General features: G+C 52.3%; 1 non-coding gene across 1 annotated transcript; it reads right to left on the bottom strand.

The window, feature by feature from the left end:
• Window positions 1-43,161: 43,161 nt before the first annotated feature.
• On the bottom strand, window positions 43,162-43,314 carry LOC129133411 (5.8S ribosomal RNA). The gene has a single exon (XR_008535967.1). It is a non-coding gene; the product is annotated as a 5.8S ribosomal RNA (ribosomal RNA).
• Window positions 43,315-71,080: the final 27,766 nt, after the last annotated feature.

Raw genomic sequence — 71,080 nt, 5'->3', positions numbered from 1 at the left:
CATATTGCTACTTATTACAATCCCCCATTTTTTTTTTACCAATTTTGTTCATTAAATCTTTTTAGTTCCTTCCTAGCAAGCGTTAACTCAGTTTCCTCCTCAGTTAAGCTATGTGCACTAATTATAGATGCTAATTTCCTTAGCTTTTTCATCATATTCCAATTCATAACGAATAGAACTGCTGACAAAAGAAAACCAAGCACAATCAGAATCAAAAGAACAACAATGGGATGGCATATACTGTTTAGGACACCTGTGGTGGTAGGAGACCACCCAAACAGGGTATCCCACCACCTGTGCTCGCCATCTTGCTTTACCCTCTCTATTAACCGGTGTATTTTTCCTACGTCATGATGAACAGTCACTAGGGTTTTCTGTCCGCTTTCCTTGATTCTCTCGAGGATTTGGATCAGGTCTTGATGGAGCATCAGTTGTCTCACTAGAGTGAAGTTCATCCCAATTGGAGTGGGCATTAGCTTGTGAAGCAGTGTGTAGTTGGATTGTAATAGGTGGTGAGAGGTGACTTTAGCTTCATAAGTGATATCACACCCTGTAATCTTAGTGAAGTTACAAGCACAGAAGTTTGAGTGATTCTTTGTATCCACCACAATATCATCTACAAGCACAGAATCACAAATAGTTCTAAAACACGCACATCCATTGCCTATGTATATAAGAACTGTTTTAGAAGTCTCGTTAGGACGAATCTCAAAATGACAAATGTTTTGCTCCGTGTCTAAACAGATATCTTGAGCTATAATTCCATTGCCTTCACAGATGAACCCCAGTTGTTCTCGGATAATGCAAGATTCCAAATCAACACTTTGCCATTTGTCATCAAACTGACGGGCCCATCCCCTATGTTCTATAGGATAGAGGACAGCTCCGTCATGGTTTATTCCTAATGCAATAACAGGAAAAACTAGATGTACAGAGGCATTGTGTATGGTCAAGACAAAAGCAGTAGCTGTATTTGAAATAGCATTCTAGGTAAAATTTACCAGTTTCCACCAGGATTGGAATTCTCTTTCAAAATCATTGGCATTGTCCCAGATTATTTTCCGAATTTCTGTGGGGAAAGTGCCTTCCTCGCCCTCTCTTATAATCGAGGCAGAAACTGACTACATCCACAATTGTGCTTGGATACAGCTGAGGGCTAAGGAAACATTATTTTGTGCAGCACTGAGTGCATCAATCACCAATTTGTGATCATTCACATTTACTCTTTCCCACTTTGGCAAAATGTTTGACAGCATCCACTGGTGTGTCCCCAAGGCTAACAGAGATGACTTCAGTGGTTGCTGTAATTTGGACAGATCTCTAGTTGTAGCAGCCAATTTGTTCATTACTACTTCCAAATCAATGCTATTCAGGATTCCCAATCCTGTACCTAGAACACCGGTCACATCTCTAAGTTTCCTTGGTTTAAAAGAGCCGCGTTTCTGCAGCCAAATGGTCCAGCCTTCAAAGGATGTTTGCAAAAACGGAGAACAAGCTGGCTGGATGTCTGAAACATTGGTCTGCATCAGCAGTTTGACCTGTTTGAGAGACCATGCTGGATTGAATAATATTTGTTGTTGACCAGTTTTCCTGATTATATAAGGTCCAATTTTGAAAATTTTTGGGGTGAGTATGACTGGTGGTACAGATGGAGTGATGATATTATGAGGTTCAGCAGTGGTGGAGTGCGTTTTAGTATCTATTATAAATTTAAAAGAAAGGCCCTGTGTATCTTTCGACCAGAGACAGACTACCTCTGCAGTGTGAGTTAATGTGAAGTTTTGCCAGCAGTCTCGTGTGATTGGGTATGCACAATCTGCTATTTGTTTATCCTCCTGACCCATGGAAACACTGATTGCAATCGCGTTAGTATAGTCAGACCCATTAACCATTCAACATCCAATATTTATTTGTTCTCCCACTACTCCTTGAAGCTGCCAGGTTTTCTGCTTCTTCCATTCGTGTCTAGCGTATGGCAGACTGTCATGCAGTACTAATGTTAGTAAACTTAAACCTGTGGTATTCCCCATAGATGCGGTAGATTGCAAAAAGGCCTGAGACCAGTCAGGGGTCAGGGTCCCTTTATTTAGGGGGATCATGTTCTCTTTGTAAAGCTGATGAGGGTTTCCCCAGGTAGCCGGGAGGCTCAGGGTTATAATAATTAAGGTGGCTCGCCAAGCAGGGGCAGGGTCCTAGCAACAAATTTCTTTCTCCTTTTGTACTCATATCTCTTTTACCTGGGGCTTTCCTGTGCTCCGTTCCTGTTCCTGTGCTCCGTTGCTCTCCCCCACTACTCCTCACCTCTCTGCCTCGCCTGCCAGCCCGGGTACGTCGGTCTGCAGGGATCATTATCTTCTCGGCAGCAGGGGTAGTCTTCAGGGGTGCATTATTTGGGCTATCTCCTTAACTCCTGCCCCACTCCTAAGGGCAGGCTGTCAGGTCTCCAGGCAAAGGGTCTCCTGTAAAGGATTTCTTTGATTTTACAACAGACTCTCTGCCGTCCCTAGCGAGCTTTACAGGGCCTGAGTCCCACACCTACTTAGGGTCCACACTCTGCCTTTTTATTCCCTTTCTCCTGTCTTCCTAGAGTTACGTCGTTCTTCCCTACGTTCTCTACGTTTTTGTTGTTTATAGACTCAGGAATAGCGACGAATCGTGCTATTCCACTCGTCAGGCCTCACTTGCCACCCCAGAGGAACATGGATTCCCTTCTTACACAAGGTAGTTAATATGACTGTCTGGTTTTGGCATGCGATCCTATGCAATTGGTGTTGGAATTCCCATGCCAGGGCCCAATCTCTTCTCTGTTCTAGATTTTCAACTAGTGATGCTGCTTCTCTGTCAGGGATCTCCCGCTCTCCAGGGATCCTTATAAATTCTCTTAAGGCCCTTAATGGATTTGCTCTTCTCCAATCCCAATCACAAGTAAGACACCATGTGCTCCCCACCAAATGTGACTGGAAAATCCACCATTTGTCTTTACAGCCCCCGCAAAAGATTTTTACCCATGCCCAAAAAGAAGATTCCTGACATTTAAGACACTCGGTGTAATTTAATAATTCTCGCCTCACTTCAGCCACTACTGAAAGAGCAAGCGTCAGTTAATTCCAGGTTTTCCACGGCAGAGGGCACTTGAACTCCTGTTCCAGTTCCTGTAGGGGTTTTCTTACCAAGACTCTCAATCGGTGTAGTTCTCTGTCCCCTAATTCAGTCATTCACGTTCCCAGCTGGCACAGGTCCCTGTGCCTTCCGCAGGGTTGGCCGTAGATCTCCAGGGCGACTGGTCACCTCCCAAGGGGTGTCTGCAGGGATGGGTCCTTTCACTCGACTGGCATGTGTCCAGCCTTTTTCAGCAGTTGGGATGGCTGTTTCTGTGGTAAACAGGACAACATAGGGACCTTCCCGTTGGGGTGTTAGGGATGTCTCTTTCCAAGTCTTAATTAGGAGCCTATCTCCGGGTTTAAGCTTATGCATTATTATATCCAAAGGGGGTCTTTGTACCAATAGCCCTTTTCGTCTTAATTCCTCCCTCCGTTTCATTAACTGTTGTATGTAACACTTAATTTGACTATCCTGGATGCAAGGATGGTTCCCCGGGAATTCTAAGTCGTAAGGCATTCCATAAAGCATTTCAAAAGAAGAGATTCCCACATCCGTCCTAGGTTGGATTCTAATGTTTAGCAATGCCATGGGTAAACATCTGACCCAAGACATTTTAGTTTCTACCATGAGCTTGGTGAGTTGCTTCTTGATTTCTCCATTTGCCCTTTCCACCCTCCCTGAGCTTTGAGGGTGCCAAGGGGTGTGATATTGCCATTTAGTGCCTAAGGCCCTGGTTACCTCTCTCAGTACTTTGTTTGCAAAATGGGGACCTCTATCAGAGTCTAATATTTCTACTAGTCCATACCTAGGGATTATTTCTTCCAGCAGGGTTTTAATCACCACATTTGCAGTAGCCCGCGATGTAGGATACAAAGTGGGTTAGATGATCTACCAGTACCAAGAAGTACTTGTATCTCCCTACCTTCGGTAGCTCAGTGAAATCTATTTGTATATGTGAAAAAGGTCGGTGTGCTAATTCCCTTCCTCCTGGAATCCTTTCTCGAGCCTGATGTCTGTTAACTCTTTGGCATGTTATACATCCCCTAACTACTTGTTTTGCTATATTGTAAATTCCTATACACGTGTACTTAATAGTAAACTGATCTACTAAGGCTTGGGTTCCCCAATGAGTCTGGTCATGCAGCTGCTGCACTATTCTTCGGGCTATAGATTTTGGCAGTACCTCCCTATTGTCTGGCAATTTTCGAATACCCCCATTCTCTTTTATTCCCATTTTGTCTAATTTCTCCTTTTCCTGGGCTGTAAAGCTCAGGACTCGAACTTTCTCATCATCTCACGTTCTCCTTATCCCCTGATCCTGGAATTTTCTGAGAGCAGCTTCCTTTGCCTCTCTGTCTGCTGTGTTGTTTCCTCTGATCAAATGGGAGAGACCCTTTTGATGTCCTTTAACTTGTACTATTGCTGATTTCTTTGGGCCTCTTAAAGCTTGTAGTACCTGAGTTTAGTTCCTGATGTATTAATTCTCTTCCTCGGGAGTTTATTAACCCTCTTTCTTCCCAAATTTTCCCAAAGGTATGTACCACTCCAAAGGCATATTTTGAGTCTGTGTAGATGGTCCCAACCTTAGCTTCCAAGAATTTTAGAGCCCGCAATATTGCATACAGCTCACAGGCCTGGGCTGACCAACTAGGACTCAAAGGTCCGGATTCTATTATTTCCAAATTTTTACCTCCTACAATCGCATATCCGGAGATTCGCTTTCCCTCAACAACTCTAGAGGACCCATCCACAAATAACTTTTCTCCCTCTTCCAGTTCTTCCTCTTCGAGGTCCGGCCTAATTTTTGCTTGTTTTTCTATGCTATGTAGGCAGTCATGAGTTAAATCCTCCTGTGGATCTCCAAACAAGAATTCAGAAGGGTTTTGCAGAGAGGTGGTTTCAAGTATCAACCGAGGGGATGACAGTAAAATGCCCTCGTATTTCAAAAGTCTTGAGTCTGTTATCCATTTTTCTGCCTTTTGTTGCAATACTGCCCGTATGTTATGGGGGGTAAAGACTTTCAGTTCTCCTCCATAAGTAATTTTGAGAGCTTCTTCCACTAAGAGGGCTGTTGCCACTATAATCTGCAAACATGTTGGCCATCCTCTACTTACGGGGTCTAGTATTTTAGAAATAAATGCTACTGGTTTTCGACTGCCGGCCCAGTCCTGAGCCAGTACCCCAAATGCTACTCCTGCCTCAGTGTTAACAAACAAATAAAAGGGTCTCCTAACATCCGGGAGGCTTAGCACCGGGGCATTAGCCAATTCCTCTTTTAATTGTTTTAATGATTCATCATCCTTCTCAGTCCATTTCATCAAACCTTCAGCAGTTAGTTTTTCATACAAAAAATTTACTTTACCACTAAAGTTTTCAATCCATTGTCTGCAATATCCTACAAGACCCAATAGCCGCCTGATTTTTCTCGTATTTCTTGAGGGAGGAAGGGAGAGGATTCCCTTAACCCTCCCTGGGTCTAGTGTTTTAGTTCCTTTACTAAGTCGGTGTCCTAGGTACTTCACTTCTTCTTCTACGAATTGCAATTTACTTTTGGACACCTTCAGCCCCTGGATGCTTAAAAAGTTCAGAAGCTTAATGCTTTCTTCTCTAACTGATTCCTCGCTTTTTCCAGCAATTAAAAGGTCATCTACATATTGAACAATGGTTACTCCTTGGTTTGGGGTATAGGATTTCATTATTTGCTCTAGTGCCTGCCCAAACAAGTTCGGGGATTCTGTGAATCCCTGTGGGAGCACTGTCCACCTTAGTTGTTACTTTCAGTGGGTATTGGGATCTTCCCATTCAAATGCAAAATAATCTCTACATTCTTCTTTCAAGGGGCATGCCCAAAAGGCGTCTTTCAAATCTATAACACTATACCAGTGATCATCTGGTTTCAATTGACTGAGCAATGTGTGGGGGTTTGCTACTACAGGGAACTGGGCAATGGTTCTCTTATTTATTTCCCTTAGATCATGTACTAATCAGTATTTTCCGTCTGGTTTCTTTACAGGTAAGATGGGGCTGTTGAAGGGAGACATGCAAGGTTCCAAGAGCCCTTGTTGTATTAACCGTTCTACCTCTGGTTTTAGTCCCCTTCGCCCCTCATCTGACATGGGATATTGTTTTATCCTTACTGGGATTTCTGGGCTTTGAATGTTGACTGTGAAGGGCTCTATATTCAATCTTCCTGCTGTATCAGGGGTATACCAGACTTCTGGGTTGATTTTCTCTTCGTCAGTGACCCGTAAGGGGCACAACCTGACTTTCAGCTGTTTTTCTTCAATAGTTATGTTTATCCCTAATTCCACCATTAAATCTCTTCCTAATAAATTGTAATCAGCTTCAGGGACCAGTAGCAGTGATCCTACCCCTATTTTCTTCTCTGATTCTATTAAAACATCTTTAATTACAGGAACCTTGAAGGGTTCTCCTTTTGCCCCAATAACCTGTAGTGTGGAAGGTGAAATCTTACATCCCAGGGGCAAAGATTGAACTGTTGATCTCTCAGCCCCTGTATCTACAAGGAAGGTTATGGGGGTTTGCTGGGGACCCACCTTAAGTTTTACCAAGGGCTCCGATGACATTTGCGTCCCCAATAGATAGAGCCCTTGACCCCCCTAATCCTCTTTGAACATTTTCTCATCCCTAAGCCTCTTTCGGCATTCCCTCTTCATGTGTCCTTTTCCACCACAATAGTAGCACACTGTTCCTTCTCTCCCTCCAGTTGGGGGTCCTCCTAAATCCCAAGGACCTCTCCTCATGCCACTTCTTTCTCGTGCTGGAAGGTTGTTTCGCTGTCCCTCCCTGACTGCCGCCACCATCATCCGAACTTGTCTTTTGTGTGCCTCATCCTCCCGTCTAACATATACCTTCTGAGCCTCCCTGAGCAATTCATCAAGTCCTCTGTCCTGCCAATCCTCTAACTTTTCTAATTTCTTTCGAACATCCTCCCATGATTTGGCTACAAACTGTGTTTTAAGGAGTGCTTGCCTCATTGGCGTCTCTGGGTCCACCCCTGAGTAGAACTGAAAACTCTTCCTTAATCTTTCCAACCATTCAGTGGGGGTCTCATCTTTTCCATGGCACTCTTTGAATGCCTTGCTTATATTTTGTCCCCGGGGCACAGCCTCTCGTATGGCCTGGATTATGATGGTTCTTAAATCCTGCATATGACCACGATGGTTGGGGTCCTGATTGTTCCAGTTGGGATTTTGCAAGGGCCATTTCACATCAGCCACGGGACCTTGAACATGTTGGGTGTCCCAAATCCTCATTCCTGCCCTTCTAATCATCCCTCTCTCCTCTGTTGTAAATAGGATGCCTAGAATGGATTGCATCTCCACCCAAGTATATATGTTTGGCCCTAGGAACTGATCCACTCTTTCTGCTACTCCTATAGGGTCTTCTAATAATTTTCCCATCTCTTTCTTAAACTCACGGACATCTCCTGAGTTCAAGGGGACAGTGACAAACCCCATCCCAGCTTGAGGTCCTCCTAATGCTATTTCTCTGAGAGGGAACAACCCACTGCTCTCTCCTTCCTCAATTACTGTCCTCATCTGACTCCGAGTACGCCTCCTGCAATCCAGGGAGTCTGTGACCTGCTGTCTATTAGGGGCCGATGCCGGGAATGCGTTTGGGGGGGTTCAGGGGGAGCTGGTGGTATATACGGGGGAGGATAAATAGGAACATATTCCTCCGGTCGAGACTTTTTCTTTTTTTCCTCCTCCCCTTGACTTCCCTTAAGGGGGAACAACCTAGCTGTTTGCTCATTACTTTCTACCAACCATAATTTAGCATATGCACTCTCCTCCGAGTTCACTGGCTCTTTAGAGTTCACATAAATGTTCAGGGCTTGACAGACCCAATCCTCGAAGGATCCGAAAACAGGCCAGTATATACTTCCTGAATCCAGATTCTTGCCTCCCCACACTACCATACAATAATTTATCATTTTTGCCTTATCCTTCCCCTTTCTGGAGGGAAAGTCATCCCAATACTTAATCATTAATCCTAACGGACTGTTCTTAGGTATTGGGGGTAACTGGGGACCCTCCCCCATGGGATCAGAAGGCTTGCTTTTCTTCTGCCCCATCTTCCAAGGCACCTCCACACACACACACACGCACAAAACCCCTCGGTCATGGCTCGCTCCCTGGCGGGCTATGAGAACCGCACTACTAGAGGGTCCCTCTCCCACCATCCACAGCTGGACGTTTCATTCACCGTGCCCCGGGATCCCAACCCCAACAGAGCGGTTCACCTCGTATGCTCACACGTCCTGCATCCTCACTCGGATCTTCGTGCACAAAGTTTACAGGGTTACCAGTGTTTTCCTTGCTTATTCTCGAATTTAGGTTCATCAGGCCAAATGAGGGGTCGGGTGAGAAGGCCAGGGCCACCAGGTGGTGGGGCGCCCCCCCAGGATTCTCAAACCAACCCCATTTTCTGGATCCGAGTCACGGCACCAAATTGTGATAAATGAATTCACTGGATTCAAGGATCATACAATTATAAATTTATTGTTATTATTATTATGCAAGCAAGAATAAGCAAAGTTCAGCGCTGGACGGCCGGGAGTCTCCGCTCCTCTAGGCTCGCACCGTTCCTATCCCCAAAGTTCACCTTTTATTGCCTTTTTCTCCCGGGTCCAGGGATGACGTGGTCTGTCTTTTGCGCTTGCTCCTTCAGTTGCTAGGGGGTCTTTTTCTGCCTTCTGGTGGTCGTGGGATGAAGGCTCCAAGTCTTCCTCTTTTAACCGCTGAGTGAACTTTTCCTTATAAGGCATACCTATACAGTGGAATTTTCAGAACACTATACGATTGCTGCAAGCCTAAGCAATTCTTGTGAGTTTAGGGATTGTTATTACAGCTCTCCTCTGTGCCCTCTTAGGTGAACTTTCCTTTACCATGGAATTCCCGAAGCACTGTACGATTCCTGCAAGCCAAGCAACCATATGTGAACCATATGTGGCTATACATTTAAAATCAAGCAGTTTTAGCTATTTAGTTATTGCTTTGATATTGTATAATTATTTAGCTATTGATTAAATTAATGAACAAACGTATTGCTACTTATTACAGGTGCCGTGCCTTTTTATCCGCCTCTGGCAGAGCTGAACGCCGATCCAGCGCGTCCCTGACGACGGAGCGGCTCCCGCGCGCCGAGCCGCGAAACCGCGCACCCCCCGCCGCTCCGTCGGCTGGCAGGCGGGAACGGCGGCGCAGGCGGGATTTTTAAAGTCACGGTTACCGCAGATAAGGACAATGCTCAGCTGAGTGACAGTGAAGCAAAATGGCAATGCAGGAATAAATGTTCCTGGTCACAACATCCTCCATTCCCATGGATGGTTTCTCACTGGCACACAGGAGCAAGGGAGGAACCCAAATGCATCATTGTACACAAAGTCAGACATGTTGAGGGATGAACAGATCTCCCAGGGATATGGAAACCTCCCCTGAAAAGCCAGTCCAGGGAGAGCTTGAGGTGTTTTGTGGTTGCAGGCATGAAGATGCTCAGGAGCTTCCACAGATGCTCAGGATGGTGCCTGGATCTCGCTCTGGCAATGCCAGTGGCTCAGCTGAGAGCTGTGGCAATGATTTACACTGCACTGAGAGGGGCCACAGTCCTGCAAGGGTCTTTCATCAGGAGCAAACAGCAGCCTGGAGGGTGGGGAATGCTGGATCTGTACCAGGGCTCATCCTTCACCTTCATGTGGAGCTGCCCCCAGAGTTGCCATGGATCACTTTTTATTTTTCTCCTGTTGGGTCTATTTTGGAGCAGCTGTTAGATGTGGCTTTTTATGGTGATCCTGTGGGAAGCAGCCATTTGCCTGCTGTGATATCCTCACAACTAATACTAACTCCTCATTGCCTTTGGTTTGATTTGGGGTTTTTTATCTGTTTGATTGGTTTGCGTGGGTTTGTTTATTTGGGTTTTTGTCTGTTTTGGTTTGAGCTTTTTATTTGCTTTTTTATAAATGACTGGTTAAGTTGGCATAGCCAAACTCAAGAAAATGTAAACCAGGCTCAACTTTCCAGAAATTACATTTGCCTGGGTTTAGCTGCACCGCCAGGCTCAGGATCACCAGTAGATTTGCTGGTTTTGCTCTGCATCATCAGCCTGTCCAGACTCTGCTTGGTGTTTCAGAAATGGAGAAGACAGTGGACATTGTGCCAAGCTTCCTTTCCAACAGAAAAACCTGGGTCAGCATGACAGAAAAGAAGAAAAAAATACAATAAAATTCACCATTTAGAAAGAACAAGTGTCCCACCACTTTTCCCTCCACTGTTATTAATTTTGTACAATTTAGAGGCAAACCTTGGTCTAAAGCTTCCATCTCTCAGTTCCTATTTGCTACCCTTCAGCCTTGACATCCCCTGATCTGACTGACTGCTGTCCAGCTGGGGCTGGGGATGCTCAGCTTGGAAAGAGCCTGGGAGGCCTCACTGTGGCTGTGCAGGACTGGAAGGGTCCCACAGGAAAGAAGGGGACAGAGTGTTCAACAGGGCCTCTGCTGACAGGACAAGGGGGATGGCTTTCAAGTGCAGGAGGCTGATTGAAGCTGGATCTAAGGGAGCTGCTGTTTTACACTGAGGGTGGTGAGGCACCGGCCCAGGCTGGGCACAGAGGCTGTGGGTGCCCCATCCTTGGCAACAGGGCTCCCCCAAGGCCTGGGGGAAGATTGCTCAGCTTGGAACAAGATGATCTTCAGGGTCCCTTCCAAGCCCAACCATCCAGGGATCCCCGCTGCCCACTTCAGTTGGCCCTGGACTCCTGGGAACTGTGATGTCACATCCCCCGTTCCAGGTGGAACTGCCAGCACCCAGCAAAGAGCACAACTCAACCACTGGCCCTTGTGTCAGCCCATGCTGCACTCTGCTCCTGTCCACCCCTGCCACCCTTCTTGTCACCTGCTCCCTCCATCAGTCCTGAGAGCTCCCCAGTGCCTGGATTTTGTCATCCACCACTGCAGGATGCTCACGTTTGTCCTGAGGAAGGTATGGCGCCATTCCATGGAGGGGGACACCGCCAGCTGCCCAGGTGGGGTGCAGCTCTGTGGGCTGGTGTGGGACAGGGACCCCGCTCTGAGGTTTTGCCACCTCTGCAGGCTGTCACAGACAGAGAGGAAGAGATGGACGTGGATATCCAGACTCAAACAAAGGAGGACGTGGAAATGGAGGAAGAGACTGGAGAGGAAGAGATGGAGGTGGATATGGATGTGGAAGAAGAAATGGAAGTGGATGTGGATGAGGAAGAGGAGATGGAAGTGGAAATGGAAGAGTACATTGAAGAAATGGACATTGATGAAAAAGATGAGGAAGAGCCTATGATCCTGGGATGAAGACCAATGCCAGCAGCAGGACAGGCATGTGGTCCCCACAGGCAGAGTGGGCCCCTGCTGCCAGGCTGGAGCTGGGCTGGTCCCTGCTCAGGGACGTGGCACCCCGTGCGCTGGAGTCTGGTGCCATCCGCAGCCTGTCCTGCGCTCACTCTGGGCCACACAAGCTCCATCCCAGACCCAGCCAGGCTCAGCTCTGGCAGCAAAGTCCTGCTGTGCCAGCATGTGCCAGCCTGGGGGCACATGGAAGAGCCCTCTGTGCCTGACTGGAGTGACCACGGCACACTTGCTTTTCGTCCAGGACTGATGGACATTCCAGACAGGAATGCCACCCTTTTGTACATAGGTTTTACAGTTTGTTCTCTTCAGGAATAGGATTTAGGACTTTTTTTTTGTCTTCTGTAAATACGTTTCATATATTTTTACTAGATAGGTTCTTATGTATATACGTTCCATGGATTGCTGTTGTTACAAATATTCTTACATTGTAAAAGCGTTCGGTATTGTTGCTGTTCTTCCAGAAATAAACAAATTTTCTTTTTCACATCCCAGTTCTCTTTGCATTTACTTTGGGCACAGGCAGCATTTGCAAAGTTGTGGTTTCCACTTGCTCCAGGTTTCCAGGGCTGGAGGTCCCTGGAGGAGCTGGCACAGCCACCCCAGGAGTGAGGGTCCCTGTGCACAGAGGGGTCCCACTGACTGAGGTCACCCTCTCCCTGCAGTTTCTCTGGACACACTTGGGAGCTGCAGGGGCAAATCCCAGCGTGTCCTGTGCCATGGGATCCCCTGTTGGAGCAGGGCTGAGCCTGCCTGCTCCTGCAGGGCCTCAGCCATGGCTCTTCCCTGGGCAGCCCCAGGGCTAATGAGGGTGCACAGCAACCCCTGTTCCTGAGCACCCAGAGGGGCTGGAGCAGCCTGCAGAGCCTCAGCCCTACATGGACCAAGATTGCCCTTGGAAACCCCCTCTGTGCCCAGACTCTGGTACAAGCACAACAGGAATTGATCCTCCCAGTTAAAGGTGTTAATTGGCAACAATTTGTCCCTGGGACTTTCTAGTACAGCAAATGTCAGCACTTGGAATCCCTGTTCTGCACTCCCTGGTCAGGCACCAAAACATCTGAACCTGACAGAACATCTTGAATTAGCACCAACCTGCAGAGAGCTATGGGGGAGAACCTACCCCCAAGCACCCAGAGAAACACTTGACATTGATAGTCTGGGGCAAGAGCTGAAAATAAAGCATTCTAATGCCAAGAGAGAGGATTTTTATTGCTGAATTCATTCTCCAAGAACAGTAATGAAAGCTTTTGGTGTCCTCACCAGCCACAGATGTGTATTGCCAAGGTTTGCTTCTGGGTTATGATTGATTTTTATTAATCTGTTCAGAACTCTGATGCTGTTCCTGGCTAAGGTGTAGAGATGATATTTCAGAGCCAGATGAGCTCAGCACAGCTTCTGCAACACACAATTTCCAGACCCAGACATTCAGGCCATGCAAACTGATACTTTTTCATCTCTGTGCAAAGATCAGCATTAGGACATCACTGACGTACCACACACTTCTCAGAGCTGTCCCTTTCATCCAGCTCTCCCCAGTCACTTCACAGACTTCACTCCAAGCAGTTTATCTCTGAGAGAGTTCAGTGGCACATGGGATTTAATCCTGGTTTTTCTTCATCTTCTCCTGAGCTGTTTTCAGACACAGTGTGTGGGCACTGTCTGACAGCAGCAGCATTAACGCGCCACCTCCCTGACACTGAGGTTCATGTCACAACTTTTCATCCAAAGCAGCAAATCAATGATTCCCACTGTGTCCCACACAGCTCCATGGGGAGTTTGTGTGGCTGCAGTTCCAGCACCAGCCCTAATGCACAGGAATTTCAGAAGATACAGAAGGAATCAGCCATTCACAGAGAAAAACACCAGTTTGCACGGCCCAGATCCCCACAACACTGCAGACTCTGGTAACCCAGAATCTGCATTTACGCTTTGGTCTCTGGGCCTTACTTTTCCTCTCACTAAACTTCTCCCATTTTCCCCTCTTGCTCAGGTTCCCAAGATAATTAAAAGCAGCATTAGGAGCAGGGATAGGTAATGGGAACTGTCCCAAGGCTTGACAAAATTTCTCTTTTCAGGCCTGACAATTCCAGCCAAGGAGAGAGGAAAAGCCCGCATGAAAGAGGTGTGAAATCAAAGCAGTAATCAAATTTAGGTATAATGAGAGAAGCTGAAGAGGTTTTCAATGTTCAGAACAAGATTAGCAGCTCCAGGCACAGGAGGGATGCGACATTTTCCCCGCTGTAACAACTCTGTGATGCAAATTGCATCTCAAATCCTTCTCCCCAGCTCTGGGACCCGTTCAGCCACAAACGTGGTGCTGAATGTTTTAAAGCAAAGTGGAAGCTGGTCAGAGAGGTGGTTTGCAAATCAAAACCACAGAGGACAGCTTGGAAGCACCAGCTGGAGCAGAGAGAGGCAGAGCCTGGCCCTGAGGTGCAGCACAGCCTGAAACTCTAACCAAATAAAGAACTTGCCACTTGTTTTTTTTCCCTCAGGAGCTATAGAAGGTGCTTGATGGAATCCCTGCCTCCTTCACACTGCATCAGCATGCAGAGGAGCACAAGAATGAAGATTACAGCACCTTCTGCTGCTGCTTCCATCTCCTGACTCAAATCTCACCAAAATCTGTCACTACTGGGCCTTCCCAAAGCCCCAGATTAACTCAGTCCTTGCAGAATTTCAGTTCTGAGGAGCAGGAAGGGAGATGAAGGCACTTGCAGACACCAGAGATGCAATTGCTGCCTGAGGTGCATTTCACTGCCCAGCTTAGTGCCTCTAAAACCATCAAAATCAGCCCCTTTGAGAGCACCAAGCCAACAGCAGGACATCAGGGCCTGCACATGTTTGGAAATGGCATTTTTTATTATTCCTCTCCCAGTCTCTCATTTCATGGTGCCATTGCAGGGCTTAATCCCATCATTCAGCAGCAAGTCTTGGCAATGAGCTTCAGATGGATTTTTAGTGCTGAGCAAATAAGAGGCAATTTTACTTTGTCTCCAATGAATGAAATTTCACCTAAATCGGACAAACTCTGTGTTCTGAGGCTGGCCAGGCACCAACCACTGCCAGGTCCCCAACCTGGATGTCACACTGCTCTAATATTGAAAAGTTAAATTTATTTGGCTTTGTCTACAAGATTATTCTCTCTCAAAAGAATTGGAATCCATATCATTGCATTTCCAAGCACTAAACTCAGACCAGCCACAAAGAGCACAAGAGACAAGAAAAGAAATAGAGATTTCTAAGGAGATGGAAATTGAATGCTGAGTTGTTTCCCATTATAGAAAGTTTCATCAATTATCACCTGCCAGCTCCTTGCCTTCACTTGTGTGGCCACCACTGAATACACTCGCAGATAAGAAAATGTTTGTCCTACTGAAAACTGGCACTAGAAGCAGAAAAAGGCTCAGATATCTGGATTCAAAGACAACATAATGAAAAGAGCTGCCTTATAATAGCAAGATATGATGGACAGCAGGAATGGCTGAAGCCAGCAGAGAGAAGTCCATGAACTATTCTGTTGCCTTCTTGTGAAGGCCGCGATGACCTGGTATCGGAGTCCAGCACTGCGATCTCCTCCTTGGGAACCCTTGTGGCCAATAACGGACGCTAACACCAATGTGGTGGACGGTTAAAGGCGTTTATTGAAGGGTCTCGAGGGTATTTATGGACTAAGGGGTTTCTCTACGTCAGACAGGGGTTTGGCTATACATTCTAGGGTTAGTATGGAGTGGAAAGTTACTGGCATCCATAGGTTAGGGGGGCTACCTGTTTGGCTACATTCCAAGGATGATCCTTATCTATGGGGAGGGGGGCAGAAGGATTCCTGTAATTTTCCGTCACAGCCCGAAATCTTCTGAACGCCTGTCCCTTACTACTACACTATTCATGCTACAAAGATTTCTGACAAAACCCCCAAGAACCCAAATGCAACATTTTGTCTGGCAGAGCTGACAGGAACCCTGTACATTTAAAATTCAGTCATTGGCAGCAAATAGAGATCAGCTTGAAGCTCCTTTGGTCCACTACTACTTACTTTTTTTCACCCAAAACATGTAATTACATCTACTTTTTGGGAAGAAATTACTACTTTGAGTGGTTCAATGCAAAGAGTTTCTTACCATACCCACTCATAATCAGTCACCAAGAGAAATATTTTCTAAAAAGATTTCTTCCAAATTTTGGAGTGACTTTCAACATAAATCACTTGGTTATTTTGCTCAAAATGCTAAGGGAATTGAATTGGGCTCCCTCATCTTAAAAAGAAGTGTTTCTTCCTAGCTCTTCACAAAGAGGAACAAAACACTTGGTTGCAGCAGACTGAAGGGAGGAAGAGGTTTCTTTCCCCCTGAGCTGCACAATAGGAGACAATTTTGTTGCCAAGAGGCAACAAAACCCAGCCAATTTCCAGTTCTTTTAGTGCAAGGGAAAAGTTCTGAGGATCCCAGCTGTGGGAGACACAGAGTGGCAGGAGCAGGGCATCTGCTGGGGGGTTTGGGGAGGGGGGCAGATGAAAGAAATGTTCAAGCAAAACCTGTGAGAGCTCAAGACTCCATCCCTCAGAGGAGAAACTGGATTTGACCCAAATGCCATTCAAATCCAAAAAACACTGAGGCATTTCCCCAAGCTCTGCTGGGCCATCAGGTACAACCCAAATCCCTCTGTGGGACCAGGGCAGCAGATCCCTGGAAATGGACAGGGATGCTCCCCTGGGAAGCCACTTGCATTGCCCATGGCACTCACAAGACCTGCTTCTAAAGACCCCAACGTCCAAACAACTCCACATTAAAAGCCTTTAATTTGGGGGTTCACTTCTCCACCTGTCTGTTGTCACTAGGCAGCTGCTCCACTTCAACCCCTTTCTGATGGGTACAAATTTTCTCCTGATTTCCAGCCTAAACAGGAAGTTATTTCCATTCATTCTTCTGCAAGCACTGGGAGCTTGTACCTGCTTTGCTCTTGCTCTCCTGGTGTGCATTTGTGCACATAAAATGCCAAAGCCAAGAGCATTTCCTTGTTTAAATCATGCCATTTGTCCTTATTATTTTCTTCCCATAGAATTGCATGGATTTGGTGCTGGCTCAACACTCAGAATGTTGACAGCACAAAAGCCAGTTCTCACACTGACTTCTCCAAGTTTTGGACCAAGCCTGCAAAGAAGGAAACACAGCAAAGAAATTCCAAACAGGGGCCCTAATCAAGGTAATAAAATACCACGTGCCTGTGTTTTCTGCAGGGAAGAATAGTTCTCCTTATTAAATCATTACAAACAATTAAAGCAGCAGAGGGGAGGAAGACAGAGCTTTTGGGGCAAATTTGGAGACCTCATCTATGGGTGGATGGAGCACCTAGGATTTTCCCAATTGCTGGGAATGGTTCCCCAGGTCCTTGGTGTAAAATGCGGCTCCCCAGCAAGTGCAGATCTGCAAGACGATAAACAATTTAGGCAATTGGTGATGCATCTCTCTAAATCACTCTCCTTTCTTTCTTACAGTACTGATTTAGGGGCACTATCTTGCTTGTTTTTGCTTGTCACTAAAACCAAGCTCACATTTTTTATTGAGTGTATCATCTTACATTGTGGTTCCTTCATATTCCCAGTAAAAGAAGACCATTATTCCCAGTGATGTGTCCTTTAAATTGCCTCAGTCAATTGGCAGAACACCAGGAGGCCCCTGAGGAGCCGGGGCGCTGGGAAGCCCTGAGGAATTGGGTGTCAGAGGGCACAAGCAGCCCCCAGGTTTGTCCCTGGCACCCGGCTGCTCTGGTGCTTCACCAGAGCGTCTCCCAGGCCTGCGGCAGAGCCCTCCAGGCCGGGCCTCAGCAGGAGGGTGGGGACACCCCTGAGGTGCCCAGGCTGGGCTGGCTGGGCACAGGGAGGGCAAAGCTCCCCTGCTGGGGCATGGGATGAGGCAGTGGGAAGCCAGAGAACCTGAGATTTTACCCCCAAATGTTCTGTCTTTGCCCTAACATTTACCTCAGGTTTTGTCACAAAATGATCTCCATGTGCCCTCTAGAAATTACTCAGACTTTTCCTCAAAAGTAATTTTTTCCCTAGAGATCACCTCACATTTTCCTGCTCAAATATCTACTACATGTACTCGACAGATCACCTCTGATTTCATTATTCTCACAGTCCAGTGATTACCTCAACTGGAAAGCCCAAATGTTCATTCCGTGCCCTACAGGTGGCACCAGGTAATTCCAGCATTCCTGGGCTATGAAGTTCTCTCCCTGGAAGCAACTGCAGCTTTACCCCTGGCCAAGTGAAACACTCCCTGGTGCTGAGGCAAGCCTGGCCCATGCTCCTCGGTGTGTATGAGCGCAGGGCAGCCCCAGGGCAGCTCCCCCAGGGCTTCTGCAAGGCCGCCCGGCGCCCGGCCCTGCAGGGCGGCCCCAGCGGGTTCGAGTTGCCGCCCGCGGCTGAGGGGAACGGCGGGGCGGGGCCGCCCGCGCCTGGGCGGGAAACGCTCCCTGCGGCGGGGAGCGGGCGGCGGCGGCGCAGCGGGGACCGGCCCGGCCCTGCCGTGTCCCTCAGGGTGAGCCCACGGCCCCTCAGCGGCCCTGGCGTCCCTTCAGCCAGCGGCATGTGCGCTCAGCCACACGCGGCGTGCCCGTGTCCCCCTCACTTTCCCTCAGTGACACCGCCTCACCCTGGGGGACACGACAGACACCCGCCTCCCCTCAGGGACTCTCGCTGGCCTCAGTTGCATGCAGGGCATCTGCATCCCATTCAGAGACTGTCATGACACCTCAGCGACCCACGGGGCATCTGCCTTCCCTTCAGTGACAGAAAGGCACCTGCAACCTGCTGGGGAAGCCTCAAGTCTGCTCAGTGACCCCATGTGCCCTCAGCATTGGGACACCCACTTTTCTCTCAGTGACGCTCACGTCCCATCAGCAAATCAAGAGGCACCAGCCATCCTATGGGTGACTCAGAGTGAGTGCAGTGGGTCATGGTGGCCAGGGGCCAGCAGCAAGCAGAAAGCCAGGGCTGGGGAACAGGTTCTGCTCTGCTTACAGTGTGGGCTGAGGGCCAGGAGAGCTCCATTTCCCCCTTGAGATGTTGGAGACAGGGCCTTTCACCCTCCTTACAGGGCTGCCCCTCGCTGCAGGCAGCCAAAGGAGCACGACGGCAAAAGGCCAAGGACAGCAAAGCAAAGAGCCAGCCCTGCACACAGGGAGGTGACCCAGTGCAAAGCCAGCGTGGCACCCGAAGGTGCCTGCCACTCTCATGTGTCCCTGTCCTGGGAATGCCAGCAATGCCCTTTGTCCAGAGGGCCTTTCTGTGGCCCCTCTGGGCTCAAAGCTGCTGCTCTTCTGGCTCAATGGGGCCTAAAGACACAGAGCTTGGCCTCCACCACAGCAACAGGAACAAGACTCGGAGAGCAGACAGTGGAGCTCAATGCCTAAGGCTGAGGGGCCGGGGGCTCCAGTCCGGAGCACAGGGAGGGCACACGCCCAGCCCCACAACTCCTGGCCTCACAGCCCTGAAAGGCCGGCACCAGGGTTCCACGCCTGATTCCAGAAGGTCCCTCACACCGCCCACTGAGGAAGCGCCAGAGCAGCCGGCTGTCAGGAGCAAGGCGGCGGCTGCCAGGGGGCTGCTTGTGGCCTCTGACAGCCCCATTGCTCAGGGCTTGCCAGCGCCCCAGCCCCTCAGGCCCTGCCCCAGCCCGGCCAAGCTGCCCGGCAGCAGCGCCGCAGCCCCACAGCAGCTCCAGAGCAGCCCCATCCAGAGGCACCTGGGAGCCCTCGGCAAGGCAGGCAGCAGAACACGGGTGGGAGGACACAGAGGGCGCTTTCCTGCCTGGCCCAGGGCTTGTGGCCATCTCCAGGCACCGCTCTGGCAGGGATCCCCGCAGCTCCGGCCCCTGCCCAGCCGCTCTGTGGGCAGCACAAAGGAGCTTCAGCAGAACCACCAAAGGCCAAGGGGCTTCTGGCCATTTTCCCTGCAACACTGCACGCCTGGACATCTGGCTGAGCCCAGGCACCCTTGCCCCCCTCTTCCCCTATGCCCTGCTGAGCCTGGGTAGCAAAAGAAAGCTCCTGCGAGTCTGGGTATTATAACACAGTCTGTATTTACATAGGATAAAAAATAGAATGGAAGAAAAGAAAAATCTTGCAGAAAACTAAAAATCCCTACTGGCTCAGGCTGCCCCAGCAAAGAGAGCCTCCCAGATCAGCTCTCCTCAGAGCTCCAGCAGTGCAGCCAGCCAAGCCGTGACAGACGAGGCCGAGTCATCCATGCCCTGCGCAGCTGATCGTGCAGCCTCTGGAAGATGGAATATCGCCCACTGGCTGTTGCTCGGAGGACATGCAGTGTTTGAATTGCCAGCTCTGACACAGCACTGCTCATGTCCTCTGTCAGGCTTTCAAGGGCTGCAAGAGAGAGGAACAGAGCTGTGGTAAATAGGTATGATTTGTGCTGACAAAATTGAGACAGTAATCAATATTGATGCAGTAATTAATATTTGGAAATAAAAATAAAACAGTTAAAAGTTGTAATGCCAAGAAAAAAGGGAGAGGAGGGGTTCCACAGCCCCCCTCCCTGCAGATGTTCAAGGACAGGAGGAAAAAGCAAGAGATAACAGTTACTAAAAATTAACGGAAAGAAGGGAAAATCTGGTTGGGTCCCAGGAAAATGCTAGCTATAAGAGATTTATTGCTTTGATGCTTAAATGTAGTAATATGTTAGTTTTGGATTACATTGTACTGGCTTGGTGCGCATGTGTAACCCAAAGGTGAATTAAAGGACATAGAGGAAGAAGAGAGGCCTTCATCAAACAATGACCCCCAAAGACTTGTGTGACAACCAAAACGAGTGGTGGAGCATGCGCGGTAAAGGTGGTGATGAGGGCAGAGGTAGAAGTGTGATGAATTGAAAATGGGAGGAGATGACAATGACACATGGCATAAAAGGGGGAATCTTTACTTGGAAAGCTCGTACGTGAGGTGGCAAGGGTCCTGCACTACATGGCCCGCGGTTATCCTTTGCATATGTGCTATTATTGGAACCAAATTATCCCTTATTTTAAATCAAATTATATTGTCAAGATATATTTTCTAAAGTATTCAGTTAAAATTGCTGCTATCTCAAATTTTGTTTAGTTTTTTATGATGGGATAATTGGGCAAACATAACAGAGCCAAGGTCAGATCCCAGATCTGTGGGGAGCCAAGGAGAGCCTGCTGCCAGAGCCTTCCCAGCCGGCTCTTGCCATGGAGCAGGAACAAGGGGATCAGCCCGAAGCTGCTGGCCATGAATGGGCCACGAGGCCCTGAAATCTCAGTGTGCTCTGCCCCCGGGAGCAGAGCCCTCCACAGCCAGGGCAGGGCTTGCAGCTGTCCCCGGCAGCCCCCGCTGTCAGCCCGCTGGCCTCACTCACCAGTGCAGATCAGCTGCAGCTCTTGCTGCTGCCCCCTCAGGTGCCGCCCGGCCATGCCTGTGAACACAGAGACTGTCAGGGCGCCAGCGGCACAGCTCCCTGCCGGCGGCGCTGCCGGCGCTGTGGCCACACGGGCTGCTGGCCCGGCAGGGCTCAGCCCGGGCCCTTGCCGCACGCTGCCGCCCCAGGGCACGGCTGCCAGAGGGCGGCAGCAGCAATGCCCAGGCCGGGCGGGGCTCCACGGCGCCGGGCCCGGCCGGCGCTGCCGGGGCAGCAGGCGGGGCTGGGGCCGAGCTGCGGCGGGCCGGGCCGGGGAGGGAGCCTGGGCTCGTGGCTCACCCATGAACCTGATGGCCGCCTCTCGCAGGGGCTCCTGTGGGCTCCGCAGGTAGCGCAGGGCCTGGCGCAGGTGCTCGGCCACCCTGGTCCTGTCCTCTGCCAGCTGCAGAGAGCGGCAGGAGGGAAGGGTTGGCGCGGGCTCCGCCCCTGGGCCGGGCGCTGCCTGCGCCCAGCCCTGGCCTCCCCTGGCCTCACAGCCCTGAGGCGCGGCCAGCAGCCGCTGGCCAAGGGCTCCCGAGGGCAGGGGGCAGAGGGCCGGCTGCTGCCCGGCGGAGCCGCGGTGCCGGCCCGCAGCCCCGCCGGGCCAGGGCTCCATGGGCACCCGTCTGGGGCCCAGGGGAGCCTGGAGCAGAGCCCCTGCGGCCTCTGGCTGCAGCAGCGGGCAGGGGCACAGTTGCCCGGCCCGCACACTGAGCACCACCCTCAGGGGCCTTCTCCAGGCTGAGCCTGGGGGTTCTTGGCTCCTCTTACCAGGCACTCGCCAAACCTCCATGTCTGATCCACATGGAGCATTTCTTCGAGATTCCTCCTCTTTAGGAATCTGGCCGAAGAATGCAGTACTACGCAGGAGGCCTGGAGAGCAGCAGAGACGCGGAGTTGGCCTCGCAGGCCAGGGCACAGGAGCATCCCAGTGTCACAGCCTGAAGGAGGCTGCAGCCCGCAAGGTGCCAGGGCAGGAGGCAGCCCAGTCCCCTCTCAGGGGGACAGCAGCCGGCCACAAGTCCTCACCTCAGCAACAATCTGATTCTCATCATGGCAGTGGAAGTAGAGTGGCACCAGGCTCTGGCGCACATGGGACTTCAGGGCCTTTCTTCCATCTTCTGTTAATAAGTCCAGCATCTCTTGAAAGACACACATGGAGCTCAGCTGCACCTGGATATCATCCTGTATGAGAGGAAGGGCAAAAGACCTCAGCATCAGCTGCTTCAGGCCCCCCAGGGCACAGGCCTGCATCTGCACAGGGCACCAAGTGTCCGGGCAGCAGCCGGTGGCTGAGGCTGTGGGCACAGAGCCTTACATGGTCAAAGAGTGGCAGGAGCGCCTCAGCCAGCTGCAGGGCAATGGGGGTGGCTATTGGGGCACCATTATCCAGGAGCAAATATCGCAGTAGAAGAATGGTCATCCTGATCATGTGGCTATCATTTTCCTGCAGGAGCTCCACAAGACTTTCAGTCAGGCTGCCCATTTTTTCAGCCTGTGCGGAACACAAGTTTGGGAAAGGCCAGCCTGCTGCTGCAGGGCCCAGAGGCCAAAGGCCTGTCCCAAAGCACTGGGGCAGCTGAAGCGGGAGGCAGGAGAGCTGGGAGCAGCTGCCCCAAGCCCAGGCAAGGCCAAGCAACTGCCTTGCCCGGCCCCACGCTGCCTGCACAGCTTCAGCCACTGCCCCCTTCTCACCATCAAGGGATTCTTGCCCAGCACTAGCAGGCCTCTGAGTGCCAAGTAACGCCTGGCCCTGTGCTCACTCTGCAGGTTCCGTGCCATGATCTCCAGAACACTGTCACTGCATTCCCTCAAGTCCAGGCACTCAAGGACCTGAAAGGCACCGGCAGTGACAGGGACCCAGCCAGCAGGAGCCCGGAACCGCACAGGGCTGGGCCCAGGCAGCAGCAAAGGGCACGGGCACCGTCCTGGCAGCTGTGCCTACGAGAGGGCAGAGAGCTGGGAGGCAGCGCTGGCCTTGAGGCTCACCTCCACAAGGAATGCCAGGGCAGGGAAATCCCAGTATGGCATCTCTTGGTCGCGCAGGGCGAGCAGGTAGAATGCAATGCTGGAACAGAAGTGTACGGCTGACTGGCAAATTTCTCTAAAGAGAGGAAAAAGGAAACAAGACCCTGAGCTAGTGGGGCAAATCTCTCCCAGGAGTGATTCTCAGAGTTCTCATCTTTACCCACCACCCTTCCAGCAAGGGGATGTGGGCCATTTGGGAGTTGGTCGCTCATGGGCACCCTCCTCTGCCAGCCTTTTCTAGTCTGCTTGGCCGTCCTTCAGTGACAAGGCCCTCTGGCCCATGATCATGGGAGTTTGGGGGACACCTGGGCACAGAGCACAAATGTCAGAGGCAGTGGGGAGAAGGGGCTCTCACCTGGCCAGCAGAGCCACGGCAAAGTGGTGGGTGTCAAGAGAGAGCAGCGTGTCCCAGCCACGCCTGCGTTCCATTGCCACCACCACATGCTCACAGCGGAGAAGGCAGAGCAGGCACTGCAGGGTCTGCACTGCGAACCTGTGTGCACAGCAAAGGCCAGGTCACGCTGGCAGCACTGGCTCCTTGGCAGGCCACGTGGCAGGGACAGGAGGAGTGGCATGGAGTACCTGTTGGGGCTGATGGCAAGGCCGTGCTCTTGCTGGCATCCCTTCCAGAAGGCATCGACCTCCTCTGGCATCTCTTCTGTGCTGGAGAACACTTGGAAGAGCAGATGCACAAATAGGCGGGGGAAATACACCTTCAATATCCATGGCAGACAGGGCACCTGCAGGATCTTCCACATCACCACGGTTGCCTGCAAAGGACAAAGCCCCCCGGGACAGCGCTCAGTGCCCAGGCATCCATGTGGCAGGGCCTGAGCGTGGCAGGGAGAGGCCCGGAGAGAGGCAGGGGGAGCACGGGGCCTGCTGGGCCTGAAGCTGCCCCTGGGCCAGGTTTCAGGCCAGTGCCTGAGGCAGGCAGATGCAGTGGGGGAAGGAGGATGGAGAGCTCTGGAGAGGCGGCCTTGGGGCCAGCAAAGGCCACTTGCAGAAACTCACAGCCAGGACAAAGACAGCCGTTTGGTCCCCATCGGAGGTGCACGTGCTGTACTCTGGCCAGCTCCCCAGCACATCCAGGAGGATCAGCTGTGCCAGCTCTGCAGTCCTGGCTGAGCCCATGATGGTCTTCCACATGGCCATGGCAGCTCTGCGGGGTCAGAGCTCTGTCTCAGGGGGGTCTCAGACACAGCACCGGGGGGAGCTGAGCTGGCTGCCAGTTCTGCCTCTGCCCACTGGCCCTGGCCAGCAGCAGCCAGGCAGCCCAGGCCTGTGGGGACAGAGCCCTGAGGGGCAGGGAGGGAGCATGGCAGCAGGTTTAGGGGCCGACGTGCCAGGGCTGGGAAAGGCAGCAGCCAGAGGGCCCTGGAAGTCTCTGTTGCTCAGAGACCTGCGGCAGGCTGTACAGGGTGATGGGCTGGGGAGGCCTGAGCCCTCTGGGCAGGTGGGCCCCATACCTGTCACAGGACGGGGCCACACGCAGGAGCGTCAGGACTGCGTCATCTGGCTGTGCTTCCGTGAGGTCCAGCAGGGCCTCGTCCAGCCTGGGCTCAGCACAATCATTGGCCACGAGCCACTGGTGGATGAACCTCACTATGGCGGGCACCTGGAGAAGGCACAGGGAGACTTGGGAAGCTGCCAGAGGGAGCAATGTTCCCAGCTTGCCCAGAGAAGTGCTTCCCTTCCCTGCGCACTGCCATGTGGCCTCAAAGCCTCACAGGGACAAGCAGTCGTGGCTTGGGAGCCAAGAAATTCCTGGCAGGATCAAACCCTGCCCACAGGCTGCTTACTTGGTTTGGATAGTAAAAACCTTCCTCTACAAGGTAACACAGGAGGGCAGCGCTGGTCTTTGTTTTGAACATGGGCGAGTATGGTCGGAGTCCAGTGCCCATGGTGATGGTCTCTTCCTCCTGCAATCTCTTGATGAATTTGCAGATGAACTATAGGAGAAGGGCAGGAAGCCAGGGGTGTTGCATGGAGTGCTGCACACACGGTGCTGGGCTGAGCAGGGACAGCAGGCCCAGCCCAGGTGGGGGTGGCTGCAGGTACCTGCGCTGTGCTGTGGAAGCGGCCACAGCTGGATTCCTGCTCTTGTGTGCGCTCCAGGGCTCCATCTGGGAAAGAGCGAGCGCAGCCAGAGCTGAGGGGCTGCGGGAGAGGCCGGAGAACACAGCCCTGCGCCCCCCAGGCTGGGAGAGCCCCAGGGGATGGAGCGTGGCCACTGCGGGGTGTCTGCCTGGGCCCTCTTCCATCCTGTCCGTGGGCCTTTCCCCAGGGGAGTGCATGGGATGGGATGGGATGGGATGGGATGGGATGCATGGCATGGCATGGCATGGGGCCAAGTTGGCTGCAGGCTCAAGCCCTGCAGCCCAGCTCTGCCACTCACCCTCCTGGGGTGGATGGAAAGGCACCACCTCCTCAGTCTCCTGTGCTGGGGCAGCTCCAGGGCCTTCTTCCTCCTCCTCCTCCTCCAGCCAGGCCATCTTGGGCACTCTCGGGGGTCTCTGCTCCATGTCTCTGACTGGAGCTACTTGTAGGAGAGGTGCCCTGGGAAAGCTCTGGGGCACCAAGTCCCACGCTCTGCCCTTGAGGGCAGCTGCAGAATAGAAGCCTCCCAAGGCCACGGGTCACCGAGTCCTGTGCTCTGGCCTCGAGCTCAGCTGCAGGAAAAAGGCTGCGGAAAAGCTCGGGCTCAGATAGGAACGAGCGTGCTGTGTGGGGGCTCCTCACGGCACCACTCTGTCCCGTTGTGCCCCGTTGCGGGCTCCCAGCTCCCCAGCAAGCTTCTATTTCCCATGTGTCACAAAGGGCCCTTGGACACCGGGTTCCGTTCCGTGGCACGGTGACCGTGCTGCAGCGTGCCACCCAGGGCCCTTGCACACACTGCCGCCTGCCCTGGGGCCGCTCCCAGCCCAGCCAAAGTGGCCCAGGCTGGAAGGAATGCCTGGCCCCAGGTGTCTAAGGCAGCCCCACAGGATCTTTAGGAAGGGCTCAGAGCATCAGCAAACGCCACCCAGCTCTGCAGGCTCTCAGTCCTATCCCCATATCTTTCCCTGAGAGCATTTGAATTTCTAAATTAGAATCCTTTGAGGGCTGGGGATTTACATTTTCCCTTTCAGAGAAGGCTTCTGCCTTCCTTAGCAGACACCTCTCTCTTCAAACCAAGAAAATTGTTCATCATCTTGCAGATGCGCTGTTGCTGGGCAGCCCCGTTTTACACCAGGCACCTGGAGAACCATTGCCAGCAACTGGGAAAATCCTAGCTGCTCCATCCACCCATAGATGAGGTCTCCAAATTTGCCCCAAAAGTGGCTCCAGCTTTTATAGGCCAAAAAGAGCAAGTCCAGGTGACTTGATGATATTTTTAGCCCAGAAAGCCCTGCTGCTGATGGCACACTTCACAATCCGCAGGGGACACAGCTAGGCCAAAGCCCAGACCTCTGCTGGGAGCCTTTCTCCTCAAACACCCTTCAAACAAGCCTCCATGCAAGTCAGTTGGGAAAGTTTCTTCAAAGGACACATTGCTGGCACACAACTACACAGGGTTATGGGAAAGATTCTAAAGCAGCCGCTCTGGAGTCAAAGAGCCAGCACTAAGAGTCCCTGTCATCTATTTGTAGCTAAATCACACTTTGGGCAGCTTGAAGGAGTTTGGAAGGAGCTAGAGAGCGGACCTCTGATTTTTTTAGATGATGCCATTGCTTTTTCTTCTCTTCTACATAGACAGGAAGGGTGAGTTTGGCTCCCATCTGCACCGCACGGCTCACAGGGCCGCAAGACTTGTAGTTGCAAGAGCTTTGAAGGATTTCTTGGCCAAGAAGACACGGCCAACAAGGATATTTCTGTTTTGGACCCAATCCTTCAAGATTTCCTCTTAGGGACTCATGCTCTCGGGGTCTCTAGCTGCTCAGAGTGACCCCGAGAAAAGTTAGAAAGTCTCTTTTACCAGCCCGGCGGTGGAAGAAGGAGTCAGAGCTCTTCATTTCTCGGTCTCAAGGTTGTTCATTGTATCTTATCTATAAAATTCTTTCTCCTGTCCTGCCGAGGTCCACTCAGCAAGACAGTCTAAGGCACTCTGCCTCCGCCGGGGCGGTGTTATCTTTTTCTACTAAAAACAACTCCCTGTACAATATTTGCAATTCCTTTCCAATACCTATCATCTACGTTAGACAGTGAGCTTCTACTCTAAACCAATCGAAAAGTGCCAACATCACAGCAGAAGACGGAGGCCAAGAAGAAGAAGGAGAAATGCTGGACATGCCCAGATTCCTCCATCTTGCCCCCTGAAGCCCCATTCAAAAACCCCCTAAATCTATTTTTTTACTCTGTGCTAAATTCCCTATCATTTTGTGGCTTGTCATTCTTCATACAAGGTTGGGAATTGTTTTTTACAAGGGCTAAATCAAAGTCACAGGGGTCTTGGGCTCTGTGCCAAGGTCTCTGAGGCCTCTGACAGGGTCTCGAGTCCTGCAGGGCAGCCCGAGGAATTTCCTGAGTTCCCACATCATGCTACATCATCTAAGCTTCCTTAGGCAATCATGCCATGACACAACAAACCTACAGCACTGCATCCTAAACTCCTCGTTTACCATTGGAACTACTTTGATTTTTCCTAGATCTTGAACTCTAAACTTTCCTCCACTTCAACTTTCCTCCCCGTGTCTCTGCTATAAACTAGAAATCTGCATTCTCGCTTCTAGAACCTAAGTTTGGAAGCCCTTTCCAAGGTCTCAGCTCAAATGCTGTGTTTAATTCTAAGTTTTGCTGACAAGACCAAAGGTCTGAGATTTCCCTGCGTTTGGGTTTCCAACAACACTGATGCTCTTAGTTGCAGAGTGCCCGGGATCCGTCTTGCCAGTCAGCTCTGGCAGGAAGAAGGCAGCTGCCAGGGGGCTGCTTGTGGCCTCTGACAGCCCATTGCTCAGGGCTTGCCAGCGCCCCAGCCCCTCAGGCCCTGCCCCAGCCCGGCCAAGCTGCCCGGCAGCAGCGCCACAGCCCCACAGCAGCTCCAGAGCAGCCCCAGCCAGAGGCACCTGGGAGCCCTCGGCAAGGCAGGCAGCAGCACACGGGCAGGAGGACACGGATGGCGCTTCCTGCCTGGCACAGGGCTTGTGGCCATCTCCAGGCACCGCTCTGGCAGGGATCCCCGCAGCTCCAGCCCCTGCCCAGCCGCTCTGTGGGCAGCACAAAGGCTTCAGCAGAACCACCAAAGGCCAAGGGGCTTCTGGCCATCTTCCCTGCAGCACTGCATGCCTGGGCAGCTGGCTGAGCACAAGCACCCTTTTCCCTCTCCTCCCCTATGCCCTACGGACCCTGGGCAGCAAAAAAAATCTCCTGAGATTCTGTGTATTATAACACAGTCTATATTTACATAGGACAAAAAATAGATTGGAAGAAAAGAAAAATCTTACAGAAAACTCAAAATCCCCGCTGGCTCAGGTTGCCCCAGCAAAGAGAGCCTCCCAGATCAGCTCTCCTCAGAGCTCCAGCAGTGCAGCCAGCCGAGCCGTGACAGACGAGGCCGAGTCATCCATGCCCTGTGCAGCTGATCCTGCAGCCTCTGGAAGATGGAATATCGCCCACTGGCTGTTGCTCGGAGGACATGCAGTGTTTGAAATGCCAGCTCTGACACAGCACTGCTCATGTCCTCCTTCAGGCTTTCAAGGGCTGCAAGAGAGAGGAACAGAGCTGTGGTAAATAGGTATGATTTGTGCTGACAAAATTGAGACAGTAATCAATATTGATGCAGTAATTAATATTTGGAAATAATAATAAAACAGTTAAAAGTTGTAATGCCAAGAAAAAAGGGAGTGGAGGGGTTCCACCCCCCTCCCTGCAGATGTTCAAGGACAGGAGGAAAAAGCAAGAGATAACAGTTACTAAAAATTAACAGAAAGAGGGGGAAATCTGGTTGGGTCCCAGAAAAATGCTAGCTATAAGAGATTTATTGCTTTGATGCTTAAATGTAGTTAATATGTTAGTTTTGGATTACATTGTACTGGCTGGGTGCGCATGTGTAACCCAAAGGTGAATTAAAGACATTGAGGAAGAAGAGAGGCCTTCATCAAACAACGACCCCCAAAGACTTGTGCGACAACCAAAACGAGTGGTGGAGCATGCGCGGTAAAGGTGGTGATGAGTGTAATAAGTAGCAATATGTTTGTTCATTAATTAAATCAATAGCTAAATATTTATACAATATCAAAGCAATAACTAAATAGCTAAAACTGCTTGAATCTTAAATGTATAGCCACATATGGTTGCTTGGCTTGCAGGAATCCTATAGTGCTTTTGGAATTCCATGGGAAAGAAAAGTTCACCTAAGAGGTCACAGAGGAGAGCTGTAATAACAATCCCTAAACTCACAAGAATTGCTTAGGCTTGCGGGAATCGTATAGTGTTCTGAAAATTCCACTGTATAGGTATGCCTTAGAAGGAAAAGTTCACTCAGCGGTTAAAAGAGGAAGACTTGGAGCCTTCATCCCACGACCACCAGAAGGCAGAAAAAGACCCCCTAGCAACTGAACGAGCAAGCGCAAAAGACAGAGCACGTCATCCCTGGACCCGGGAGAAAAAGGCAATAAAAGGTGAACTTTGGGGATAGGAACGGTGCGAGCCTAGAGGAGCGGAGACTCCCGGCCGCCCAGTGTTGAACTTTGCTTATTCTTGCTTGCATAATAATAATAATAATAAATTTATAATTGTATGATCCTTGAATCCAGTGAATTCATTTATCACATTTCCTTCCTTCCTTCCTTCCTTCCTTCCTTCCTTCCTTCCTTCCTTCCTTCCTTCCTTCCTTCCTTCCTTCCTTCCTTCCTTCCTTCCTTCCTTCCTTCCTTCCTTCCTTCCTTCCTTCCTTCCTTCCTTCCTTCCTTCCTTCCTTCCTTCCTTCCTTCCTTCCTTCCTTCCTTCCTTCCTTTCCTTCTTCCTCCATCTTTTAAGTGATGTTGGCATTTTTAGATTAGTTTAGAGTAAAAACTCACTGTCTAACATAAGTGATAAGTATTGAGAAGTTATTGTAAATAGTGTACACGTAGTTTTTAGTATAAAAAGATAACACCACACAGTTCCCCATGGTCCCTCACAGGCCCCTCATGGCTCCCTCACCGTTGCCCAAGACCCCTCACAGCCCCTCACTGTGGATGCCATGGCACAGAGAGAGAGAAACAGCAAGTGTTTCTCACAGCAGCTTGTGAGAATTATTAGCAAGTTGTAAGAATGTGAGAACTTCAGTATAAACAATCCGCAGGTGGTGTTCTTCTGCTTCATCTTTCTCTTCTTCTCAAGGACGGTGTATAAAGAATGTTTTTGTTAACGAGCCAATGAAACAGAATATATCGTATGACTCTATAAAAACCGCACGGTTCTCTTGAATTAAACCTTCTTTTAGTCTTTCTGCAATACTGCCTCCTGCCTGTTCCTGTGTCATTCTCGGCACAAGAGTGACACCTCACGGCCCTTCATGGCCCCTCAGGGCCCCTCACAGCTCAAGGCTCTTCACGGCCCCTGAGCCGCCTCCGGCCCCGCCATTGGCGCCGCTCTTTGCTGCTGGCCAATGGCGGCCCGAGTCTGCAGTGACGTCACCACTCGCCGGGCAAAGGAAGGCCTGGGGCTGAGGTGCCCCGGGCTGGCCGGGAATGGGGTCTGGGGGTCCCCGGGCTCATGGAAACGGGGGATCCAGGGGCCGGGAGAGGAGGATACCCGGGAAAGGGGGTGCAGGGGTTGTCGGGGCAGGATAAGGAGGTGCAGGGGGTCCTGCAGCTGGGGAAGGAGATGCGAAGGGTCCGAGTGCCCAGGAATGGGCATTCAAGGGGGTCCCCGGGGGGCTCCCCAAAGCCCCTCCCAGGGGGCAGCAGGAGCTGGCTCAGGAGCTGTGGGCAGAGAAAAGGGGGTGACCCCGGCTTGGGGGGGACATGGGGGACTCACCCACGCTCCCGGGGGGACACGACCCCCGGGGACCCCCCCTCCCCTTGTCCCGCAGGGGAGGCCGAGCCCCAGCCCAGGCAGACGAAGCCCCCGAGCCCCGGCAGCATCTTGGGGGGCGTGCGGGGCCGGGAGGGGCAGGATCCGGGAAAGGGCGGCGGCTGCCGGGTTCCGCGGCTGCCTGGAAACCACGAAGGCGGCGGCAGCGTCTGTGACAGCGGCGCGGCCTCAGTTGCCTGAGAACGCGGCCCTGGCTGCTTGTGCGCAGGCTGGGCTCCTGCAGGCGGCTTCACCGGGCGATTCGCCAGGGGAATTGTTCGCGGAGCATTGGCCTCTGCAAAGTTCCTGAGCGTGCAGAGCATTGGCCTCTGCAAGGAGTTCATCAGCGTGCAGAGCATTGGCCTCTGCAGAAAGTTCCTGAATTTCCTTTGAAGGTAAAGATTGACTCAAGTTGAACTTTTTGGTTTTGTCTCATCTGCACTCTGAGAGAGAATGCCAAAGGGAAATACAGGATAATGGGATAATGCCCGTCTTCTGGTGCAGCAGTTCAGTGGTCTGCACTGCCACAGACATGTTTTATGAAAAATCCTTTCCTTTGGGTTTTTTCTCCTGAGAAGCTGAGAGACCTCAGGAACAAAATGTAAACAATGGTTATCTGCTGCTCTGGAATGCAACAGGTGCATCTGTGATTGGTCTCCTAGATTTTTTTCTAATTAATGGCCACTCACAGTCAGCTGGCTTGGACTCTCTGTCTGAGACACAAGCTTTTGTTATTCATTCTTTCTTTTTCTATTCTTAGCTAGCCTTCTGATTAAATCCTTTCTTATTTTAGTATACTTTTAGTATAATATATATCATAAAATAATAAATCAAGAGTCAGATGCTCATCTCTTCCCTCATCCTAAGACCCCTGTGAACACCACCACAATGCACAGCTGAGTGGATGAACAATATATGCTCTACTGATTGTGCTTTTTTTTTGCACTGAAGGAATGCAACATTTTCTAAACGTACTGGTCTATACTTTTTTTTCCCGTCTAGTGGTTGCTTAAAGTGCTTAAAGGTGAATGAGGTCTTTTCAAGTTTCATCAAGTTTCAGTGGGTTGTTATCATCTGATTTTTACAATTATTAGGGAGAGGCCTGTGAATTGAGGTGCAAACGAGACCATATGCCAAAATCAATAGTCTGGATTTTATGTAACAGTAAATGTGAGGAAGAGAGAGAGAAAGGAAAAGAAAAAGAAGCGGGGGGGGGGGGGGGGGGGGATGGGGTGTTGGGAAGAAGGGGAAGAAGGAGAGTGACAGAGACAGATGAAGTGAAAAACATCACCATTCCATGGATCCCATTGGCATACCATAAAATCCTCTTCTGGTCTTCTCTGTGGTGAGGTCTCCCAAAACGTAAGACTCCAATGGATTCATGCAGATTTGGGCAAGGTGGGACCTCCCAGGTGCCTCCCTGGGGTGGGGTAAGTTGGACTCTGTCTATTGCTACTTTCAAATAATATAAAATCTTTAGCATCTGTCTGTCCTTTGAGTCTGCCATCAATTGGCTTCTGGATTTTCAGATCTGTTGTGTTACTTTGCGTGCCCTGCAGTCGTCTGGTGCAAGGCCTCAGGAATGGGTCTGGGGGCACTGTGGAGGTCTTTGGTGGGAGGTTTGTGTGCAAACCTGGCCTCAGCAGACGAGTCTGTGGCTATGACTTGCCCACCTTGAAGGCAGACAGAGCTGATTTTCAGGACAGCTGCTGGGTTTGGCTTTGTTGTGGATAGGTTTTTCTCTGCAGCCTTGTTTACTTCTCCCCAGCCCTGAGCTAATGGGACAATAGTGTCACCTTTGTCTTGTCTCAAGTTCCCTTCGGCAGCTTAACTCACAGTGCCAAGTTCCAGTCCAGAGGCATTTTCAGGGAAGGGTGGGCTTGGGTGGTCGCAGCCTCTTTATACAGTTTTGTCCCAATGGGCAGAAAGTCCTTTCTAACAATTTTTAAGCCATTAGCCATAACATTCCAGTCTCTCCCAAGTCCTGTGAGGAGCAGCTGAGAGAGCAGGGGTGCTTTAGCCAAAAGAAGAGGATATCCACTCTAGCTATTTTAAAGTAATATTTAGGCTGCAGCTTTGTCTGTTCTAACTATTCTTAATGTTCAGATTTTTAGCTCCAGGTTTCAGTATGATCCATCTTTGAATTGCACAAGGCAGCCCTATAGTTGAAATAAAGTCCAACTGGAGGCCTAACATACTAACTACTTAGACCAAACAAGCACTTAGCTACTTTCAAATCATAGAAAATTTTTAGCACCAATATATGCCTTGAATCTGCCAAGAATTGGGTTCTGGATTTTCAGAGTTCCATTGTTGCTTCTTCCAGTTTTGTTGAGGCATTGTCACTCATCTGGGAGATCCTGCCTTCAAAATGGCTTCTGGATTCCCAAAGAACACCTCGACACCTCGTCTTTTGTCCAGAGAAAGACTGACATCTTTCACTGTAAGTACCCAGTGGGCTGTGTAAAGGCTGCAAACTGCCCTGGTGTCCCTGCTCTCCCTGCCCCTGCTTTAGTGCAAGCAAGAAAATGCTTTAAGTAGGTAATAAGCAGAAATATTCTAGTAAGGATACGAAACCCAAGTAATAAATGACACAATTATGAAGGTTTCTTTAGAGATGAACAGAGAGGGGGAACTGTGGGAATCTACAAAATTAGAGGGTTTTGGGAAAGCTGCAAAAGGCAGCCTCAGATACAGTAGAACTGTGATTAGAGCTAGGCAACTGCCATGAGATAGGTCAGCAGAAAAATTATTTAAAAAGTAGAAAAGCAAGGACAAATAGAACAACGGTCTGTGTATTAACCTTGTCTAGAATAACTCTCTAAGCTACAGAAAAGTTTATCTAGCAAGGTATTAGGAAGGTTAAGGCTTAATAATGGAGCTCTGTGCATTGTGCTTTAAGGCTTACAAGCAGGTATTGTATTCAAAATAAGCAAGCATTGTTTAAACCAAAGGTGCGTGTGCTTATAGTGGTTGGATGGAACTACTGTCAATGTGCTTTTGCTTTGTGTGATTGGTCAAGAAACTTATAAAGGAAGTTGTAACATTAAGTTCTTGGTCTGCTGCCTGGGATGTGAGCTGCTGGCATCTTCCCATTGTTATAACCATGTAATGAGAGTGATGCTGGAAAATAAAACAGCTCAAGGCAGTTCCACAGCAGCCCTGTCCCGTTTGTGATTTGTAAATAGCCCCCTGCTGGGGTCAAGACCAAGCTGCCCTTGGGCACCTGAGCATGTTGGGGGGAAGCTCAAACTCTGCCCAAAGCCCTGTGAGACAGGGCTGGTCCCAGCTGGAAGAGCTTCCAAAGCAGCTGTTCTCTCTCAGCTCCTGTGTGGGCACAGATCCAGCCCTGCAGACACAGTGTACAGCAAAGCAAGTTATCTGCTGCAGCACGTCCAGAAGAAAATGTCTCAGCACCTTTGTGTCCCAGATATCTTTTATGAAAAATCTTTTCCTTAGGATTTTTCTTCCTGAGAAGCTGAGAAGCCTCAGGAACAAAATGTAAACAATGATTATCTGCTGCTGTGGAATGCAACAGGTGGATCTTTGATTGGCCCATGTTGGATGTTTGTAATTAATGGCCAATCACAGCCCAGCTGGCTCAGACAGAGAGTCCAGGCCAGAAGCCTTTGTTATCATTCCTTCCTCTTCTATTCTTAGCCAGCCTTCTGATGAAATCCTTCCTTCTATTCTTTTAGTGTAGTTTTAATATATTATATATCACAAAATAATAAATCAAGCCTGCTGAACCATGGAGGCAGATCCTCGTCTCTTCCCTCATCCTAAGACCCCTGTGAAGACCATCACACCTTTGTTCTGCAGGATGGTGGAAATCTTCCTGTGCTGGGAATTCTCCCCTGATTTTGGTTTACCGTGTGTTGATGGTATCTCTCCCAAAGGAGTTGGCTTCTCTTGAAAGCTCTGGATTGGTAGGAATCTTGAGGGCTGTACAGTTCTTTCCTGCTCCCTGGAGCCAGGGCCACAAAGGTCCCTTGGTGTCTGGAGCTCACTTGACTGAAGATGCCCCAGTGCTGAGGCTCTGTCCAGGAGATCCCTCTGTTTTCTTCTCTGCAGGGGTCTGTGAGCCCAGAGAGAGAAAACAAATGCTAATTAACAGAGAGAACTACAGATTGGACACATTCCTGTGCTCCTCACTCGTGGTACAACGTTCCTTTCTTGCCTCTCTTGGACTCACCCAGCAGTGATATCTCCTTGCTGTGAGTTCTCAGTGCTGTACAGGGATGGAGTCAGGGCAGTTCTGAGAGCTCGTCCCCCTTCTTTGAAAAGGTCACTGCCTCAATCCAATGAACCTAAAGAGGAAAGAAATGCCCAAAGAGCAGAAATCCCCAACCATGTCACATGCAATCATGGAGAAGCTGATGGGACAGAGCCATGTGGTTGGAGTATGTGTATTGCACTCTGTATTGTTAATTTATTGGTGCTGAGTATTTCAGCAAGCAACTTCCAGAGCTTCCAGGACTGTCCTGGACAATGTGACCACAAATTGTTCAGCAGTGCCACTTGTTCAAGAAAAGCCTTTCTGAACAAGCCCAACTCTGAAGCTCTGTCTGGTTTATTTTTGCCTTTCAGCTGCTTCCCTCTAAGTTCCTGTGGGAGAAGTTTCTCACCATGAAGAAGAAGGCCAGCACTGGCGGAAGTTTTCTACCCAGAATTGGCCCATGTGTAGAGCTGGGGAAGACTGGTCCAAAGGTAGCCTTTTCCTGCTCTTCTCCTTTCTGTTTGATGGGAAGTTGGAAGAGGGTGTGTGCTTGTGACAGGCTTGCCTCCAGCCAAATACCTCAGTGTGCAGGTGCTGTTGTCATTGCAAGCTGCTGTTAGAGGTGGGCTGGGAGTCCTGATCTGCACTAAGCCAACACAAATAAGCTCTGCTGAAGCTGCCTAAGTGTAGCTGCCATTGCTGAAACAATGGGGGGAAGGCTGGGGGCACAAAGGCACAGCATTGCCATGTGCCATTCTCCTGCTGAAGGAGCCACCTCTTGCTTTGGTGTGGTCACCATCAAATGCTCAGGGTCACAGGATTCCCTCTGGAGTGGCAGCGTTGGCCTTGGAAGGCCGAGCACCTGCAGGAATGACTTCAGCTTTAACAAAACAAATTGCCTTTATGCTTTAGGCTGGAACAATGTGTTGGACCCTGAGGGGGTGTTAGATTTTGCAGGCTGCCAGATGTACAGGGGACTGGCCCTGGGCAGAGGGGAATGGATGTGCTTTATCTGGACCAGTGCCTTTTTAGAGGTGTGTTTAGAGCTGCTTTTCTGGCAGGACTGGCTCAGTAGAAAGCACAGTCCCAACGGGGAGGTGACTGAGGTGGGCTGTTGTTATGAATGAGGTCCCTATATATCTAATTTAATAAACCAACATTAGAATTGAGCAGCAATTTTAATTGAGCAGCAATTTGATATGAAATAATGCAATCAAATATAATCAAGCAGATCCAAAATAATTTGGCAGTGGTTTGGATAAAGCATAAGCAAAACCAGTCAGGATACAGGGGGGTTTTCTCACCCTGCCTCCCATTCAAAAGATAAAGAATCCAAACACAACTTCTAGACTGGATGCTAATACATATTCATCAATAATTTCCTGTCAATGTCCTCCTATTTTTGATTCTTGAAATCTATGTCACTGTACTGCACAGTGCATGCTCTGCTTGTTTCTAAGGGGTCTTTTGGTTTTGGTGGTCGCTTCCCACAAAGGCTTCTCCTCCTCATCACTGTCCCTTGAAGAACCCTACAAGCTGCACATGCACCCCAAGACTTGTGTTATAGAAGCCAGCATTATATTCCAAAAAGAAGCCTTATGATTTCATCGATACCTGGAATCATCCCAATTTTGTCCATTTCAAGGCTGATTCTTTAATTATCCTGAGGCCTATTGCCTTTTGGGATGTTACTTATCTCAAACTACATCCTGCATCCTGTTTTCTCATGAACATCTGAAAATATCTGTTTTGTGACACTGATTCCATATCCTTTTTCTCGATTACTTTTTAGCAAATATTTTCTAAAATATTTAAAATATAGTTACAAGTGTTAGCACGAATCAGATTCATCTATCACACTGTTGAGCAAGAAATTGGCAGCAAGAGCCATATAACACACTGGTTAAGGATTGCCCAGACAGAGCAGGGGAGAGTTTTCTCCAAGCAATGCCTCTGCTCCTGAATCATTTGCTGCTGTTTTGGGCCTGTGGGTCCGCCTCGGCGGCGGCGGTGGTCCCCAGCCCACGTTGTTGAAGCCGTCGCCCTTCCTTGGCCTTAAGCCGGGGACCCGCGTTGTGGCGGGCAGAATTTTTTGGCCTAGTTGTTTGTTTTTTTTTTTTTAAGGGCCCGGCACCTGATGGAGAGCCCCCCCGGACTGGTCCTGGGCGAGGCGGCGGCGCCTCGCGTACCTCGGTCGTGGCCAGATCAACTGAGCCGCTTCTGCTGGCCGGGGCCGGGTTTGCCGCGCCGGGTCCGTTGCTTTTTGTTGAGGCGGGCGGAGTTGGGGGGGTGCCCGCCAGGTCTCCATGGGCCTTTTTATTTTTCTCTCGTGGCCCTAAGCCGCGGCACCGAGAAGCGTTGCGACAAAGGCGCGAGCAGGATGCTGCTGGGTCCGTTGTGGGGAGGCAGTAAGGCGCGTACCTCGGACCCCCCCCGGGCCCCTGGCCCCTTGGCCCCCGTGGCTTGCACGGGTCATTTCAAACGCGCGTCTGTGTGCCTTTTTTATCGTGCTGTCCCCTGGCTTTTTTTCCAGAAGGGAAAGCCGACCGCCACGAGGCCGGGCAAAAGTCGGTGGCCCGTGGCGCCAGGTCGGTGGCACTTTATCTCGCACGGTCGGCCAGTTTCCCCGGGCCGGAAGGTGGGGGAGGGCCACCGAGTCCCCCCCTGGCCCGGCAGGGGCCCATCCAGTCCTGCCGTTGCCTAGCCTAAAGGGGAGCCCTTGTTGGCCGTGGGCGGGTGACAGCACCCCCCGCACTCCTCTGCTGCCATGAGCAATCCGATCCACAGGTGGGCTGGGTGGCCGTCGCCGTTGTCCCAGGAGCGTGGCCGTGGGGCCCTTGTCGCCGTTGGCGCAGCTCCTTCCCAGAGCCACGCCTGATCGGTGTGGCTTTTCAGGTGGCATCGGAGAGGGCCCCCGGTGGGCCGGCTCTCCTTCCAAGGCTTCTCTGTCACGGGGAAGCCACGGCAGGGGGGGGTCCAGTGCTCGGGCAGGGCGGTCTCCTTTCCAATTCGCTTCCCGTCGCAGGCGGGGTGTCGCTCCTCCCGCTGGCCTGGGGAAGGGCGTCTTTACCGTCCCGAGCTGTGTGACGGCTGTGTGGCCCCGCGAGCCTTCAGGTGTCCTTAAAAAACCATGCAAGGTGCCGGTGCCGGCCCCGGTCCGGGTAGCGCCCGTGCGGGTGCCAGCTACGAGCAGCACCGGGTGGCAGTGCGGCTGGAGCTGAGCCGCGAGAAGGGAGAGAGAGGCGAGAGAGAAAAGAGAGAGGGCGAAATTGTCTGAACCCGATGCGGCGCAGATGCGGGGGAACAGAGCCGAGTCTTGAACCGGGGCCCGGGCGGATTAATTTGACTCAACACGGGAAACCTCACCCGGCCCGGACACGATCAGGATTGACAGATTGAGAGCTCTTTCTCGATTCCGTGGGTGGTGGTGCATGGCCGTTCCTAGTTGGTGGAGCGATTTGTCTGGTTAATTCCGATAAGGAACGAGACTCTGGCATGCTAACTAGTTACGCGACCCCCGAGCGGTCGGCGTCCAACTTCTTAGAGGGACAAGTGGCGTTCAGCCACCCGAGATTGAGCAATAACAGGTCTGTGATGCCCTTAGATGTCCGGGGCCGCACGCGCGCTACAGTGACTGGCTCAGCTTGTGCCTATCCTCCACCGGCAGGCGCGGGTAACCCGTTGAAGCCCATTCCTGATGGGGTTCGGGGATTGCAATTCTTCCCCGTGAACAAGGAATTCCCAGTAAGTGCAGGTCATAAGCTTGCGTTGATTAAGTCTCTGCCCTTATGTACACACCGCCCGTCGCTACTACTGATTGGATGGTTTAGTGAGGTCCTCGGATCGGCCCCGGCGGGGTCGGCCACGGCCCTGCCGGAGTGTCGAGAAGACGGTCAAACTTGACTATCTAGAGGAAGTAAAAGTTGTAACAAGGTTTCCATAGGTGAACCTGCGGAAGGATCATTACCGGTGGGGCTTGGCACCCGCTGCGTTGTGCCGGGCCATCTGGCAGGCCGTGCGCACGCGCGCGGCGTCACTCACACGCCCACTCCGTTCGCATGCTCGGCCCTCGGCTGCCGGCCCTGGTCGGCACCGGGGGCCACACGCACTTCCCCTTCACCGTGCGTCGTCAGTCCCAGAGAGAGAGAGAGAGACCGGAGGTGCGCGGCACCTCCGGGCGCGGGGGGTTGGAAGGGGGAGAGGGGGAAAAAGCCGCTTGGCGCTACGAAGCGTGCCATGCGCGCCCGCCATGGTGCGCGCTGGCGGGGCTCTCCCTGCGCTACACCGCGCGTCGTGGCCGGGCCTAGAAGCATGGCACGCTGGCCGCCGTAGCGGCGCCTTGCCCCCCTGCCCCTCACACCAGCCCCCCCACCCCAGCCTTGCGCCAGTCTGCCACCGGTCCATCCCCGCTGGAGAGCAGGGACGCCGACGCGGGCCCCCGAGCCTCTCGCCGCCATGGCCGGCGCCGCCGGTCACCGGTGTGCCGCGTGTGGGCGCCCTGGCGTGGTCCGAGTTTGGTGCGCGCGCGAGAAAGCCACCCGGCTGCGGGGAGGGAGGAGTGCTCATCCAGCCACGGCACACGCCCAGCCCAGCTTCGTGCCCCAGCCCGACCGACCCAGCCCTTAGATCCAATCCTTATCCCAAAGTTACGGATCCGGCTTGCCGACTTCCCTTACCTACATTGTTCCAACATGCCAGAGGCTGTTCACCTTGGAGACCTGCTGTGGATATGAGTACGGCCCGGCGTGAGACTTCCACCCTCTCCCCTGGATTTTCACGGGCCAGCGAGAGCTCACCGTATGCTGCCGGAACCGCAACGCTTTCCGAGGCACGGGCCCCTCTCTCGGGGCAAACCCATTCCACGGCACCCGGCCCTTAGCAAAGAAAAGAGAACTCTCCCTGGGCTCTCGCTGGCTTCTCCGGGATCGGTTACTTCAGCACACTGGGTGCCTCGCGGCGCCCATCTCTGCCACTCCGGATTCGGGGATCTGAACCTGACTCCCTTTCGATCGGCTGAGGGCAACAGAGGCCATCGCCCGCCCTTTCGGAACGGTGCTCACCTATTGCTTAGGACCGACTGACCCATGTTCAACTGCTGTTCACATGGAACCCTGCTCCACTTCGGCCTTCAAAGCTCTCGTTTGAATATTTGCTACTACCACCAAGATCTCCACCCGGGCCCACGCCCCAGGCTTCGAGGCGCACCGCAGCGGCCCTCCTACTCGTTGCGGCCTTGTCCCCGCAGGCATCGCACTGCCGGCAACAGCCGGATATGGGCCCGACGCTCCAGCGCCATCCATTTTCAGGGCTAGTTGATTCGGCAGGTGAGTTGTTACACACTCCTTAGCGGATTCCGACTTCTATGGCCACCGTCCTGCTGTCTAGATCAACCAACACCTTTTCTGGGCTCTGATGAGCGTTGGCATCGGGCGCCTTAACCCGGCGTTCAGTACATCCCGCAGCGCCAGTTCTGCCTACCAAAAGTGGCCCACTGAGCACACGCATTCCACAGCGCTGCTCCACGCCAGCGAGCCGGCCCCCTTACCCATTGAAAATTTGAGAATAGGTAGAGATCGTTTTGGCCCCAAGACCTCTAATCATTCGCTTTACCGGGTAAAACTGCCCATTGCTGAGTGTCAGCTATCCTGAGGGAAACTTTGGAGGGAACCAGCTACTAGATGGTTCGATTAGTCTTTCGCCCCTAGACCCAGGTCGGACGACCGATTTGCACGTCAGGACCGCTACGGACCTCCACCAGAGTTTCCTCTGGCTTTGCCCTGCCCAGGCATAGTTCACCATCTTTCGGGTCCTAGCACGGACACTCACGCTCCACCTCCCCGGCCCTGTGAGGGGTCGGCGGGCGAGACAGGCCGGTGGTGCGCCCAGGGCTGCCAGGCGCGACACGTGCCCTGGGATCCCACCTCAGCCGGTGCGCACTGGCCCTCACCTTCATTGAGCCGCGGGCTTTTGACGACGGCCCCTGACTCGTGCACGTGCTAGACTCCTTGGTCCGTGTTTCAAGACGGGTTGGGTGGGTAGCCGACATCGCCGTGGACCCCAGGCGCTGGAGCGCGGCCCGACAAGTCTGGCCCTGGGGCGCCACACGGTTGGGGCACACTGAGGACAGTCCGCTCCGGTTGACAGTGGCGCCGGGGGTCCGCGGGCTTCGCCCCTGCACCCCTGCGTGAAACGCTGCACTGTGGGGACACCGCCCCCACCCCCCCCCACCCCGGGAGGGGGAGGGCGGGGGAAAAGCGACGCCCTCCACCATGGTGCTGCCGACAGGGGGGCAGGAGGGCACGGCGGCGGTCCTCTCCCTCGGCCCCGGGATTCAGCAAGACCTGCTGCCCGGGGGCTGTAACACCCACCACCGCTCGTGTGGCGCCGGGCGACCTGCCCGCCGGAGGCCTTCCCAGCCTACCCGGAGCCGGTTGCGGCGCACTGCCGCAGAGGAAATGATCCCGGCCAGAGCCGGCTGCCAGCCAGGCGGCGGTCCCCACGCTGGCCCGCCCCCCTCCGGCCAGCCCCCGTGGACAGGGTTCACCCGGGGGAGGGAGGGGAGGCAGAGGCAAGGATCCGCCAAGCCCGCGCCGGCTCCCCGCAACTCGCCGGGTTGAATCCTCCGGGCGGATTGCGCGGGCTGCAACCGTTTTCCTCTTAACGGTTTCACGTCCTCTTGAACTCTCTCTTCAAAGTTCTTTTCAACTTTCCCTTACGGTACTTGTTGGCTATCGGTCTTGTGCCGGTATTTAGCCTTAGATGGAATTTACCACCCGCTTTGGGCTGCATTCCCAAGCAACCCGACTCCGAGAAGCCCCGGGCCCGGAGCGCCGGGGGGCCGCTACCGGCCTCACACTGTCTGCAGGCTGCAGCCTTGATCACAAGGACTTGGGTCCCCCAAGAGCGCCGCCGGGGAGGGGGGCTTCTGTATGCCACATGTCCCGTGCCCCACCGTGGGGCGGGGATTCGGCGCTGGGCTTTTCCCTCTTCGCTCGCCGTTACTGAGGGAATCCTCATTAGTTTCTTTTCCTCCGCTGACTAATATGCTTAAATTCAGCGGGTCGCCACATCTGATCTGAGGTCACAAGCCCAAAGCTCGGCCGCACCACGCACGGGGGTGTGCACAGAGACGGCCACCTTGTCTCCCCCGCCCGGTACGCCACCCGCCCCCTCTCTTCTCTGCACTCCCGGAGGGAGCCGGAGAGAGAGAGCGAGCACGTGTGTGCGCGAGCAAGCGACGAGGAGACAGAGAGCCCCATCTCGGAGACGAGAACCAAAAAGGGACCGCGGCAGAGACAGCCCCGCGTGGGAGGACTGGGCAGGCGGCGGCGCGCGCGACGGCCTCAGTGGGGAGAGAGAGAAGAGCGACTGCACCCCTTGGTGTGCCCTGAAACGACGACAGAAGAGGAGGGGGCAGGCGAAGGGAGGAGGGGTCAGAACCCCCGTCCCTGGCGCTCTCGCCTCGCCTGTCCGTGCTGCAGCACGGCACGGTACCGCTGCGGTACCCACCCGAAAACAGCCGTCCACACGGGGGGGGAGCCTAGGGGCAAGGCCCGCAGCTCGCCTCCCCGTCTCACCCTCCTCTCTCTTTCTCTCGGCCCTCGGTGACGCCTTTCGACACTGTCTCTCGCTCTCCCCAGGCCGCCGTGCCACCGCATCCCTGGCACGGTCCCGGCGAGGACAAGCTCCGCCCCAGCGGCTCGCTCCGGGAGCAGGGAGCTACGGAGCGCTCCCCGAGTCTGCATTTAGGGGGACGAAGGCCCTGCGCGGCAACGACGACGACGATGACAACTGCAATGACGACGATGCCTACCGGGCCGCAGGGAAGGGATCGAGGCCGCCTAGGGAAGCGCTTCTCTCGCCGAACCCCTGACCACCTTCCCTCCTGGCACTGGAGGGACACCGGAGTCGCCGCTGCCGCTGCCACCTCCGCGGGCGACGGGCCTGCAAGACGACCTTAGCCGCGCCGCCGGGGTGGCCCCTGGACAGCAATTGATTGTCAAGCGATGCTCAGACAGGCGTAGCCCTGGGAGGAACCCGGGGCCGCAAGTGCGTTCGAAGTGTCGAAGATCAATGTGTCCTGCAATTCACATTAATTCTCGCAGCTAGCTGCGTTCTTCATTGACACACGAGCCGAGTGATCCACTGCTAAGAGTTGTCTGCCCTTTGGGCACCGCTCACGCTGAGCGGCCCCTTTTTTTGTTACTCTGGCGCCAAGGACGCGGGGGCGTGCACCTGGCTTCGACCGTACGAGCACACAGAAATGGAAGGGGAGGGAAAAAACCAACTGGAGCAACCTACGCTATGAAGGCCGGCCAAGAGGCGGGGGAGCTCGCACCCCCAACTGCCTCCCCCTGTGAGGGGAGACGCCGACATCACAAATGCCGTCCTTCAGAGGCGGCCCAGGCGCCCGGGCTCGGCCCGGCCTCCGTGTGGAGGGCCACGTGGCGCGCGCCAGAACGTGGAACGGCGCGGCGGCCCGCCCGCCTCTTGCTTTCACAGGACAACCCGAGCCGGCATCGCCAGTGCCCAAGGCCTGCTGGATGGCAGAACCAGCCACCGCCAGGGCCGCACTCCCGGGACCGCTGCCGCCATGTCGCACCGCCGGGGCGCCTTGCCTTGGGCACGCGCCCAGCGGAAGGCGGTACGGCGCTGAGCCGGGGGGCAACACCCGCTCTCCTCTTTTTCACACGAAGACCGGGTGGGGAGAAGCGCCCCCGTGGCCGCCCCGCACGCCTTTCTGCGGCCCACACGCGGCCGGGAAGGGCGATGGAGGACGTGACAAGCGGGGCCTGGGATGGGACCGCCGCTGGGCAACGGCGGGTCTTTCCTGGCTGACTGTCGCCACAGGGAGGGATACCCGTCGAGCGGCACCACCACCGCTCGGCACGGGGTCGCCTGCACTTGCGGGCCTCTGCCACTGGAGGGCCCACAAGCGGGCAGGCGGTTGAGCCTGGGCATGGCCGGAGGATGACGGCGCCGCCAGTGTGCCTTCGAGGAGAAAAGGCTGTCAAGGGGAGGAGAGGCACCGGACGCGCCGAACGCAGCGCTGCGCTTGCCAGAGACCACGGCAGCAGTCCGAGGAGAGAGAGCGGGCAGGCCCCGGCGGCCATGACCCCACAGCCGAGGAAGGGCAGAGAGCACGCGCTCTCTGCCAGAGTCGCCCGTTACAACGAGGCGAGTGGGTCGGCCCCTGTGGCTGACTGCGCGCCTCAGCCTCTCCGTCGAGGCCGGGCCACGGAGAGGGGGATGCAGGGCGCCCGTCCTTAGTGCAGCGCAGTTAACCCCCACGGCCCGCGGCGGGATGATGACGGTGATGGAGGAGCGCAGCCGGTGCCGATGGGACAACCACCGCAGGCGATCGGCAGGAGTAGCTGCTCCCCACCCCTCAGTGGCACCCTGCTCGGCCACCGCCCGCCATGCCTGCCACCGCCAGCACCGCCGCTGCCGTGGCGGGCTGCGCCGAGCCGCCGGAGTCTTTAAACCGCCGCCCTGCCCCACCGGCCCCTTTCAGCAAACCTGCAGCGTTTGACGATGCAGAGGGAAAAAAACTGGGGGGACCACAAAGGCGCGGAGCGCTAGGTACCTGACCCTGGGGCGAGGGAAACGACCTGCATGGCCCTGCCGGGGTGCCTCCCCCGCTGCCGCCCTCAGGGGAGCGTCCACCAGCGGGGGCGTGCCCGACATCTGCTGCCACCACCGCCATGTCCTTCTCGGGGCCCGGGGTTTCCCTCAGTAGCCAGGCGCTGCGCAACCGAGAGGACCGGCGTGGCTTGGGCTGCTCCGCCGGCGCGGGGGATGCGGGCCCGACCACCAAGCACACCTCAGGCGCGCATGCGTGCCACAAAGCGTGGCACGGAACGCCCAGAGGCCTCGGCCCTTGGAGTTTCTCTGCCGTGCGCGAGAGGGGGGCCGCTCGGCCTGAGAGCGGGGAACTCTGCCGGCCAGCAAAAGCCCCGCTCCCCAGTGTGGGCAGGGCCGGAGGAGCTGCCTGCTCCGAGCCCCGAAGGTGCCCCTGCCACCCGGCTCCCTCGCCCATTCCACCTTGGCCGCCAACGGGTGCCACGGCCAGACAGCCGTCGCTTGATGGGCGAAGCAGCGAGGGAAAGGACGGGCCCGCCTCCAAGAGGGGCCGTGCCAAGCACCCCTCCCTCCCGGCACCCGGGCAGCTTTCTTGCGCGCATGCCGAGGAGAGCCAAGCTCGGGAGAACTCGGGCCGCGCCAAGGCGCCCGCACACGGCACACTGGCGACTGGCGTTCGGCAGCGCCGGCCGCTTCAGACGCGAGGCTCGTGGGCCCGCGGCCGCGCCCCCACTCTCTGGCGGGGACCGACTGGCGGCAGACCGGCGCAAGGCCGTGGTTGGGGGGGTGGTGTGGGGGACGGAGGGGCAAGCTGTCGCGACGGTGGTGAGCGTGCCATGCCTCTAGGCCTGGCTGCGACGCGCGGTGTAGCGCGGGGAGAGCCCCGCCCGCGCGCACATTGGCAAGTGCGCATGGCGCGTGCACGCGTGACACGCTTCGCTGCGCCGAGCGGCTTTTCCCCCCTCTCCCCCTTCCAACCCCCCGTGCCCGGAGGTGCTGCGCGCCTCCGCTCTCTCTCTCTGGGGCTGCGGTGTGCAGCGAAGGGGAAGGGCGTGTGGCCCCCGGTGCGACCAGGGCCGGCAGCCGGGGGCCGAGCGTGCGAACAGAGCGGGTGTGCGAGTGAGGCCGCACGCACGCAGCTGGACGGACGGCCCGGCATGAGGCGGCAGGCACCAAGCCCCACCGGTAATGATCCTTCCGCAGTTCACCTACGGAAACCTTGTTACGACTTTTACTTCCTCTAGATAGTCAAGTTCGACCATCTTCTCGACACTCCGGCAGGGCCGGGGCCGACTCCGGGGCCGATCCGAGGACCTCACTAAACCATCCAATCGGTAGTAGCGACGGGCGGTGTGTACAAAGGGCAGGGACTTAACGCAAGCTTATGACCCACACTTACTGGGAATTCCTCGTTCACGGGGAAGAATTGCAATCCCTGAACCCCATCAGGAATGGGCTTCAACAGGTTACCCGCGCCTGCCGGCGGAGGGTAGGCACAAGCTGAGCAAGCCAGTGTAGTGCACGTGCAGCCCCGGACATCTAAGGGCATCACAGACCTGTTATTGCTCAATCTCGGGTGGCTGAACACCACTTGTCCCTCTAAGAAGTTGGGCACTGACCGCTCGGGGGTCGCGTAACTAGTTAGCATGCCAGAGTCTCGTTCCTTATCGGAATTAACCAGACAAATCGCTCCACCAACTAGGAACGGCCATGCACCACCACCCACGGAATCGAGAAAGAGCTCTCAATCTGTCAATCCTGTCCGTGTCCGGGCCGGGTGAGGTTTCCCGTGTTGAGTCAAATTAAGCCGCAGGCTCCACTCCTGGTGGTGCCCTTCCGTCAATTCCTTTCAGTTTCAGCTTTGCAACCATAGTCCCCTGGAACCCAAAGACTTGGATTTCCCGGGAGCTGCCCGGCGGGTCATGGGAATAACGCCGCCGGATTGCCAGTCGGCATCGTTTATGGTTGGAACTACGACGGTATCTGATCGTCTTCGAATCTCCAACTTTGGTTCTTGATTAATGAAAACATTCTTGGCAAATGCTTTCACTCTAGGCCGTCTTGCGCCAGTCCAAGAATTTCACCTCTAGCGGCACAATACCAATGCCCCCGGCCGTCCCTCTTAATCATGGCCCCATTTCCGAAAACCAACAAAATAGAACCAGAGTCCTATTCCATTATTCCTAGCTGCAGTATGCCGGCGGCCAGCCTGCTTTGAACACTCTAATTTTCTCAAAGTAAACGCTTCGGGCCCCGCGGGACACTCAGCTAAGAGCATCGAGGGGGCGCCGAGAGGCAGGGGCTGGCACAGGGGGTGGCTCGCCTCACGGCGGACTGCCAGCTCGATCCCAAGATCCAACTATGAGCTTTTTAACTGCAGCAACTTTAGGATACGCTATTGGAGCTGGAATTACCGTGGCTGCTGGCACCAGACTTGCCCTTCAATGGATCCTCGCTCAAGGATTTAAAGTGCGCTCGTTCCAATTACAGGGCCTCAAAAGAGTCCTGTATTGTTATTTTTAGTCACTTCCTCCCCGGGTCGGGAATGGGTAATTTGCGCGCCTGCTGCCTTCCTTGGATGTGGTAGCCGTTTCTCAGGCTCCCTCTCTGGAATCGAATCCTGATTCCCCGTCACCCGTGGTCACCATGGTAGGCACAGACAGTACCATCGAAAGTTGATAGGGCAGGCATTCGAATGGGTCGTCACCACCACAGAGGCGTGCGATCAGCTCGAGGTCATCTATAGTAACCACAGCTGCCGGACGGGCCCGGGTTGGTTTTGTTCTGATAAATGCACGCGTCCCAGGAGGTCGGCGCTCGTCGGCATGTATTAGCTCTAGAATTACCACAGTTATCCAAGGAGCGGGAGAGGAGCGACCAAAGGAACCATAACTGATTTAATGAGCCATTCGCAGTTTCACTGTACTTCCCGTGTGTACTTAGACATGCATGGCTTAAGCTTTGAGACAAGCATATACTACTGGCAGGATCAACCAGGTAACCACCACCCACGGCGGCGCCGCGGCGCGGCGCGTGAGCATCCGGAGGCACCTGGCCCGCCGGCGAACCTGCCCCGTGCCAAACCCCAACCGCCCCAGGCTCCTTTTGCCGCTCCGACCCGCGGGAGCAGCATCACGGACAAAGACACGGCGGCGGGCGGCAGCGTGGCGGCGATGGGCGCCGGCAGCAGGGACGGCGGCCGGCCGCATCGCGGCCCGGCATCGCCTGGGATGGGGAATGGCGCCACGTGCAAGGCACACCTCTTGGCAACGGCTGACCGCGGTGGCCAGCCTTTCCCGCAACGCCACGGGCAAGGAGCCGGGACCACTGCACAGCTTTTCGCCACTCGGATGGAGCACGATCTTCGTCTCTCTCTCTCTCTCTCTTTCTCTCTCTCGCGCTTTTTTTCCCAGGGCCCGCGCCCCGGTTCAAGATTCGGCCTCGTGCTCGAAATGATGCGCGCGGCACACGGAACGGGTCTCGGCTGGGGCTGACCCGCCCCCCCCACCAAAGCCAAGAAAAACCCGCCTGCCAAAAGGTCGCGGGCGAGCGACCGGTCGCGGGCGAGGTTGGGCCAAGCGGGGCCCCGCTCACAGGGACCAAACCCCGTCCCGGCACATCCCCCCACCGGGCCACACGGAAAGCACCGGATGTGCTAGAGGAGGCAGCGACCTGACGAGGTGGGCGTGGCCTGGACACCGAGGCCCCTTTTCAGCTGGGGCAGCTTGCTCTGCAGCAGGCGGCGGAACGGCGAAGTAGTGCGCGGACCGGGCTCTGTTCCACCCGGGTCCGCGCCCCATAGTGTTCGGGCACTTTCACCCTCTCTCTTTTCTCTCTCGCCACTCTCCCTTCTCGCAGCTCAGCTCCAGCCGCACCGCTGCCTGGTGCTGCTTGTGGCCGGCGCCCAAACGGGCGCTACCCGGACCGGGGCCAGCACCGGCACCTCATGGGTTTTTTTAAGGACACCTGAAAGCTCGCGGGGCCACGCGGCCGTCACACAGCTCGGGATAGTAAAGACGCCCTTCCCCAGGCCAGCGGGAGGGGCGACACCTCACCTGCAACGGGAAGCGAATTGGAAAGGAGACCGCCCTGCCCGAGCACCGGACCCCCCCCTGCCGTGGCTTCCCCGTGACAGAGAAGCCTCAGAAGGAGAGCCGGCCCGCTGGGGTCCCTCTCCGACGCCACCAGAAAAGCCACATCGATCAGGCGCAGCTCTGGGAATGAGCTGCGCCAACAGCGACAAGGGCCCCACGGCCACGCTCCTGGGACAACAACGGCGACGGCCGCCCAGCCCACCTGTGGATCAGATTGCTCGCGGCAGCAGAGGAGTGCGGGGGGTGCTGTCACCCACCCACGGGCAACAACGGCTCCCCTTTTGGCTAGGCAACGGCAGGACTGGACCAGCCCCCGCCGGGCGGGGGGGGACTCGGTGGCGCCCCCCGCCTTCCAGCCTGGGGATTCCGGCCGACTGTGCAAGATAAAGTTCCACTGACCTGGCGCCATGGGCCACCAGCTTTTGCCCGGCCTAGCGGCGGTCGGCTTTCCCTTCTGGAAAAAAAAGCCGGGGGACGGCACGACAGAAAAGGCACACGGAGGCGCGTTCGCAACGACCTGTGCTAGCCATGGGGGCCACGGGGCCGGGGGCCCGGGGGGGGTCCGAGGTACGCACCTCACTGCCTCCCCACGACAGACCCACCGGCATCCCGCTCACGCCTTCGTCGCAACGCTTCTCGGTGCCGCGGCTTAGGGCCATGAGAGAAAAATAAAAAGGCCCGCGGAGGCCTGGTGGGTGCCTCCCCAACTCCGCCCACCTCAACAAAAAGCAACGGACCCGGCGTGGCAAACCCTGCCCCGCCTGGCAGAAGCGGCTCAGTTGATCTGGCCACGACCGAGGTAGGCGAGGCGCTGCCGCCTCACCCAGGACCAGTCCGGGGGGGCTCTCCATCAGGTGCCGGGCCCGTAAAAAAAAAAAAAAACTGGGCCAAAAAATTCTGCCTGCCAGAACGCGGGTCCCCATCTTAAAGGCGAGGAAGGGCAACGGCTTTAACAGTGCGGGCTGGGGACCACCGCTGCCGCCGAGGCAGACCGATGGGCCCAAAACAACAGCAAATGATTCTGGAGCAGAGGCATTGCTTGGAGAAAACTCTCCCCTGCTCTGTCTGGGCAATCCTTAACCAGTGTGTTACATGGCTCTTGCTGCCAATTTCTTGCTCAACAGTGTGATAGATCAATCTGATTCATGCTAACACTTGTAACTATATTTTAAATGTTTTAGAAAATATTTGTTAAAAAGTAAGAGAGGAAAAGGATATGGAATTAGTGACACAAAACAGACGTTTTCAGATGTTCACGAGAAAACAGGATGCAGGATGTAGTTTGAGATAAGTAACATCCCAAAAGGCAATAGGCCTCAGGATAATTAAAGAATCGGCTTTGACATGGACAAAATTGGGATGATTCCAGGTATCGATGAAATCATAAGGCTTCTTTTTGGAATATAATGCTGGCTTCTTGTGGTAGTTTGACAGGAAATGTGTTTTTTGGGATGCTGTGTTTTGGGCCAATGGATATTCAGGCTTTAATATTGGCATTTAATCTGGCCATTGGGACATTGGACACGCCTCTGAGAACATGGGGTTAAAAGCAGAGCTCTCCCCTGGGAGGGTCCTTTCAGGTTTCTGGTGGGAAAGAGTTCGGGTCTCTGCCCCGGCCCAGCTGCTGGCTGGGCAGGGAGCAGGGAAAAGCCATGTGGCCGAGAGAGGTAGGCCTGAGCCCGGGGGTGGAAGGGTGGAAGAGAGAGAGAGAGAGGGAGACACCAGGAGCCATCGGGCAGCCACCCCTGAGAGACACAGAGAGAGAGAGAGAGCCGCTGCCTGAGACTGTAACCTTGAGACTGGATAAACATGGGCCTGTGCCGGCAGCAGGGCTGGGACGGAGAAGAAGGGGGGGGTGCACCGGCCGCTTGTAGGAGCTTTTAACCCCTTCTCGGAGAATGAGAACTTTACAGATCATTGACCTCTCCTAGAAGACAGAGTGGAAGATGAGGAAGGAATGTGCAAGTGTGAGAGAGGTCTGGGCGAGTGAGAAATAGTGGAAGAATAGAGAAGAATCCTCGTGGGAAGAGATGATGAAGTGGCTTTTGCTGGACTCTTTTTGTACAGCCATGGACAGAACCATGTTCCTTGTGATGCAGAGACTGCATTCTAGGGGGAGGCAATGCCTCAGAATCAAGAGGGTTCAGTGTTGGTGCCCCTCGGCCCCAGGGGGTGGAAAAATATGGGGGGGACAGGTGTCCCAAAGGAGAGATTGTGGGGACAGGTGTCCCAAAGGAGAGACTGTGCCCTTTTTGGATCGGGACAGAGCATCCTTAAAAAGACAACCCTAGAAGCAGCTCTGGTCCGTGTTCAGTGGTGAGAGCACTGGACATGAAAGGAAGAGGTCACGACGGCAGATGGACTCCGGGCGGTGCCACGAGTGACACGGAAACACACGAGGCTTCGGCTGTGTTTCCAGGGGAAGCCCATGGTACAAGAAGGACTCCTGTCCTCTTGATGAACTGAGGATTGATTGTTTGAAGAGTGGTGCTGGACTAAGAGTTGGTGATTTGAGGAATACATGTATTGTGTTGGGAATTTGGTGGGGGGAGGAGGAAATGTATTTGTAAGGTTTTCATTTTCCCTGTGCATGTGTTCCTTTTTATTTGTAGTTGTAGTGTAGTTAATAAAGTTTTGTTTTCTTTCTTCCCTAAGTAGGAGCCTGCTTTGCTTATTCCTGGTCACATCTCACAGCAGAAACCAGGAAGAAGGTATCTTCATGGGGGCACTGGCATTGTACCAGTGTCAAACCATGACAGGGACCCATAAGTGAAATAATATAGTCTTTCACTCTGGGGTAAGACAAACAAATGAACAATTGTTGCCTCTAAATCCACAGTACTCTCTGAAAAAGCTGGAGGTAAAGATACAAGCTAATGTTTCCAAAATTAAACAGCAATACTGCCCACTCATACAGCAAAGCCTAAAAGAATGGGAGCTGTGGATACATTCCCAGACACCAAATGATAGGTATAAAATAGACTTAAGGGGATGGTTTGGGTCTGAACTGGGAGTATTAAATTCTATTGATCAAGAAGTCTTGCTCAAGAAAGTAAGCACTGTGAGCTCTTATATTGGAAAGATACAAACTCCTCTCAGATCAACCCTGCTATCACTTGCCCATACCCAAAGCCTGGCAGCTAACCTATTAAGCACCCTGGCCAACAATACACAGCAGGATTTTCAAGCAGTTGGTGTCTTTATGGGAAAACCACAGGGTAACATTTCTTTAGCATTTCAATGTACACAAGCTCAGCTGTGTATGTCTATGGTCTGTAATCTCAGGAAAACTGCCCAGAGCTCCCCATGAGCCTGATGGCCGCCTCTCACAGGGGCTCTTGTGGGCTGTCCTGGCACAGCAGGGCCCGGTGCAGGTGCTCGGCTGCTCTGCTCCTGTCCTCTGCCAACTGGAGAGAGCCAGGAGGGTGCACTTGGTGCAGGCTCAGCCCCTGGGCTGGGCTCTCCCTGTGGCCAGCACTGGACTCCCCTGGCCACGCAGCCCTGTGAGGCAGCCAGCAGCCACTGGGGCTGGGCTCTGGAGGGGGCACAGGGCTTGGTGCTGCCCAAGAAAAAATAAAGGAAAACTTCTGACCCCTGAGACAAATGGCAGTATTGGAGATACTTTTTGCAAGGGATGGACAAAATAATGACCCTGACAAGGTCAGATGCACAGTGCAAATGTGGTGGAGCCATGCACAGCAGGGGCCATCTGAATACTCCAGCTTCATGGGAACAATGCATTTTGTGGATAACCAAGAGACAGTGAGTTCTGGAGCAAGTAAACTCAGGAATGATGAGACCATCGTCCATGGCCTGACACACACTCATGTCTCTGCTGTGCTCGAGTCTCAAGGATGAACAGGAAAAATTCAGAGAGAAGATGAGGAAGGAGATGAGCAAGGACAGTTCCCATGTGGCACCAGTGCAAACCAGAGGCCCCAGTGTCAGAGCCCAACATCCCCCAGCTAGGGAGAGGGAGTGCACCCCACGAGTGGGCCTGTGGTTCTTCCTGTATGAACATGGGCAAGACATGAGAGGGTGGAATGGAAAACTCATCTCTGTCCTAGCAGCATGGGTATGCGAGCTAAAGGAGGAAACTACTAAGAGAGGAATTTACACCCAAATGAATGCAGCCCCAGCTCCCCGTGACCGAGCTGCCAGGTATAGCAGAAAGGAGCATGATATGCCAGATCCCCTTGAAGGAATATCCAGAATATACGCCCAGGGAGGGCACGGTAGCCAGGACTAGAGAGACCCTGCCTCTAGCCAGGTAGAGGCCAGGGAAAATTGTGTCTTTTGGGCTGTTTGGATCACTGCCACACCAGAGCCATAGATATACAAGGCTTTTGTCCATACTGGTGCACAGTGTACTCTAATCCCTTCAGGACATGTGGATGCAGAACCCATTTCCATTGCCAGGGTGATGGGGGGATTGCAGCAGGTGATCCTGTTGGAAGCCAAGGTGAGCCTGACTGGGAAGGAGTGGCAGAAATTCCTATTGTGACTGGCCCAGAGGCCCCGTGTATTCTGGGCATCGACTTCCTCTGGAAGGGCTTTTAGAAAGACCCAAATGGACTCAGGTGGGCTTTTGGAATAGCTGCTGTAGAGACAGAGAACATGAAGCAGTTGAACACCTTGCCTGGACTATCAGAAAACCCATCTGCAGCAGGACTCCTGAAGGTGGCAGAGCAACCAGTGCCAATTGCCACCTTGACCGTGCAACACCGGCAGTATCAAACAAATCGGGATGCCGTGATCCCCATGCACAAAATGATCCATGAGCTGGAGAGCCAAGGGCTAGACAACAAAACCCACTCACCCTTCAACAGCCCCATCTGGCCTGTGCACAATTCTGACAGAGAATGGAGATTGACTGTGGACTATCGTGCCTTGAATGAAGCGACTCCACCGCTGAGCGCGGCTGGGCCGGACATGCTGGAACTGCAGTACGAGCTGGAGTCCAAGGCAGCAAAGTGGTACGCCACTGTTGGCATTGCTAACGCGTTTCTCTCCATTCCTCTGGCAGCAGAATGCAGGCCTCAGTTTGCTTTCACCTGGAGGGGCGTGCAGTACACCTGGAACCGACTGCCCCAGGGGTGGAAGCACAGCCCCACCATGTGCATGGACTGATCCAGGCTGCACTGGAAAAGGGTGAGGCTCCAGAACACCTGCAGTACATGGATGACCTCATAGTGTGAGGGAACACAGCTATGGAAGTATTTGAGAAAGGAGAGAGGATCATCTAGATTCCCCTGGAAGCTGACTTCGCCATCAAGACGAACAAAGTCAAGAGACCTGCCTGAGAGATCCAGTGCCTGGAAGTAAAGGGGCAAGATGGACAGTGTCAGATTCCCACTGAGGTCATCAACACAATCACCGTGATGTCTCCACCAACCAGCAAGAAGGAAACACAAGGTTTCCTAGGCACCACAGGATTTTGGACAATCCCCATTCCCAAGTACAGCCAGAATGTGAGCCCTCTCTACCTGGTCATCGGCAGAAAAGGATGATGTCCAGTGGTGCCCTGAACAGCAACAAGACTTTGCCCAGATCAAGCAGGAGATCGCTCATGCAGTGGCCCTTGGCCCAGTCAGGACAAGAGCAGAGGTGAAGAACGTGCTCTACTCTGCAGCTGGGTACAATGGCTTGTCCTGGAGCCTTTGGCAGAAGGTGCCTGGGGAGACTCGGGGCCAACCACTCGGATTCTGGAGCTGAAGTTTCAGAGGGTCCAAAGCCAACTCCACTCCCAGAGAGGAGGAAATCTTGGCTGCCCATGAAGGAGTCCAGGCTGCCTCAGAGGTAATAGGCACGGAAGCACAACTCCTCCTGGCAGCCCGACTACCGGTACTGGGGTGGATGTTCAAAGCAAATGTTCCCTCTACGCACCATGCCACCAGTGCTACATGGAGCAAGTGGATTGCCCTCATCACACAGCACGCCCGTACTGGAAACCTGAATGGCCCTGGGATTCTGGAAATAATTACAAACTGGCCAGAAGGTGAAACTGTAGTCTCACTGACAAAGAGGAGCAGGAACAAGCGACAAGGGACTGAAGAAGCTCCACCATAAAACCAATTACCAGCAGAGGAAACACGCTACGCTCTTTTCACTGATGGCTCCTGTCGCATCATAGGGATGAACTGGAAGTGGAAAGCAGCCGTATGGAGCCCCACATGACAGGCTGCTCAAGCTACCGAAGGAGAAGGTGGATCAAGTCAACTTGCTGAACTCAAAGCTGTTCAGCTGGCCCTGGACATTGCTGGGTAAAAATATAATTGAGTCCCTTTGACTTGCTCTTTTTGGACTATAAAAGCTGGAGCCACTTTCGGGGCAAATTTGGAGACCTCATCTATGGGTGGATGGATGACCTAGAATTTTCCCAATTGCTGGGAATGGTTCCCCAGGTCCTTGGTGAAAAATGCGGCTCCCCAGCAAGTGCAGATCTGCAAGATGAGAAACAATTTAGGCAATTGGTGATGCATCTTTCTAAATCGCTCTCCTTTCTTTATTACAGTACTGATTTAGGGGAACTACCTTGCTTGTTGTTGCTTGTTACTAAAACCAAGCACACATTTTTTATTGTGTATTATCTTACATTGTGGTTCCTTCATATTCACAGTAAAAGAAGAACATTATTTCCAGTGATGTGTCCTTTAAATCACCTCAGTCAATTGGCAGAACACCAGGAGGCCCCTAAGGAGCCGGGGTGCTGGGAAGCCCTGAGGAACTGGGTGTCAGAGGGCACAAGCAGCCCCCAGGCAGCCGCCTGTCCCTGGCACTCGGCTGCTCTGGCGCTTCCCCAGAGCGTCTCCCAGGCCTGCGGCACAGCCCTCCAGGCCGGGCCTCAGCAGGAGGGTGGGGACACCCCTGAGGTGCCCATGCTGGGCTGGCTGGGCACAGGGAGGGCAAAGCTCCCCTGCTGGGGCATGGGATGAGGCAGTGGGAAGCCAGAGAACCTGAGATTTTACCCCCCAAATGTTCTGTCTTTGCCCTAACATTTACCTCAGGTTTTGTCACAAAATGATCTCCATGTGCCCTCTAGAAATTACTCAGACTTTTCCTCAAAAGTAATTTTTTTCCCTAGAGATCCCCTCAAATTTTCCTGCTCAAAGTTCTACTACATGTACTCGACAGTTCACCTCTGATTTCATTATTCTCACAGTCCAGTGATTACCTCAACTGGAAAGCCCAAATGTTCATTTCATGCCCTACAGGTGACACCAGGTAATTCCAGCATTCCTGTGCTATGAAGTTCTTTCCCTGGAAGCTACTGCAGCTTTACCCCTGGCCAAGTGAAACACTCCCTGGTGCTGAGGCAAGCCTGGCCCATGCTCCTCGGTGTGTATGAGCGCAGGGCAGCCCCAGGGCAGCTCCCCCAGGGCTTCTGCAAGGCCGCCCGGCGCCCGGCCCCGCGGGGCGGCCCCAGCGGGTTCGAGTTGCCGCCCGCGGCTGAGGGGAGCGGCGGGGCGGGGCCGCCCGCGCCTGGGCGGGAAACGCTCCCTGCGGCGGGGAGCGGGCGGCGGCGGCGCAGCGGGGAGCGGCCCGGCCCTGCCGTGTCCCTCAGGGTGAGCCCACGGCCCCTCAGCGGCCCTGGCGTCCCTTCAGCCAGCGGCATGTGCGCTCAGCCACACGCGGCGTGCCCGTGTCCCCCTCACTTTCCCTCAGTGACACCGCCTCACCCTGAGGGACAAGACAGACACCCGCCTCCCCTCAGGGACTCTCGCTGGCCTCAGTGGCATGCAGGGCATCTGCATCCCATTCAGAGACTGTCATGACACCTCAGCGACCCACGGGGCATCTGCCTTCCCTTCAGTGACAGAAAGGCACCTGCAACCTGCTGGGGAAGCCTCAAGTCTGCTCAGTGACCCCATGTGCCCTCAGCATTGGGACACCCACTTTTCTCTCAGTGACCCTCACGTCCCGTCAGCAAATCAAGAGGCACCAGCCATCCTGTGGGTGACTCAGAGCGAATGCAGTGGGTCATGGTGGCCAGGGGCAAGCAGCAAGCAGAAAGCCAGGGCTGGGGAAAAGGCTCTGCTCTGCTTACAGCATGGGCTGAGGGCTGGGAGAGCTCCATTTCCCCCTTGAGATGTTGGAGACAGGGCCTTTCACCCTCCTTACAGGGCTGCCCATCGCTGCAGGCAGCCAAAGGAGTGTCGGGTTCGGCTGTCTGTCTCTGCCCCGACACGGGTAGAGTGGTTCTTGGGTGGCACGCGATTCAAAGGACGAGTCTGGACTCTTCAGCTTTTCGATCTTCAGGTTGTTTATTATTTCTTATCTACAAAATTTTTCTGTCTGCCCAACAGAGGTCTGATCTGCAAGCAGTCACAGGCACCCTCTGACCACCCACGGGGCGGTCATGTCTTTTTATACTAAAATCTACGTACACAATATTTACCTTTATTTCCCAATGCTTTTCACCCATGTTGGCAAGTGCACCTTCACCAGAAACCAATCCCCAAGTGCCAACATCATCACAGGAGATGGAGGACAAGAAGAAGAAAGAAGAAGGACGAGACACGCCCTGATCCCTCCATCTTGTCTCCATAACCCCCCTGTACCAAAAACCTTAAGTTTATATTTCACCCTCTAAATGTGTCCCTTTTACACCTTTTACTCTAAAGTGATTCTCTTGTCCTCAAACTCTTGTTGCTTCTGTGGATGGATCAAAATCAAGCCACCAAACACTCTTGGCAACATTCCAGGATTTTCGAGACCCCCAAGGGTTCTCCTGGCATCTCTGGACATCGGGAATGATGTGCTGAGATCCCACATCTCCCCCTTCTGTTTGCACCAAGAAGACTTCTTTGGCAACTTGACTCATGACACATCTCACACACAAAAAGTTGCATGGGACGATGAGCATGAGAACTAAGAGTATTATTAAAATATAAAATCCCATTTTTAAAAACCCTCTCCATAAGGGACAAAGATCAAAAAATCCCGCCACATCATCAATCCATGACCCAGTGATTTCCCCTAGTTTCTTTATACTGTCTTTTATATTTTGAATGCTTTCATGAATTGATCTCGAATGATCCGAGAGATTCATGCAGCACATTCCCTCAAACTCTTCACATCCATGTCCATGAGCAAGCAATAGATAATCGATTGCTGCTCTATTTTGAAGAGTTGCCTCTCTCACACCACTTATATCTTTCAACATGTCACTCAAAGCGAGAGAGACTGATTGAGCATGCTTGCTCAACCAACAACCCATGTGGTCCAGTTGAGTCAAGGCCACCCCCGACGCTGTCTGAGGTGAGAAAATTGCTGCTGCAATTCTCCTTGCCTTGTCCCAGGTGTATACTTCATCATCACAGTCTGCACTGTAATGTTGCAAGGACCTTTTCTCTTTGTGTTTTGGTTCTCTCAACACTTTCAAATCTGGTGACAACATTGAAATCCTCCCAATGCTGCATGGACCTCCCTTGGCATTTGCAGGAATGCCGTGCCAAATTCTGTCCCCACAAATTAAAAACTACCCACGTGGCAATTGCACTGGGACCTGGATTGATCCTTTGGCTGTCGTCACAGTGTGATTGCACCAAACTGATGCGTTTCTATAATATTCGTGATTTGGTGTGACATCAATGCTTTTGTTTGTCCTTGACACATTCGAATTCTCAAATTTCATGCACAGCTCCATTGTTGTGGACCCGAAAATTTCCAATTCCTGCGGTTCGGTAGAAACCACAGGTAAAAGATGCGTCCACGCACACCATTCATTCACAGGATCTTTGATGACCTGCGAAATCTCCATTCGAGGATGCCCTGGAATTGGCCATTCGCCCACTGGCAACCCAACCATGCATGCTGTGAATGGTTTCCCTGGTTTCGAATGTGTCAGGCAGATACTTTCTAAATTTGCTGCCTGGGCTAACGTTTCCCAAACATTTTGTTTTGGCTGACTGACAGGTAGATTTGCTCCATTGCTTAAAGCAACAGATGAAAGCATGAGCATCATAAAACTCACGACTTCACCCTTATAAAAAACCATTTTCATGCTCCCACTCAAAGCCGCAAAGGAAAAAACCCCCCAAAGTTTTTATTCTTTTTGTTCTCCTTCTGAGTTGTTGCTCAGAACTTGAGTTTCTTCCTCCATCTGTGTGCTCGTTTCTCTGCTTCCGGGATCTGTGCTCTCTTGCTCTCTTGTTCGAAATGGCTTCACGTGCCGCGCTGACACCCACTTCAGCCCTTGCCCTGTGGAAACACAAGTGAAACCCTTGCCCCATGTGATTAGTTTGAAAGGACCCTCTATTTGTCCTGTCTCTGGGTTTCTGATCAAAACCAAAGGATTCTCCCTTAGTTTTGCCTGAGAGCTGTTTAAAAAATGCCTCACGATTGGTGGATTGGGTTCAGAAGACGAACTGTTAAGAAAATTCAACACATACAATGCTTTGTTTAACTTCATGTGTGGTGTCGCCTCTGGCTCCCCCCTTTTCTGCCTGTCCAAAAGGGATTTCAGGGTGTGATGTGTTCTTTCAATGATTGCCTGACCTGTAGGTGAATGTGGAATGCCAAATGTGTGTCTGACACCCCATCTTTTCAGGAATCTGTCAAGCACCCTGCCTGTATATGTTGGACCATTATCAGTTTTTATTTCTTGAGGCACACCTAACGATGCAAACGCTTGTAAAAAATGTCGACAAGCATGTTCTGCTGTTTCCCCTGCATGTGCTGAAGCAAAGACTGCCCCTGAAAATGTATCTACTGAAACATGAACATTTTTGAGTCTCCCAAATGATGGATATTTTGTGACATCTGTTTGCCACAGCTGAAGACTTTGCAGTCCTCGTGGATTGACTGCTCCTGTCGAAGCAGGTGGTTGCACGAGTTGACAATCTGGACAAGCACTAATGATTTCCCTCGCCTGAGTTTTTGTGAGACGAAAGGATTCCATCAGCGCCTGCGCATTCTGATGAAAAAATGTATGACTCAGTCGTGCTTGCTCAAAAATGTCCGGAAGTGTTTGTGAAATGGGCATTGTCAACCTGTCTGCCTGAGCATTCCCTTCCGCTAGATATCCTGGAAGTGTTGTGTGCGCTCTGATGTGAGTGATGAAATATTCTTCTTCCCTGCTTTCTAGCACTGCTTTCATGCTCACTAGATAGGAATATAAAACTTCATTGCTGACTTCTTTCAAGAGCGAACCTTCCAATCGTTTGACCACACCTGCAACATATGCAGAGTCCGTGACCAAATTGAGCGGTTGTTGGAACAACTGAAATGCTCGGACAACAGCTGCCAACTCCACAATTTGTGGAGAACCTTGAACCGTCTTCACGTTTGATTCCCATTCCCCTGTCGTTGAGTTCATCCACGTGATCACTGACTTGTGTGTCTTTCCTGAGCCATCAGTGAACACTGTGATCCCGTCCAGAGGTTCTTCACTTATTTTTGGCTTTGCTCTGTAGCATATTTGTGATTGCAACATTCTATGTTGTGGAAAGTTGATTGTGCAAGCTCCTGGAAAAGCTAACAATGCAATTAACAAATCTTTTGATTTCTGCATCGCCCAATCGAAATAATCTTTCTTCAAAGGCAGATATATCTTTGAAAATTCTCGTCCCGCCATTGTCAGCAATCTTGTTCTCCCTTTTATGATGATCTGTGCTGCCATCTCCAAATCTGTCAGAATTGTCTTTGAAGGCCTATACGGTAAGAAAATCCACTCTATGATTATTAAAGGATCTCTCTGAGATGCGTCCCATTGGAAGATTAAACCATGGAACTGTGCTTTCTTTCCCAACACTGCTAACTGGAAAGGCAACGATTCAACGAATCGATGTGCCTGTCTCTTCTGAATGGCATCTGTAACTTTTTCCAACTCCTTCTTTGCTTCTTTTGTGAGCATCCTGGGAGATCGAATGTCTGCATCTCCTCTCAAGAGATCAAGCAACGCTGGAATGTCACTGTTTGTGATTCCCAAAATCGACCTCATCCAGTTGATTTCCCTTAGAAGTTGTTGTAAATCATGTAGATTGTTGACTCTTGTGCTGATTTCCATCTTTTGAGGCCTTATTGTTCTCTCCGAGATTTTCCATCCTAGATATTTCCAAGGCGCGACCTCTTGAATCTTTGAAACACTGATTTCCAGACCTGCCTTTTGCACTTCTGCAATCACACAGTCACGAGCCTTTTGCAGCTCTTGTTGTGTCGATGCCGCAATGAGCAAATCATCCATATAATGAATGATTCTCACCTTCGGGAATTTCTTCCGCGCTGGTGACAAAGCTCGTGCCACGTACCATTGGCAGATTGTCGGCGAGTTTTTTAGGCCCTGAGGAAGAACGACCCAATGGTACTGCTGCAGAGGCGTTTCCTTGTTGATACTTGGAACTGAAAAGGCAAGCCTCGGAGCATCATCCGGATGAAGTGGAATGCTGAAGAAACAGTCCTTGAGGTCAATGACCACAAGCGGCCAATCTCTGGGAATCATCGAAACAGATGGAAGACCCAGCTGAAGCGGTCCCATGTCTTCGAGGACTTCATTGATCTTCCTGAGATCGTGCAACAACCTCCATTTGCCTGACAGCTTCTTCTTGATGACAAACACTGGAGAATTCCAAGGGCTGTTTGTTGGCTTGATGTGTCCTTTCTGCAACTGTTCTTGGACCAAGGTTTTCAATGCACTCAACTTTTTTCGCTCCAGGGGCCACTGATCCACCCAGACTGGATCATCTGTTTTCCAAGTCAACTTCAATGTGGAGAATGCCGCAGTGACCCCTACTAAAAATCCACCTCGATCTTCGTACCCCATTGTGCCAAGAGATCTCGTCCCCAAACTGTGATTGGCTTCTGCACAACGAAAGGACAAATGATCGCTGTCTTGTTTCCTGGTCCCGTGACAACGATGGCATTCTCACTCTGCAGACACAGAGAAACTCCCCCTATGCCTGAGAGAGATCCCAAGGGTGCAATCAAGCTCCAGTTGCGAGGCCAAAAGATGTAGGATATTACCGTGACATCTGCCCCTGTATCGAGCATGCCTCTGACTTCTATTGTTCTGTCTCCACAAGTTAATTGGCATGTGAGCGTGGGTCGATCTCGACCTATGTGCTTTACCCATGTGGTATGTATTTCGACATGTTCCCTCAAAGGAAGCCCTTCTTCATCGAAGATTGACATGACTTCAATGGCGTGTTGTGGCAAAGCAAAAGCTCTCGCGATCTGAGTGTTTTCCGCCACGGTCAATGGTGGACGAAGTGCTTTTGCCAGAACTGTCAGTTCCGTATTTTTGTCTGCGGAAACAACTGATGGATAAACAATAAGTCCTAGGATTCTGCTCCTATCCTGTCCTATTATTAAGAAATCTTGTTTTTTGTGTGAGTCTCCGCGGATTCCTGTTGGAACCTCCGCATGACTTTCATCCAGAAAGCAAATTAATTTGGAAGTTGCCAGTGTGCACTGTGCTCCTGGTGGAAGGAGTTCTGGATCGCTTGAGAATCGGCTGAGGAGTTTGCTGAGGGCATCTGCTTGACGATCCCCGATGATTGTCCTGTTGGTTGTTGTGTCACCGCCATCACTTGTGTCGACGCGCGCTGACGGTTTGTGGGCGTGCTCCTTCTCCCGTTTCCCGGAAGTGGTAAAGGATTCCCTTCCACGTCTGTCTGGGAAAAACATTCCTTCACAGAGTGTCTTCCTCTTCCACACCGCGCACAAAGTGGCTTTGCAGGCTTTTGTGTCTGCACTTGCGCATGTGCATGTGGACAATTCTTTTTCAAGTGTCCAAACGCCCCACATTTGTAGCATTGTCCTCCTGATGGATTGTTCTTCTTCTGGATGGTTGCAAGAACTTTATTTATGTTTTCATTCTGTTGTTGGAGTACCTTTTCCAGCATCTTTTCAACCTTGTCCTGATCTTCTGACTGCCTCTCCGGGTTTCTTCTTATCTGTTCTCCCCATTCTCCTCTCAGCTCATCCCTCACGATTGATGCGACGTGCTGAGGTGTTCCCACTCTGCTGCATGCCTCCACCATCTCTGCCAAGGATGGCCGTCCTGGCATTGCGCTGATGACCCGTTGACAATCCGGGTTGGCATTGCCGAAAGCTAAACTCTCCATGAGAGGTTGCTTCGCCTCGTCAATCGTCACCTGTCGATCCACAGCTTGCGAGAGTCGATCTATGAAAGATGAGAATGGTTCTGTGGGACCTTGCCTGATGCATGAGAATGGGACGTCCGGAACTCCTGCCGGAGCAATCTGCAAGATCGCTTTGCGTGCTGCTTCTTTGATGTCATTCAGCACCCGTCGTGGAAGCCGTGCTGCTTGCTCCACTGGATTGTCATCTGGAGGATCTCCTGCCAACTGTGCTTCTGTGAGGTTTGCGTTTGGCCCACCTTGATAGCTGGCTCTCAACTCTGTGAGATATCTTCTCCATCTTCTGTCCCAGATAAGACTTTGTGTGTCAGTGAGAATCATCGACACAAGACATCGAATGTCGAATGGCGTGAAATCATATGTATTGAATGTCCCCTTCAGGAGCTGTTTGAAGTACTGCGAATTCAGCCCATTGTTCTGAATGGCCTTTGATAAGTCCTTGATCACCTCGTGACCCAGCCTTTCCCACCTTGGATTTTGACCTTGTGCATCATATGTCACTGGCATTATTATGTCTCCTGATCCTCTGATCAAACCCTTTTCTTTTGATAATTCATTTCTAATTTCCTTCCAGTCTATTGGTTCTATTGGTTGTTCTTCTTCATCCTCTTCTGGAAACTCCATTGGCCATTGCCTGCACAATGGAATCGTGGAGGCTCTTGGTGATCCTTTGCTCCATGTTCTTTGACTTGAGGTCCTCAGTCTTGCTCCTAAATCTGGAAAAGAAACTTGAGGCTCTCTTGAACGTGTTCTTTTTGCTGCATCAAAAGACTGCAGAAGATTCCTTGCTGCTTCCGCTGCTGAAAGCATCCATGCTGGAATTCCCTCTCTTGCTGTAATGTGTATCATTTCTTCTTCTTGAGGCTGTGCTTCATCTGAACTGTCTTCAACTTCATATGATCCTGAAGTTGATGGAATATTATCCTTTTGTTGTGTTGTTGTTGTTTTTATCTTCTTTAATGTGGCTTTCTTTTTATGAATTGTTGGAAAAAATTGCTGCATTGTTGCAATTTGGCCAGTAGGTGATGTGGTGGTGCTGTCGAGCAGGTCCGACGTGTCCTGCAATGTGGTCATCCCTCCACGAGGTGGCGCTGTCGCCTGCCTGGACAACCTTGATGACGACACGCACTCCATCGGTCCTTGCTCAGCAAACTGCAACGCCCGCAACCTTGTTTGAGACCGAGTTTGCATGGCTGTTGACTGAGCTGGCATTGAGGGTTGAGTACTTGAGCGTTTCTTTTGGGTGGAAGGGGTTTGAACCATGGGGTTTGAGGCTAAAGGCATCGGGCCCAGAGAGGGGGTGGAGCCCCGGGATGTCGAACCCCGAGCGTGGCTCCTCCTTTTCGCCCCAGACGTCACAGAGGATCGGACCCGCCCCCGACCTCGCTCCGCCGGCACTTCCGGCGCATGCGTGCCTTCGGGGACGCCCTCTGCCTCCCCTGTACTGACGTCACTGTCTCCGTCCCGCTCCACCTCCGAAGCCTTCTCCCTATTGTCTGTTCCTGCCCCTCTCTCCTCCTCCTCTGACGCTGTATCCACACCCCCCGCCGAAGCGCGCAGCCCCCCCTCCGCGGGTGTCCCCTTCCGTGCCGCGATTCGAGCCGATCTCCGGGTCCAGACTTCCGGGTCTGACGTCACCACCACGCGTCTCCTGCGTCCCCCCATGGCAGCTTGCCGGAGCTCTGCAGCTGCTCCGCCCTTGCCGCCCATGTCTGACGCTGCCGTGCCGGTTTGAGAGCCCTCACTGGCTGTTCCCTGAGCTTTGCTCGACCCGCGCGCTTTTGGCACCGCTCTAGAGGAAGCTGCCACCGCTCTCGGCGTTGCGCTCGCAAAAGCCGCACCAGAACCCGTGTCTCCCATCGCCTCCATGCCCCCCCCGCTGGCCGCCGCCGCTTCCGTGCCGCTGCGCCTGCCGCGAGAGAGCGCATCCCCCCTCCCCGGTTGTTCCCTTTGAACCCCCCTCCCCGACTCCGCCACGTTTTCCACCTCCTCCCGCCCTGATTCCTGCGAATCGGGACGGTACACTCCTGAAGAGTGGCCTGTCTCTTCGATGTCACTAGGAGAAAATCTCATTTCATCAGGGAGTGGAATAGTATCATCAGTGTCTGAGTCGGAGTCTGAAGCCCCTGCACTCTCTGGGGTCTCAGGGTGCTTTAGGGCTCCCTTGGGTTTTCGGGATGGTGGGATTGAAGGCAATGACATTTCTCCTTGTACCCTTTTCTCGGGCACCTTTTCCCCCGGGCCAATTGAGATCAGAGCCAATTTCTGCTTGGAACCTTGCTCTGCTCCCTCTGCCCTTGTGGGACTCGCAACAATTTGTTGCCTGGCTGACCCCCTAAATTGAGTCGAGGTCGCCTCTAACATAATTCTTGCTGAGGACAGCAATTTTAAGGCTGTCTTATCCTCATTGATGGCTAGAAAATATAGATGTCTGTTAACTTCTTGCCAAAAGCCTACTTCAAATAACAACCTTGTTTCTGAGTACGGGTAATTACACCGCACCCACAGCAATAATTCTCTAAGCTTTTTCTTTGGGATCCCCTTAGTGTGTGTGTCTGCCACGCCTTGTAGGTCGGACAGAATCTCTATTTGTTCCTGGGAAAGTGTACCCCCCATGTTCTTAATTCTTGACCTTCTCACCGAATCCTGTCGTCAGAGCAGTCCGAAGGCTCCTGGTCTCTGGCCTGCAGGTCACAGGAGATGGATCCGGAGGCGCCTTTCCAATTCCAATCCGGGCTGTCCTGCTACGAACTTTCTTCGGCTGAGGTGGAGTGCGATGTTTTCTGTGGCTGCTGCGTTTTCAGATTCTCCTGGCTGCTTTTTGGCTGTTTTCCCGAGGAGTTATCAGGCTCTCCTGGGAATGAGTCCAACTCGGGAGCTGCCCACTCGGTGCTTCAAGGCTGACCCTGTGCAAGAGGTGCACAGCAGAGCTCACTGTGGCTCAGCGAAGGCTGCCGGATGCTGCTGGATCGCTGGTCGCTGCCGAGCAGCCCCCCGGATGCTCACCGGGTGCTCGCCGGGTGCCCACCGGGTGCCCACCCAGGGACGCCAAATGTCGGGTTCGGCTGTCTGTCTCTGCCCCGACACGGGTAGAGTGGTTCTTGGGTGGCACGCGATTCAAAGGACGAGTCTGGACTCTTCAGCTTTTCGGTCTTCTGATTGTTTATTATTTCTTATCTACAAAATTTTCTGTCTGCCCAACAGAGGTCTGATCTGCAAGCAGTCACAGGCACTCTCTGACCACCCACGGGGCGGTCATGTCTTTTTATACTAAAATCTACGTACACAATATTTACCTTTATTTCCCAATGCTTTTCACCCATGTTGGCAAGTGCACCTTCACCAGAAACCAATCCCCAAGTGCCAACATCATCACAGGAGATGGAGGACAAGGAGAAGAAAGAAGAAGGAGGAGACACGCCCTGATCCCTCCATCTTGTCTCCATAACCCCCCTGTACCAAAAACCTTAAAGTCTATATTTCACCCTCTAAATGTGTCTCTTTTACACCTTTTACTCTAAAGTGATTCTCTTGTCCTCAGACTCTTGTTACTTCTGTGGATGGATCAAAATCAAGCCACCAAACACTCTTGGCAACATTCCAGGATTTTCGAGAGCCCCAAGGGTTCTCCTGGCATCTCTGGACATCGGGAACGATGTGCTGAGATCCCACGCAGATCCAGTATGAGACCTGTTCCATGTACTGAGCGTACAAGCAGGACAATTTCTAACTCCAGTCGCACAAGAGCTGCCTGTTGGAAACAATATTTGTTGGGTCGGATTCCTGGCGGGCTCAATTCCTGGATCTCTGTGTGATGATGGTCCTCCCACCCCACCTGTGCGCCGCAGAAGAAGGCAACTATCTTGTGCTAGGTTACAGTCTCCCATTTTAATTTGCATAGTGCAAAAATCCTGATAGGATTCACATGAAAATGAATTCACACACTGCTTGTTAGAAAGGTCGCAGATGCGCATGATCACTCGAGCAATCTTCTCTGAACGAGGTTTGTGAGTTTCAAATTTACAAGCCACAGAGATCCTGCTTTCAGATGGGACAAGAAAGGCAGGCATGGAGTCAGGTTTTCCTCAATCTTTAACTGCTCGGTCATTAGTCCTTAAAAGGCTGTAAAGTGCTTTTACCTTTTAATCTCTTTTAGCCAGTTAGGTCCTGAATATTTTTGAGTGTTCCATCTACCAGGATCTTGCAGGCCAAGGAGATCATTATGGTAGTGACAGTCGTCTGCTGTAGCTTGCATTCTGATTAGAAGTATCGGGAAGACGATGATCCTGTGAAATGCATCTTGGTTTCTCCTGTTCTTTCTGAGGTCCACTTTTGGACTCCACTTGCCTTTTGCAAAGCATTTTAATTCTGGAATAATGTATCCAAGAGATGAACGCTTTAAGCTTTAAAGGCTGTGTAAGTGATTAAAAGTACTAAATAGACTCCTTTCCATTTTGGGATAAGAGGCTTTCTACCTGGTCTACCTGGTCCCCAGGCTGGATTTGTGGAGAGGAGCATCCTCTTGCTCATGTGCTCAAAATGTGTTGGTTTATTTTCTGCAGCGGTTGTGTTAGTTGGACAACATGGTTCTGGAGATACCCCTCTCCAACTTGTACAGTATCTTCCCCTTGCTAGTTTTGCTTATATGGTCTTCTGTACAGTATTTCAAAGGGATTCAGATTTTCTTTTGTTCTTGGTCTTATCAAATCCATTATAAAGCCAAAGGTAGGGCCTGGGGCCAAGGTATGTTGGCCTCTGGTACAGTTTTGACTATCGGTTGTTTTACCGGATAATTCATCTTTTCCACCTGGCCACTGGCCTGGGGCCAATCCAGTGTATGTAGGTGCCAGTTGATTTGGAGATTATTGCAAAGTTGCTGTGCAATATTTGCTAGGAAACGTGGTCCTCAATCAGAGGAGATGTCTAAAGGCACTCTGAACCAGGGCATTATATTGTTTACCAAAATGTTGAAAACTTTGGCTTTATTTGTTTGGGTTGGGAATGCCTCAGGTCATGCTGAGAAGGTATCAGTTAAAGGCAGAAGGTATTTGTACCCCCCGTTTCTTGGCAATTCAGAAAAGTCAACTTGCCAGTGCTGTCCAGGATATTGTCCCTTGTTTACTGTGCCAAGCTCAACTCTAGTCCTGGTTTGTGGATTGGCTCTAAGATGTTATTTCACACCCTTGGGTTACCTGCTTTACACTAGAGTACAGGTTGCATCTTACTGTTGTCCTTATCAAATAATTATGTAAGGCATCCCCTTCCCAGTGTACACAATTATGTTCACCTTTAATTAATTTCCATGATGCTCTTTCTGGCATAACTGTCTATCCCTGAGGAGTTGAAAAAACATGTTTTCATTCTGCTTTCAAATTCTTTGCTAATTCTAGATCTTTCTGATTATACAACATACATCACTGTCATATTGTTCCTTACCTTTGGGCATTAGTGCCTGAATCTCAGCATGGCTTTATTCTGCTGCTCTTTTTGCAACCTGTTACCTCTTTTGGGGTTGGTTCCCCCTTTCTGATGTCCTTTTCAGTGCAGAATTGCAACCTCTTGAGGCAGTAGTACTGCCTGCAGCAATTTTAAGATTTCTTCTGAATGCTTCAACTGCTTTCCTTGAGCTGTCAAAAGTCCTTTATCTTTCTAAACTGCTTTATGGGCGTCTATTACTCTAAAGGCATTCTTGGAATCTGTTCATCTATTGATCCTTTTTCCTCAGGCTGGTCAGAGGGTACGGGTTAAAGTGATTATCTCTGTCTTCTGAGCTGACTTGTGCAGGGCTTCTATCTCCTATTGCTCCATGCTAATTGTATATCCTGATTTTCACTGATCTGCTCTTACAAAGCCACTCCCATCTGTGTACTGAGATTCTGCTCTTGGAATTGGGGTTTCTTTAAGATCTGGGCAGCTGGAATAAAGTGGACTGAATGGTTTTGATCCAGTCATGCTACAAAGGCTCCTTGTCTGTCTAGTGAATAGCTGGGAATGCTGCTGGATGAACTAGAGAAGAGATTTGTTTTGTAATGCTGCATTGTTCCACCAACATTGCCTGATATTTAAGGAATCTGGAGGGTGAAAGCCAATGCCCACCCTTTTAGTCAAGAATTGCTGCTACTGGATGCGAGATAAACACAATTATTTGTTGACCTAGAGTGAATTTCCAGGCTCCTTGGATGTCTGAAACAAGAGCAGCAACTGCTTACAGTCAGGCTGTCCCCTACTGACTGCATCCAGTTGTTTTGAAAATGATGCTCTCTTCTATGGGCCAATTGTTTGAGCTAGTGCACCTAATGCCATCCCTTGCCTCTCCTAAGAGAAAAGCTGGAAGGGTTCCCAGACATCTGTCCAGCCCAGAGCAGGTGCTCTTTTCAAGTCCTCCTTCACCTTGTGAAAGGCTTTCTTACTTTTGGGTGTCCATTTCAGGTCTCTGGGATTGTCTTCTAAGAGCTGCTACAGTGGCTTAACCAGCAGTCCACAGCCACTACCACAGTTAATACAGCATCCAGTCACTCCTAGAAAGGTTCTCAGTTCTTTGGCATTAGTAGGGAGTGGGGTTCCGTGGGTGGTCCCTTTGCCGTCCTGTCTTAGTCCCTGCTTCGCTTGGGATATTTTGTATCCTCGGTAAATGACTTCCTGTTTGATTATTTGAGCTTGATTTCTGGATGCCTTGTATCCACTTAGTCCCAGGTCATTTCATAGGCTTACTGTCCATTCCAGTCTTTTTAAGTTTCAGTGGCTAAAAGTAGATCATCTACCTATTGTAACACAATTCCAGTTGTGGACAGGCTTACCCAACTTTCAAGGTCCTCAGCAAAGTGTTTTCAAAATATGGTTGGACTATTGTTGAATCCTTGTGGCCCTACAGTCCAGGTAAATTGACTTGTCCTTCCAGTCTCTGGGTTTCCCCATTCAAAGGCAAACCGGTTTTGGCTGCCAGGGTCCAATGGTATACAGAAGAAAGCATCCTTGAGATCTGAAATGGTAAACCATCCATATTCATCTTTTAGTTTGCTTAGTAAAGCATATGGATTTGCAACCACTGGGTGGAGATCTCCAGCTATTTTGTTAATAGCCTGTAGGTATTGAACCAGACTGTAGTTCAAACCATCAGGCTTTTGTATGGGTAAAATAGGTGTATTCTATTCAGATTCATATTCCAGTAACAGCCCAAATTTTAGACAATTGTCTACGATAGGCTTAGCAATTTTTATGTTTTCCACCTTAAGTGGATATTGTTTAATTCTTATTGGTCATGTTCCAGGTTTAAGTCTAATGATTACAGCTTGTGCTGCTTTGGCCTTACCAGGGGTCCCATCCACCCAGACTTTAAGACAAAGCTGACTAAGAACTTCTTCTGTGTCTCTTCTGATTTGGACAAAGCTGTAATGAGAGCTAGACTTAGAACACGATTATTTGTTGGTCATTGACTTTGATCTGAACTCCTCCAGGGCTAAACTACATTTCAGCCTGTTGGAACCTGTTACAACATTCTCATGTCTCCAACAAATCCTTCTGATGAGGTGTTTTGGGGGTGTAGGCATATGTAGGAACTGATGTATTCCTACTGTGTTTCCCAGTTCATAAGATCGTGGTTTTAGAAAGGATACCTTCTGCTGTTGACTTGTGGCTCCAATAACATTCGCAACTTTACCAGGATCAATTTCTTCCAACTTTAATACAGAATGTGTTGCAGCCACATTCACCAGACATTTCATTTTCCTCATCTTTTCCCCCAGTTCTCTTTTGACCAGAGGGTTTTCTGGGGGGATGCCCTCCAGCCAACCCTTGCATTGATTCAGTTCTTCAACCACCTTGGCTTTGAGTTGCAGGCAGTCTCTCTTCCAATGCCTTTCTTTCTTACAATAGGCACATTGAGTGGTCCAGAGTTTAGGGATAGGTTTCTGCCAACCCCAGCCATTTCTTTGTCCTGAGTGTAAGGAGTAAAAAGTTGTCCATTTTTAAAAGGTTTAGAGTCAACAAGTTAAACCAATTGCTACTAAGTTAGAGCTTTAATTACTTATTGTTAATAGCTTCATTTTGCAATTACCTGTTGTTAATAGTTTTATTCTTTAATTACCTGTTGTTAATAGTTTAATTGTTAGAAATCCCCCTTCGTCGGGTATCACCCCTGCTGCTTCC

This window comes from Agelaius phoeniceus, chromosome 7 (genome assembly GCF_051311805.1).
Source record: "Agelaius phoeniceus isolate bAgePho1 chromosome 7, bAgePho1.hap1, whole genome shotgun sequence".
Lineage (NCBI taxonomy): Eukaryota > Metazoa > Chordata > Aves > Passeriformes > Icteridae > Agelaius > Agelaius phoeniceus.
The sequence above is the reverse complement of the archived record's forward strand: the minus strand, read 5'-3'. Positions and strand labels throughout refer to the sequence as shown.